Here is a 65,103-nt window from a genome sequence, read left to right as displayed (position 1 = left end):
CCAGTGAACAAAAAATGCCATATTCGAAGTAAAAAAAAAAAAGGCTTTGCATGGTGAGCCAGCCAAAAAGCTAATTTCCTTAATACCCAAAGAACAAGCTCATATGAATTAATAAGGAAAAGACGAAACAACTCAAAAGGAAAAAAAGGGTGATCAAAGATATCAAACAGGAAGTTCAGTTGCAAATAAGCATATGAAACATTATTAAAAATGAAAATACAATGATGCCAGTTTTCACCTGTCGTATGAAAGTTCTGAAGCTTGAGAAGGTGTGGGTAAACAGAAGTCCCAGGTGCTGCAGTGGGGAGAGCACCTCTGGAATACAGATTGCTGGGATCCATCCTAATGCATGTTTTTGTCCTAGGAATTTTACTTCTAAGACTTTACTCTGTGGCTCTTCCTGCCAAGATATATGCATGGGGCAGCTCATGGCAGCATCACGGGTCATAGCAAAAAGTGATGAACCACCCAACTCTCAACTAGTAAGGACAGATTCAGCAAGTTGTAGGCATCTGTGCTATGCAGCCTTTGAAAAGAATGAGGGTAGAGGCACCTGGGTGGCTCAATTGGTTAAGTGTCCAACTCTTGATTTTGGCTCAGGTCATGATCTCAGGGTCATGAGGTTGAGCCCTGCATTGGCTCCGTGCTAGATGTGGAGGAGCCTGCTTGGGATTCTCTCCCTCTCCCTCTGCCCCACCCCTGCCCCTTTCAAAAAAAAAAAAAAAAGAACGAGGGTAAATATGGTCTATCTATACAATGAGATATTAATCATCCATAAAAAGGAATAAAGCACTGATGCATGCTATGATGTGGATGAACCGCAAAAATATTATGCTAAATGAAAGAACCTAGACACAAAATGTCATATATTGTATGATTCCATTTGTATGAAATGTCCCAGATAGGCAAATTCATAGAGAACTAATGCAGATTGGGGCTTGCCCAGGGCTGAGGGAGGAGGCGGTGGGCAGTGATCTCCTGGGAAGATGAAAACATTCTGGAGCTAGAGGGAGGTGGTGGTTGCACATCATTGTGAATGTACTAAATGCCACTGAATTGTTCACTTTAAAATGACTAATTTTGGGGCACCTTGGTGGCTCAGTGGTTGAGTGTCTGCCTTCGGCTCAGGTCATGATCCCAGGGTCCTGGGATCGAATCCTGTACTGGGCTTCCCACAGGAGACTGCTTCTCCCTCTGCCTATGTCTCTGCCTCTGTTTCTCTGTATTTCATGAATAAATGAAATCTTTTAAAATATAAATAAAATGGCTAATTTTACATTACATGGATTTTGCATTATGTGAATTTCATCTCAATGAAAATATTACATTAAAAAATATAAAAAAAAGAATGAGGTAGATTTTCAAACGCTCATACAAAAAGATCTTTGAGATACTTAGCTGAAAAAAACTCAGGACAGAGAGCATAGTTTGCTTGTTTTCCTGGAGATCGAATGAATGTGCACTATGGTGACGTGTATCCTGCACATCTTTGTAAAGCAAAAGAAATAGAATGTGAATCCCATAGGCAATTAAAATATTTCTAGTAGCCACTTTCAAAAAGGCAAGAAGAAAGAGGTAAAATAAATTTTAATAATAAAAGAAAAAAATTAATTTTAATAGTATATGTTATCATTTCAACATAACAATATAAAAATCACTAATGATATTTCTTCTGGGTTTTTTTTGTACCTAATCTTCAAATCTCATGTTTCACCCTTATAGCAGATCTCGATTTGTACCAGCCATTTTTCAGGTACTCAGTGAAAACACATAGCTAGTAGCTACTCTATCGGACAGTGCAGGTCTAAAGTGTCAATACAGTCAGGTTGCCCAGAAAAGACTGGTCAACCCTTCTGTGATGGACTAAATTGTTTGTCCCCACCTCAAATTCACATGTTGAAGGCCTAAACCCCAATACCTCAGAATGTGACTACATTTGCGACGCAGTCTTTAAAGAGATGATGCCATTAAAATGAGGCCATTAAGGGGCCACCTGGCTGGCTCATCAGTGGAGCCAGAATTGATCTCAGGGTTGTGAGTTTGAGCTCCACATTGGATGTAGAGATTAAATAAATAAACTTGAAAAAAAATGAGGCCATTAGGGTGGGCCAGAATCTAATCTGACCCTTATAAGAAGAGGACACAGAGTGCATGCACACAGAGGGACAACCATGTGAGGACATAGCGAGAAGGCCGCCATCTGCAAGTCAAAGAGAGAGACCTCAGAAGAAACTAGGCCTGCTGATACCCTGATCTTGGACTTCAAGCTTCCAGAATTTTAAATCACCTAGTGACATTTTATTATGGCAGCCCGAGCAGACTAACCCATCTTCCATCCATGGACCCTGGAGATCAGAGAACAGTTCAAGGTGCTAGAGAGTTCGTGCTTCTGGGGGCCACCCTTGACCAAGGGCCAACTGGAAGAAGGGGCCATAATGGCTGAGTTGGGGTAACTCAGAGGTGTGCTCTGCCTGCATGGTCTCCAGAGGTGCCCAGGAGGACAGAGCTCCAATCAACTGCCAAGCTGACGTCCTTCCGTCCCTGCCTCCCTTCTCCCCCGCCCCACCCCATGGACATTTCCTGAGGTCATTTCCCAGGTAAAATACTTATATTTGAATTCTTGTCTTGGGACCTGCTGCTGGGGAAAGCAAACTAAAAAGATACAGGATTCTCTCATTTAACCACAACCCCATCAGGGAAGCATGAGAAGGGAAGAGACTCAACCAAGAGCCAGGACTCAGACCCCTGTAGGCTCCTTCCATCCACCATGTGGCTTCTCTGATGAGCTAGGACCCAAGAAGGATGGGCCCAGGGCCCGAGAGCCTGGGAGCAGAGTCCACTTACACGAATGCTTTGCGTGCCTTCCACTCCCCCTGGACTCTGATGAAGGAGTCAGAGATGGTGAGGCTCAGGCCCTGGCTGGGGAGCGGCGTCAGAGCAGAAGCCACGCAGCTCACAGCTGTGGACACTCAGGCTGAGGAGAGAGACACAGTGTGGACAGCATTAACCCCAGCTCCGAGCCCCAGCCACCCCCACTCCCTCCCCGGGGGACTGGGCTGAGCAGACTGGGGACCTGTCTGCTCCAGGCAGGTGTGTGCTCTGTGCTGAATCATGTGGCCATGCTAAGCACGTGGCATCCGTTATGTCACCTAGGCCTCTCAGAGGGGTCAGCACCATTCTTGTTCCCTTTTTACAGACGGGGAAATAGAACCACTTGGAAGAGATGCATTTGGCCAAAAGTCACACAGTCAGGGATCTGAGCCCAGGAATCTCATGATCGTGGGTGGGATCCAGAATAGAGGACATCGACACACTCCTCTGGGTTGGCAGCTCCTTCTTGGAGCCATCCTCTCCCTTGACAGATCCAGGTAGGGGGATCAGATTCAGGGAAGGCTGAGGCCAGCCTCAGGAAAAGACACAAAGTGCTGGGAGAAGCAAACCAAGACAACACATATTGGGAAAACAGTGGTCAAGTTCCATTTTATATGCCCAGCACATCGTAGTAGGTGCTCAATAAATGTTTGCTGATGGACTGAAGAAAAGAAAGAATGAGTGGAGCCATCGATGGGAGTGGGCAGGGAAGGGGTGATGAGCTGTGACTCAATTGCTCTTCTCTGTCACCCATTCTTCACAAGTGTTTTATGCCTTTTTATTCCCCTGGCATCAGCTGCTCATGTCTTGTGATCCTTTGAAGACTCAGCTCAAATGCCACTGTCTCTGGGAAGCCTTCCTTGACTCCCCTGGGTGGACACACCTCAGCTCTAACAGTTGGGCTAATGTATTTAAAGTTTAAGGTCTATGTCCCCTTCCAGACTACATGCAGGGGCCAGATCGAAGGCTGGAGTATCACAGAGTCATCCCTGTGTTACAGATAAGGAAACCGAAGCTCAGGTCACACAGCTAGTAGGTCTTCACTGATATTTGTTGGATGAGTGAGTGAATGGGGGGAACCTAACTCCCCCCCCTCCCGGACTTCCCTCTGAACGCTGTGAGGAACTCTCCCTACTGCTGGCCCAGGGAGGTCCTGGGGCTCTCCCTCCCCTCCCTCCACATCCCCACCCCTCCTCCCAGCCACCTCAGGGCCCCACCTGTGGAAGTCATAGTGCCCACGGCCAATGGGCTTGATCTTGAAGTCCCCGGCGAAGTCGGGCAGCGTGATGCTGAGCAGTTTTTTCTGCAGGGCCACCAACCCCTCCTTGGCCACTGTGGATAGGAAAAAGCTGCAAGTCAGCCTGTCCTGCCTGCCTGCCTGCCTCACCTCTAAACCCTTCGGTGGCTCCCACCTGCTCCAGGGAGAAAGGCCGACTTGCTTACACACATTAATGACAGTTACAGAATATCGAGCCCCTGCTGTGTACCAAGTGACAGGAGAAATAGGAGCATCCCTCCATTTCACGGGGTGCCATTATGTTGATGCCCAGGTTATGGGTGAGGAAACAGTGTCTTTGTCAGCAACCCCACGAGGGCAGGAGTGCTGCGTGCGTGGTGGGTGGTCCTCTGTCCTGCCCTTCCCCGCATCTAGCCCGTGCGGAAGACACTGTGAGGCCTAGAACCCCCGCACCGGCATCTTTCTAGCTGGGTGACCTTGAGCAAGGCTTCAGCTTCACGTTCTCCACGGCAATGGCAACAGAGCTTTGTTTTCTGGGCTGGCATGAAAATGAAAAGATATCATTGCAGGGCAAAAAGGGGGTTCGGAGGATAACGGGCGCGCCTAGCTTGGTGCGCGGCACAGAGCAGGCACTCAGTAGATGCCTGCGACAGCAGGGTTTATACTATGACAAATATGGAAAGGACCAAAATGTCCAACTCTAGCCAATCAGCTAAGTAAACATGGTACAATCGTCAGTCACACAGGGGAAAGGAACCAAAGGCACATTTTGCCTGATGTAGGATTTCAATATAAACAGTGCTTATTAGCACCCTTTGTTCTGATATGCGAGGGATCCGGGATTCTGCAAGGGACGCGTGTAAACGCAGAAGGCCGGGGCCTCCCTTCTTTCCAGCTGGCACTCCTCCCTCCAGTGAAGGCACGTGCCAGTCCTTCTGCCCAAATGCTACCGCTCGTGCCTGGCCAGGTGCCACTCACCTTTGTGCCTCCCCTAACCTCCTCCAAGAAGCCTTCCCTGATTTCATTTCCTTGGCTCCCAACAACCCTGCCTGGGGAAGTGTTACAATTTAACAGATTAAATGTTATCAAATTAAATGTTATCATTTAACAGTCCCCCATTTAACAGATGAGGCAGCTGAGGCGCTGGTTCAGTTACTGTGGGGGGTGGTGTATATACACCTCGGCTCCCTACGGATGGATGAATCCTGATGCTTTGTTTCAGCATCGTTTTCAAAAAGTCGTCCTGCTTTTGCTCGATTTAAAATCGAGATATAACATACACTGAGAGACACTACCAGGTAATATTTAAAGGTTTAAGTACCCAGGTAGCCACCTCTCAGAGTCAGATGTTGCATATTCCTAGCACCGCTGCAGGCTCCCTCCTGCCCCCCACTCTCACCCCCCAGGTCATTGCCTTCCTCTGGAGGTCACGACCATTCCATTATCATGATTTAAGACATGTTTTCAAGCTTGACTAAGAACCTAAGAACTTTCCAGTGGAGTTGGGCCAGTCACTGGGTAGTGGCTGGGTTAATGACATCTCTGGTTGCCCTCCCTCTCTCCTCTCACCTTCCCACTCCACTACACCATGTCCTGGAATCTGCCCCTCAATCAACTGTTTGCTCCAAATTCTTATCCCTGTTGGCTAGTGAGGGACCCCGCCCAGACAAGCACCATGCCCAAGTAGCACAGTGGGTGGGTGACCCGGCCAGACTGGGAGCCAGGGCCGCCAGACTGGGAGCCAGGGCCACCGGACTGAGGGAGAGCGCCCCATTGGTGTCCCCCACAGTATGCAGAGCAGTCTGGCGCCCAGCAGGTCGGCCAAGTCCAGCCAACAGCCACAGCTTCTTACCATACTCGAGGCCCTTGTCAGTGATCCTGACAACCAGGCCGGGGTTGGTACCCAGGGCCCCAGGGATGGATGTGAGCAGGAATCTCAGCAGTAGAGAGGACAGGACCCCAGCCAAAACCTTCATCCTGGATTCCCAGTGGAGTGACCCAGGCTGGGCCCCGCTCCCTTAAGTAGCAAGGGGGCTGGAGCTGGAGTGGCTCCTGAAGGGGGGCGGTTCCTGGGATCTGGTTCATTGCATCGGGAATGGGAGGCACAGAGACTGGAACTTGCTTGCGACACAGCTGGGGTCATGGGTTGTACTTAGAAACCAGTTACTGCTACACCAGGTCAGAGGGTGGGTTGGCCTGGCCCCAGGTGACAACCTCTGTCTATCCTTCCCGCAAAAAGGCCCCATGTTCATTGCTAGGAAGGCTCAGTGTTACAGACTAGGAAACCGAGGCTCAGAGAAGCCGTGTCACTCCCTCTGGCAAGTGGCAGAGCTGGGAGTCAAAGCCAGGTCTGGTGCCAGTCAGATTCTTTTCTCTTTTTTAAACAAACAGAATTGAGTTTCCCCCATGGGAAACCAGGCTTTCTCAAGCCTTGCTGGTGGTAAAATGTTCTGGGAGGCGACTTGGCAAATCTTTAAATGCTTGCATGCCCAGTAACCCTAAAGTTCTCCTTCTGGAATGTAAGTACATAATTACATCAGTGTGCAAATATGTCACCGCACCACGGTGCCCATTGCTGCACGGTATGAAACAGGCAAGGGAGCAGTGGGATCCACCCTAAAGGGTCTACCAAAAGGACATTGGCCAAATTAAGTGTGATACTTTTATTTTTATTTATTTATTTTTAAAGATTTTATTTATTTATTCATGAGAGACACAGAGAGAGAGAGAGAGAGAGAGAGGCAGAGACACAGGCAGAGGGAGAAGCAGGCTCCAGTGCAAGAAGCCCAATGTGGGTGAGACTCGATCCCTGGTCTCCAAGATCACCTGGGTCTCCTTCCGTAATCACCCCCACATTTCCCTGGATTAGAGAGAGGTCCTCCTCTGAGGTCTCAGAACATCTGCACTTTCTCCATCATAGCATTAACCACTCTGCTTTTTTAAAATTGTGGTCCTTTAAAAATATGTCCACAAATTCTTTTATACTCTTTCCATCAGAAGGTGGAGTCTCCAGGGTCCTCCCTCTGACATTGGGTTGGGTCTCTGTGACCCCCTCAACGGGCCAAATGTGGCGGGAGTAACAATTTCTTCCCAATGGTTCATAAGAGGCACTGGGATTGAGGTTGAGATCAGAATTCCCCCCGTTGAACACACAGAAGCCTACAGCCCACACCTCTGCTCCTCTCTACCCTGTTGTTACTATCCTTTGGGCCGAGGTTTGTTGGGGTCCCTTGCACACCACCCCTGCCCCCAGCCTGGATGCTCCTGAGGGCAGGGCTGAGGCTTCAGAGTCCTGTGACCCCTGCAGCATGCAGGAGAGGGGCAGGAAGGGGCAGGAAACCAGTAGCTATGGGCTCCTGCCCTGTGCCAGCCACTGCAGTGGTTGTGCACACTTCTTGGCCCTCTCACGTGGTGTGTCTGTCTCATTTTAGCTGAAGGATCTGAGGCTCGGAGAGGTATAGTGATGTTGGTCACAGTCACCTGGCAGGGATTTGAACCCAGATCTGTGAGCATCATTCCAAAACGACGGTCAGGGGATGCTTCTCTGAGATGATGTGCTGAGCCGAGACCCCAAAGATGAGCAGGAGCCAGCCTCTGGAAGAGCCGTTCCAGGCTGAGCCATGAGCAAGGACAAAGCCTGGCAGCCGGCCAGGGCTCCCCATGTGCCAGGGGCATCTGCTCCCCTGACTCAGCCCCCGGGAGCAAGGAGGGGTCCGGGGCTGCGAGCTGGCAACCAGGGTTCTGACCCGGCTCAGCTCCGGCCCGGTGTGTGACCCCGCAGCAGACCTGTGCCCTCCTTGTGCTTCAGTTTGCCTCTGTAAAATGAGGGAGACAGAGCAGGTGACTCCCATGCAAAGTAGTGGAGGACAGTCTGGAGAGTGGGGACCGCCTGGGGACACCGGAGTCATTCCTCTGGCAGCAGTCTGAGGATGTCCCAGACTGGGGAGCCATTGGCAGTGGCGGGAATTCCCACAGCAATGACCTTTGGACTTACACCTGCCCAGCCAGCCAGCATGCCACATGGCCCCAGGCCAGGCCTCCACCTCCATGGGTGCCCCCTCCTGGTTCAAGGTCCCTGCTGGTGACCCAGGACCCAGCAGAGGCTCCTGGGAGCAGTGTGACTCCAAGGCTGCTCAGAACCCCTGGGCTGGGGGTTCTTCTCTCTTCTATCAGGCTGTCTATCTGCTTGCATGACAGCGACAGCTGCCACTGTGCTCCTGCCACTCTCAAGTCCTACGGCAGTGAAAATGCCCTCCTTTTTAATGAGAATGGTGTTTGTTGTGTTCTGATTACTAAAGTATTGGTTGAAAGAGTTTGGAAAACACAGTATTTGGAAACCTCGGTGCCTGGAATATTGAGCAGCACATAATAGATCATTGTTGAAAGAGGGAATGAACATAAAGCAGGAATTAGTGTGAGGTTAAGGGCATGGACTCTGGGGCCACAAAGGCTGTGCTGAATCCTGACTTGCCCCCTGTGTGATATCGGGCACTCTGTGACTCAGTTTCCTTATTTGTAGTTGGGCTCAGCTAAGGGGCAGTAGGATAGGAAGCCAGAGGTGTGGAAGATAGAAGGACCAGGGCACTTCTCAGCTCCCTCCTTTGGACTTTGGACTTCAGTCCGACAGTGGCCAGGTCGCTCCCCGAAACCCCTCACCCGTGGCTCCAGCTTTCCCTGGAGTTGGACTACCAGACTCCTTTCTTAGCTGCTTTAAGGCCAGAAACTAGGGGTGCTAGTTCTGGGTCCCTCAATCACCTTCTGCCGGTGTCCTTAAGCCTGTCCCCCACCTCTATAAATAGCCGCTTAATTCAAATCCCAAGAACCAACTGAGTTGGACTCTCTTCTCCTGCCTGGACCCTGATGGACACAATTAGCACACCGAGCATTTTTCCTGCACTTACTGATCTTTTGTAGCAGTGCCTTCCTCTTGTGGAAAGCTTTGAATTCTTTTCCAAAGTCTGTACAGGTCTTTTGTGGAGACAGCAGGCTACAAAAGACAGTGCTAAAAATATACAGCAACCCATGCGCTGCCACCCAGGGAGTTTCTGGGGGCCACTGAGGAAGGCTTTGTGCAGAGGCGGCATCCTGCTGCGTCCTGAAGGTCACATCCATGTTTTGCAAGAGTTGAGAGCAAAACACAGAGCCATGAGATGGGAAGAACTAGCAGCAAGGAAGCCTGGGTCCTTTTCCAGGCTTTGCTCCTGACAGGCTGTGTGACTCGGGGCAAACCACGCCCCTCTCTGATCCTCACTTTCCTTGCCCGCCAATGCAGATGAAGGCTTTGGACCAGGACGGTATTTCTCAAATCACCCAGGAATCCTGCTTATTTATTTGTAAATGTATTTTTATTGAGGTAGAATTGGCATATAAATTTAAGGGTATAATGGGTCGATCTGATACATTTACATTTTGCAATATGATTACCACTGTAGAGTTAGGTCACGTAGTTAACATTTTTGTGCGTGATGGGAACAGTTAAGATCCAGCCTCTTTGCAACTTAGAAGTTTGTGATACAATATTGCTGTCTTTAATTCTACGTGGTGCATTGGATCTCCAAGACTTATCTACTGGTACAAGTTTCTGTAGATGTTAAATAACATCTTTTCCCCCCTTCCCCCCAACCCCAGCCTCAGATAAAAACCATTCTACTTCCTGTTTTTATGAGTTTGGCTTTGTTAGATTCCACATGTAAGCGACATCATAATAGTATTTGTCTTTCTCTGTCTGACATCTCACCCAGCATCATGCCTCTAGTTCCATCAATGTTGTTGCAAATGGCAGAACTTTCTTCTCTCTGGTGGCTGAATAATATTCCATTGTGGGATGTGTGTGTGTGTGTGTGTGTGCGCACATGCATGTGGATGTGTAACCTTTGGATATGGAGATAAGGGAACCCTTGTGCACTGTTGGTCAGAATGTACCTTGGTGCAGATGACTTTTTCTAATTATGGAAAACAGTATGGAGATTCCTCAAAGAATTAAAAATAAAACTACCCTATGATCCAGGAATTCCACGTTTGGGTACATATTCAAAGGAGATGAAAATAAAATCTCAAAGAGAAAAAAAAAGATCTCAAAGAGACTCTCATGCCTATCGCAGCATTATTCACAGTAGCTAGAGATGGAAACAAGCTAATTATCCATCCACAGATGACTGATAAAAAAAGTTGTGGTGTATATCTACACCAGGAATCTTGTTAAATGCAATTCTGGGGGATCCCTGGGTGGCTCGGCGGTTTGGCGCCTGCCTTTGGCCCAGGGTGTGATCCTGGAGTCCCGGGATCGAGTCCCACATCGGGCTCCTGGCGTGGAGCCTGCTTCTCCCTCCTCGTGTCTCTGCCTCTCTCTCTCTCTCTCTCTCTCTCTCTCTCTCTATCATAAATAAATAAATAAATCTTAAAAAAAAATAAATGCAATTCTGATTCATCAGGTTCCTTAAGGGCCTGAGACTCTAGGGCATTTCTTTTTGTTTGTTTTTATTTTTTTTAAGTAATCTCTATGCATATGGTGGGGCTCGAACTCACGACCCCCAAATCAAGAGTCGCATGCTCTATGGACCGAGGCACTCCTGAGACTCTGCATCTCTAACAAGCTCCCAGGTGGTACCAATCTTGGGCTGTGTTTTGAGAACAAGGGACTAAAATGAACTCTGATTTCCCTCTAGGCTCAGTGATTCTATAACTGTTCATTCCTATTTTCATGCAGCTTTCTATGACGGGGCCCACACTCCTGATACATCAGCTCTAGCTGAAAGAGACCAATGTTATGAAGACCTGCCACTCTGGATCTCTGTGGGGTACTTCGGGATTGAGAATTTGATATTTATGGCAGCTTCCTCCCCCAGCCCCATCACCTGCAGATCTGTGCGTTCAGATTTACAGAAGAAAATAGTACTGTCAGCGATGATCCAGTGTGGTTTGAAAATTGTGTCACCTCCTGGTGCTGCTGGATTCACAGCCCTTCCCCCCAGGGGAGCTCTGAGGAACCTGAGGACCCTCCCCCATCCCTCGCTCCACCCTCTCTTTGCCTCTGCAATTGGCAGCATCTAAAATCCCAGCCATAGCCTCATTTTGCTGTGTCTTGATAGCTTTGGGGACTCTAAGGAGCTTCTGTTAAAATGAAAATTTCTCAGCAAGGAAAGATTCTTTAATATTTGCCAGAGTTCATGTTATTGGATTCCTTTCCTGGAATTCCAGTGGGCCCTGCTTTTACAGATGGAAACTGAGACCTAGAGAGGGGGAAGGGCTGGCCACATCAGGAGTGCATCACTGGAACCAGATTTCTGTCGAGCCCTTCTTGGGGTTAGGGCTGTCGAGGCAGGCAGGCCCAGATCACACTTTGAAAATCATGACATGGTGGCTTTGAGTCACACAGATGTGGATTCAAATTCCAGATCATTAAAAAGAAGGTATTTATTAGGGGGCCTGGGTAGTTCAGTCGATTGAGTGTCCGATTCTTGATCTCAGCTCAGGTCTTAATCTCAGAGTCATGAGTTTGGGGCCCCATGTTGGGGTCCACCCTCGGCATGGAGCCTACTTAAGAAAAATTAACTCAGGGCAGCCCGGGTGGCTCAGCGGTTTAACGCCGCCTACAGCCCAGGGCGTGATCCTGGAGACCCGGGATCCAGTCCCATGTCAGGCTCCCTGTGTGGAGCCTGCTTCTCCCTCTGCCTGTGTCTCTGCCTCTCTCTCTCCTCCCTGAGTATTCTCATGAATAAATAAATAAAATCTTAAAAAAAAAAAATTAACTCAGTTCAGCATCTGACTCTCAGTTTCTGCTCAGGTCAGGATCTCAGGGGTTGTGAGATCAAGCCCCATGTCTGGCTCTGCTCTCAGTGGGGAGTCTGCTTGAGATTCTCTCCTTCTACACAACCCTCCTCACCCATTAGCATACACACACACTCTGTCTCTCAAATAAATAAATAGATCTTTTTTTAAAATTTTAAAAAGTAAAAAAAAAAAATTTTTAAGTATTTATTAAGCACCAACTGTCCAGCAGGCATTGGGAACCTAACTGTGACAAGCCAGATACAGCCCTTACAGTACAGTAGGAACCACTGGGTGTATTAATAGGTAGAGCTTACTTTGGCTTCTACCTGTCAGGTTCTGTACCCCCGGTTTCACATATGTTTCATTCTCTTAACAACTCAGTGAGGTAGAGACTACTGTGGCCTCACTTTGCAGGTAAGAAAGCTGAAGGCCAGCTAATTGCCCAAGGTCACACAGCTAGTAAACAGCAAAGCTGGGATTCGAAACCACCATGTCTGGGACCATAGCTCATGCTCTTAACCACCATGGTGTGGACTTACTAGTTGTACCACTGATTTCTCCCAAAAACCTCACACCAAAGATGAGGGCAAGGTCTTATCTCTACTTTTCAGGATAGAAAAGGATCAGAGAGGTTAAGTAACATTTGGAAAGCTGTGCAGCCCATGTGGGGCTGGGTTGACCTTTGAAACCAAGCTCTGAGCTCAGTGATCTTGGGTGGGCCGCATAGCCTGTCTAAACCTCAGACTACACCTCGCCCCCCCTACCCCCACCACCACTGTCTACCTTTGGAAGTGGCCATGAGGATTGAATGAGATAATAAATGTGAAGACATTGGCCCAGGGAAGGGCCATATGTGGTCACCAATAGGATGTGGCAAAATGGCGACTGTAGTGGTTGGACTCCCTGAGACCTGCCTCCTACTCCCTACCCCAGTAGGGGACACCTACTGCATATTTAACAAGTTGGCATGTGCAAAAGGAACCCCCAAAGGCAATGCCTAACCAAGAAGGGAAGCTGCTTGAATGGGGAGCTTTTAGGCAGTCTGGAGTGGCGATTTTTTTTTTTTAACAGCTTTATGGACATATTTTCCCCATACCATAACGTTCACCATGCAAGTGGATGGTTCAGCACTTTTTAATGTGTTCAAAGACTTGTGCAACTATCACCACCAGCTAATTTTAGAACATTTTCAACACCCCCCAAAGAAAACCCATATACTTTAACCATCATTTGGAACAGGCGATGCTTAGGCTAGAGGGAGAAGTTGCTCAAATAGTGGTTTTGTTGGCAGCGTGGCTGATTATTTGGAGCATGGTAGGGAATACTCTGCAAATCATACCTCAAACAACTGCCTATTTCTCCCATTAGAGAGCCATCCACGGGGCACAGTGTGTTCCGTTCACTAGTCTTTAGGTCCAAGAAATAATTAATTTTTTTTCTGTAGATAGTTTGGTAGGGGCTGCCTGAATGTGTAGAAAGTAGAGGGTCAGTGTTGGAGGGGCCGACTCACCCTAAAGAGGCCTATGGCAGAGGAAGTAAGGGTAGGGGAAGGCAGGGCTGTGTCCCGTATTTAGCAGTGATGCTTCCCACCCCAGCCAGATGGGTCTTTCAAAATTGCAAATTGGATTGTGTTGTTCTCCTTAAAACTCTCCAATGGCTTCCCTTATTTTTTGGAAGAAGATCCAGAGTCCTTAGTAGTCTGAAGTCCTCCCAGCTTCATCTCACGCTGTGCTTCCACTCGTGCTCTTCCTTCTAGCCTCACACACTGCTTTTCTGTTCATACCCTGCTTCTATGAGCTTTTGGCAAATAGAAAAAGTGCACCCTCTTGGTGCACAAATTAGAGAAAGGATTTTGTTCGTTCAGTCTGATGCCTTTCTACAGTACCTGACCTATGCAACTGAACACTGTAGTTCTGCCTTAAACATGCCGAGCCCCAAACAGACAAGATTTTGATATCTGGGAGGAGTGGAAAGAGCATGGGCTTGGAGGGCATCTCTAAGGGTGGGAATCCCAACTCTGCCACTGGCCTGCTGTGTGACCCAGGGACAGTGATTCAGTCTAAAAGGCATGTGCAAAAGGTTGAATGATTCCCACCTCGGGGGTTGGAAAGAGCTGTGAAGACTAATGAAACCATCCGTGTGCTGGGCTTGATCAAAGCTCCCTGTCTTCCCCTGTGTGGCCCCAGAATCCCTACCTCCATTTAAAAATGAATCAATAATGTTAGTGGAGCATATGCATTTTTCTTAAAAAACAAAAATTTGGGGGACGCCTGGGTGGTTCAGTGGTTGAGCATCTGCCTTTGGCTCAGGTCATGATCCTGGGATCCTCAGATCAAGTCCTGCATCAGGCTCCCTGTGGGGATCTTGCTTCTGCTTCTGCCTATGTCTTTGCCTTTCTCTGTTTCTTATGAATAAATAAATAAAGTATAAAAAAAAACAAAACAAAACCACACACACGCACACACACACACACGCACACACACACACACAAATTCTTCAATGTCTTGTATCTGCTTCTCCCCACTACATTTTCATTAACCAATCTGGATGAAGTCTGAACAACAGACTCCTAATCTGTGCCCAACCCCTTCCAGCCTTGCCCCTCCAATGCTTTCAGGAGTCACAACAAAAGATTTTTAAAACCAAATCCAATCATGTCATCCCACACCCCACTGCCTGCTGCAAACTCCTCCTCCTTCTGGTCTTGGACCAAACGTGAAAGAGTCTTCCGGGACTGCTCAGTCAATGCTGGGAGGACCTGGCTAATGGCCCGAGGTGACCACAGCTGGAGTGTCACGATGGAATATGGCCCAGAGGCCCCAAGGAAACTCACCAGGGGCCCAAGGACAGTCTGGGCTGGTGGTCTGGCTTCCATGTCAGCCTGGAGAGTCATGGGGAAGAGCTAACTGCAACTGTGGGGGTGGCTAGCTAAAACCTCTAATGGCCTCTGTCCCCTGGCCCAGTGTTCTGCTTTGGGCTCCACAGCTGGGCAGGAGAGCTTGGGGAAAAAAGGAAGCACATGGCCAGCTGAGGGCAGGGAAACAGGCTGTGCAGGGTGGCCGTTCAACAGCGACACCGTGCGGTGGCGACAGGAGCAGCAGGCGCCGGAGCTTGAGGACCGCACAGGAAGACACCAGGCTGCGCGGGCCCGCTGCTCAACAGCGACACCGTGTGGCAGTGGCCAAAACAACAGCCCAGGGGATGGATCCACTCTAGATCCTCTCTCCCTGACCTTAGGAAGGGGACCCGCTCCCTTTGGACTAAGTAAACCCCAGGTACTCTTGGGAAGTGTGGCATCAGGGGTGACCTCAAAAAGGGACAGTGAGGGGCGCCTGGGTGGCACAGTCGGTTGAGCTACCGACTCTTAGTTTCAGCTTAGGTCTGATCACACGGCCCAGAGATGGAGCCCAGCGAGGAAGCTTCTTGCTCAGTGGGGAGTCTGCCTAGGTTTTTCTACCCCTCTCCCTCTGCTCCCCCACCTCAAAATAAATAGGTCTAAAAAGAAAGGGACAATGAGATTTTCTGCTAAGAGGTGCATGTGGGGGCTCAAGATATGAATTAGAAGAATGGAAAGAGGTGATTGTATCCAAGCTGTGAAGTGGTGCTGCAGGGATTGCTGGGTACTGCCAACCAATGAAAGAATGAACAAAACCCAAGAAACAATACCATCACTCAGAATTCCCTAGCAAAAAGAAGTGGGTTTTTTTTTGTTTGTTTGTTTTTGTTTTTTTTTGCCGGGGTGGGTGGGTGGCGAAGCACAAAAGAAATATTGTGGTAAAAGTGGAAAGCCACTCTTGGAGGAAATCTCGGAGCAGACTTCGGGCTTGAAGGAAACTCAGAATCCCTAAAGTACACACACCCCACACTTTGTCAAGGAACAAAGTTTCTGTATTTAGATCATTTCCGAATCTGAGTTCGCAGACATTTGCAAGGGTGTCTGGTTCAAGGGTTGGAGAAAGGCAGCCTGTGCCCCACGGGCGGGTCAGGAGCCAGAGCCACCAGCCCCACACCTCCTGGCCGGGCCGACAGCCCCCCGGCACCCACGCTGAATTCGGGACTTCAGCCGCTGTAGTGAACATCTGCACCAAACAGCAGGAAGTCCTAGGGGAAGATGGGGAGATTAGAGTGCTGTCATTGGTGGGAAACGCACCCTGGCCCTCGAGCAGGGGCTGGGGGGGTGGTTCACAGGAAACTTCAGAGCAGCCTGCCTGCTGCCAGGAAGGGGAGCAGAGCACCCCCCTGCGGGGTGAACGGGGGCACCAAGGGGGGGAGGGCCCCATGTCTGTGGCTGCCAGCACCACCCCCGCAGCTGTTCCCCTCCATGAGCTGCAGTGCGGGCCTTCATTTGTCATCCTTGCCTCGTGGCAGCTCAAGGCAGCCTTGTTCCCAGAGAGGCTGCAAAACCACTTTTCTTTGCTCCTTCCTGCCCTTCACTCAGAATTTTCAGAAATGAAGAAATTACACTGTGCCACGGGGTCATTTTTTGTTGTTGTTGAGGATGAACTTGGTACAATGTGGGGGACACAGTGGGGGGGATGTGTGTGTGTGTGCACATGCACACACCCACGCGCACACTTTCTAGGCTCTTCTGCAGTCTCGACCCCCTTTACAACCTGGTCTGAAGAACTGGGGGCTGACTGACTGGATGGATATCCAGGGTGAGGGAGGGCAAGGAATCTGGGCAATGGGGCCGCTTGTCACAAGGGCCACATGGTTAGCAGGACAGACACCGAGCAAGGTAAGGACTGCAATAGTGGGTGCCAGTTTCATTGCCCAGTTACCAGTTTTGTTGGGACACACTAGGCTTAAGGGGCCTCGGGGATGGAGAGAGCATAGAAGGAAATGGAAGCATAGCTGGGTCACTGGGTGGCACAAAGGTGGCTGTTAGCCTGAGCTGATATAAGCCAGCAGGGAAAGCTGACAGTGGGGAAGAATCAAGGCCTGGGCAGAAACCCTGGAGAACTTGCAGGGAGGGGTAGAGGAGAGGGAAAAGGAGGAGGAGAGGAGGGGGAGGGAGTATTGGGGGGTAAGAGCCAGTAAAGAAGACTGCATTGACCCAGTGAGAAGTGGCTGGAAACCAGGAAAGGCAAGCTTCCAAGCTAGGAGAAGAAAGTGTTCCTAAATCGTCTCAGACGCCGTTGTGGGTCTGGCTGGAGGACAGGCAAGAAGAGGCGATCCATTCTGGGACGGAAGTCCCCACTTTGTGGCTCCCGTTCTACCGCCCCCACCCACTACCAGAACATTGGCAACAATGCCTAGAACATTGCTGGCCGCAAAGTGAGCTATACAACACATATTTGTCAAATATGTAAATGCATCCACTTATAAAAGAGGCTCTGCGGCCATCGGGGAGCTCCATTTTTACCGAACATAGTGTGGGGATGCTTCAAAGCAGGACATGGCCGTGAATTTGGACTCAATGCTTAGCTGTGCAGCTTTCCTGAGCTTTACTCTTTCTTCCGGGTTCATTAACAGCCCACCCACCTTGCAGGGTGCTGAAAGGGTAGAGAGTGCTTGGTACACGGCTTGCACACATCTGGTGAAAAGAGACCTTTGGACCTACCTGGTGGGTCTGAAGCACCAGGTTGAAGAGCTGCACGTTTTTAGGCATGGGGAGCGGGAAGCCTTCCTGCAGCCGCTCTGCAATGGAGGGGAGGTCAGTCCTCAGGAGGGAAGGCAGAGGCCCGCCCCCGAGAGCCAGGTGGGCAGCCTCCCTGAACCAGCGTGCCTGGCTCTGGGTAGGGATTGGCAGGTACTTGCAAGCTTGAAAAGTTGGCTGCCCTGGAGACTCTCACTCTTCACCACACTCTGGGGACTTGGGAGCCTTGCCTTCCTGCCCCATCAGCCCCAAGAAGCCACATTCAGAAGCCATGTAGGCCTCTTCCCCAAGACCACCCTCCTGAGGGTGAGGGCAGTGCGGGTGTACACGGCCAGGGGCGGCTGCTGCAGGCGGGTGGACAGCCCGTGGCATGTGGTTGGGAGTATCTACTGGCGTGCACACGGAGCCCCTCAATGTTGAGGATGAAACCAGAGATGGGCAGTAGCCAGGGGCCAGCTCCCCGCATACCACCATATCCAGATGTGGAACTCCAGAGAATCTAAACTCAAACCTATTCTCTCAGGTCATTATGAAGCTACATTTGTCAAGGTAGGAAGAGAAGTCTATTATTATAGAATAATTTGTGGCCTAGATTTATAGTTCTTAATCATTCTGATCTTGGAGTCTGTGGGCCTCTATGTGTACTCTTGCCCTGGCTCTGCAAACATTAGGCTTTTCTGAGTGTGTTGAGTGTAAGCGGTTAGCTGAGGCTAGCCCTTCTTCCCTGGCACTTCTCTCCAAGGTGGTAAAAGACTGAGGGCTCTGGCTTCAGAGCCGGTACCAAATCTCAGCTCCATCTCTCACCTTCTCTGTGACCTACAACAAGCCACCTGACTTCTTGGATCTCCCGTTTCCTCCCATGAAAATCCCCATCTCATGGGGCTGTCTTAAAGATTGGATGAAATAATAGATGGGTACATAATAGGAACTCAACCCGTGGTAGTTCCCTTTTCTCCATCCCTTTTCTGGCCAGATACCATTTGAGGTTCATTTGACCTGACCACCTTCCAGCCAGGTTATTAGGCGACTCTAGGACTTGACTTCACCTGCCTCCCCTAGGACTAAAAGTCACTCGTCTCCCAAAGCTCCTTACCGTTAACCTTGGGAAGCACAGCAGTGGGCACAACATAGTTCATGATAGACTGCAGCACTGCAACCTGGAAATCAGGAGGACAGGACCCACATCAGGGCACCCTTGGTGTCGTCGTTGGACATCTTCTGCCAAGCTCCCTCCCCGACAGAACAACCTCAAAGCTAGGAAAACTGCTGAGTGAGGGATATAGGATGACAGGAAAATTCTACAGCCCTATCAGGTCACCCAAGTGATCTCTTTTGCTCTAAAGGTTCCAGATGTAAAGCATATTCTAGATGTAAGGTATCAGGCAGAGGAAAGGAAGGTCGTCAAAACATTTGTGTAAGACAATGCATGGTCTCAGACACTGCAGGCCACAGGACAAACTGGTTCAACCTCTCTGAGGTTCTATTTGGCCATATTCAGCAAAAGCCTTAAAAATGTGTGTGCCTGGGGGCATCTGGGTGGCTCAGTTGGATAAGCATCTGACTTCAGCTTAGGTCATGATCTCGGGGTCCTAGGATCAAGCCCCAAATCAAGCCCCGTGTCAGGCTCTGTGCTCAGCAGGGATCCTTCTTGTCTCCCTCCCTCTGCCCCTCCCCCTGCCCTCTCTCTCTTTCAAATAAAATATAAATAAATAAATAAACAAATAAATAAATAAATAAATATGGCTGATGGGCCAGCAAATATTCCTGTAAGGCATTCATCCTAAGAAAATGATGAAGGGTGTAGGCAAAAATTAATATGCAAGGATGCTCACCAGAGCCATAAATTCAACCAAAACAGTAAATTAACAACTAACAATTGGGGAATTATCTGGGGGACATGGTGGCACTTTGACTCTAGGAAATAGGATGCAACTCTTAAGAATAATACTGTAGGAATTTCATTATCCACACAGAGATATTCATGATATATTTTTGAGTGAGGAAAAGCAGGCTATGGAAACCACATAGTCCACTGTCCTATTGAATATGCATATCAAATGGTCAGGAAGGATATACTCCAAATGATTAACTAAGTAGTAAAAATAGGAATGGCTTTTATTCCCTTTGGTTTGCATATCTGTAGGCTCTGATTATTCTATAATGTAGATTTTTACTTTTGCAATAGTAAAAAAAAAATATTCAAAAATAATGTAGCACCTTAAAGATGATTGCTTGGTGACATTTACAACTTGTAAATATGTACTTTTTTTTTCTCTGGAACAACTGAGTTTCCTTCCCCAGGCTGTAAATCCCTGGGCTCATAAAATGTGGTGCCCTTCTTCCTACAAATCTGAGAACTTTAAATTTTTATTTTCTGCAGAAGTAGAATTTAGTTACTCACTGAATCAAGCCACTGTAAGAGCCCTGGCACAGTAAATCCATGAAAATACAATGATGTTGTTTGGGTCCTTCTGTTTGTTGTAGTCTTACCAGATGGAAAGGGCTGGATTTCCATCCAATTTGGAGGGAATGTTGGGATAGTCCAACTTCAGGGCTGAGTGGCTTACAAGGCACCCACTTGGTGGGGATCTTTGGGAGGCATTTCAGAGATCTAAGGAAATGTTTTCCAGGGGTTCAACAAGAGGCCCCCTGGGACATTTGGGCTATATGTAGCAAGACACTTCCACAGAATCAGCACACTGTGGCTTCTAATAAGTCACAAGGGCAATGCTTGTTCAAGGTGGCTGGTGAAGAGAATTGAGCTGCTATCGACTTGGGCAATTCTGGGGCCCCAGGGTGACTTAGGAGAGAGGCAGGGGTGAGTCTGCTTAATTACGGTCATTGATTCCAAGTAGTGGAATCATTTGCTGGGCTGGTGAGATACTTGCCCTCCTCCCTCCCACCTGCCCTTCTCCACCTCTACATGACTCTGCCACTCACCTGGCTATTCAAGCCAAAAATTCAAGAGTCATTCTTTATCACCCCCACCACATATATCAAAGCTCTCACCAAGTTCCATCTAATTCAACTTCCAAAGTATGTTTCCAATCCACCATCTTTCTCCTTCTTCATAGACAAACGCACCCACCTCCCCACTGATCCACATGGTCTGACTCTTGTCCCCCAAAGTCCATTCCCCTTACCCCAGCCAGGGGCAACTTTTATAAAGGCATAAATCAGATCAAGTCACCCCCTGTGTGGAACAGTTCCTCACTGCCTTTGACCACAATCTATGCTAGGCCAGAGCGCCCAGAACCTAGCCCCACCTGCCTCTCCAGCCACATCTGTTTTTATACCTCCACTCCCAGCTTGCTCTGCTCCAGCCACAGTGGCTTCCCTCCATTCCCCAAACATGTTGAACTTGTTCTTACCACACTGGCCTTGCTTCTCCTGTTCCCTCTGTCTGCAACAGATCTTCACCTTGTTGGCTCTTTTGTCCCAAATATCACCTCCTCAGAGAGGCTTTCCCTGATTACATGGTCTAAACTTCAACCCTCCCCATCACTTGCTACCCCACTCTCACTTTGTCTTTCATGCAGATGGAAAGATTATGGCTCATTTGAGGAAAGGTTTGAGGTTCAGGGAGGGGAAGTGACTTGCTCAAGGGCCACAGTTAGTAAGCATGGACCAGTGATTCTAGCTTAGGTCTGTGGGCCCATAAAGCTCCTCTGGTCATTACTTCACATGCAAATTACATGCAAATGAACAGGTGGCTCTGGAAATGATGCCAGGAGCCCGAGTGGCCCTCAGGTCAGTTATCTCAAGATCAAGGGAAAGGAGGGAGCCACCAAGGGCCTCAGACTCACCGAGAAGGAGCCGACGTCCGAGTGCTTCAGTTCTAGGAGCAGCCTGTGAGAAGGGGAGGAGGAAGCTGAGACCACCATTTGCCTGACCTGTGTTAGAGTCCAGTTGCTGGGGAGAAGGCACCCTCTGTGGTGGATGCCACCTGGTTTTCCCCCCTAGTATCCATTCCTTTCCCCCTGGTCACAGCCCCCTAATTGCTCCTTTGGGGCATTTAGTGCTGAGCTCTGGGGTATGTCCCTTACCACAGTGATTATTAGGAGGATGGACTTGTGACCCATGCTGGTCCAATGAGACTTGGCCCTAGGACTTCTCCTGAAAATATTGGGAATGAAGTGTTCTTTTCTCCAGGAAAATTAGGGAGGTACTGGTGACCATTTTTGTCACCACTTGGTGACAGCCAAGAAATGGAGAGAATCGGGATCCCTGGGTGGCGCAGCGGTTTGGCGCCTGCCTTTGGCCCAGGGCGCGATCCTGGAGACCCGGGATCGAATCCCACATCAGGCTCCCGGTGCATGGAGCCTGCTTCTCCCTCTGCCTGTGTCTCTGCCTCTCTCTCTCTCACTGTGTGCCTATCATAAATAAAAAAAAAAAAAAGAAAAAAGAAAAAAAAAGAAATGGAGAGAATCAGAATCCTAAAGACATCATTTGAGCATCTGGATCCACCTTTGCCTGAAACCCTTAGACTTTTCAATTACCAGAGCCAATAAACTATCCCCTCTTTACAGTCTTTGTGGCATTTTAACAGTGATCTAAGAGAAAGGAGGAAATAAATGGCTACTTATTGAACCCTATCATTCACTATGTTGTGTGCTTTACCCCATGGAAATCCTATAACACCCTCAGAGGCAAGGGCCATCACTCACATTTCACAGGCAAGGAAACTGACACTCAGAGATATCAGACAACTTGCCCAAGGTCACACAGCTAACAATTAGCAAAGTAGAATTTCAAGAGATCTCTCTGAGGCCTGAGCTCTTGTCTCCAATACCCTACAAGGCTTGAAAACTCACCCTTGTTCACTAAGAGGCTGGGAGCCCCAGGACTCCTGGCCCGTGGACTCTCACACCGCACCCCTGCATATGTGAGCATCTGCTCAGCCCTCACCCAGCTGTATCCTCTCTGGCTCCTCTACTTGAGAGGCTCATGGGTGTTCAAGGAAAATTAAATCCACATGTATCTGAAGCAGTAACACTTGTCAGAATGAGGCCAGGAGAAATAAGCAGCGTGTAAACCTCAGGAGCCAGTCTCAAGGTTAAGAAGGACAGCTCTGTGCTGCGGAGAAGGCGGAAATGGGCAGGAATGTAGGTCAAGACTCAATTTAAACAGCGGGAGCATGATTAAGAGGCAGACGGCAGGTCCAACCGTCGGGGTCATCGTGTCTGCTCTGCGAGGGTCTCCCTATCTCTTCCTCTGTGTGCGTCCTTTCCACTCTCTCCCCCTTCTGGGTCTGTCTCTCCATCTATCTGTCTCTTTTGCTCCCACTCTTTTTCTGTCTCTCTTGCTCTGTGTCTCTCCCTTTGTGTGCATCTCTCTCTGAGAGTCTCTCCCTGTGTCTCTGTCTCTGACTTGCCCTGTCTCTCCCCCATAGCTCTCTTTCTTTTATGTCCCTCCCTCGCTCTTGCTCATGGAGCACTCAGATTCCTTGTGTTCTCAACACTTCAGTGCATGCTGAGTGTTTGCCAAGGTGAGCTGCGCTTCGAACACAGGTAGCCTCCACACCAGAGCCCGCACGCCTGACCACCTGCCGGGGCTCTCCCAGCCCGAGGCGGCTGACAAAGGCCCAGGGCTTTGTAGCCAGGACTATAAAGAAATCGATGTGGGTTTTCTGAGGGCTAAGGCAGGCCAGGGACACGGGTGACTGGGCGCTGCTGGGGTTCGGTGTGGAGTAGAATCACCGGTTGGCACCGCACGGCCATGAGTCTGCCCAGGACTGAGGGGCATCCCGGGATTCAGGACCTTCAGTGTGAACACGGTGGGGCCACAGCTAAACCAAGATGACTGTCACCTATGGTGTAGGACCCTGGGGGAGGAGGGGGCCCACTGCATCTCTGAGCATCAGATTTACTGTCTGCAACACAGGGCTCTGGTGCCCACCGTGCACCATTTGAGGCTTAAATGTGATGGATGAACAGGAAAGTAATGACACAGGGCTGGTGTGTTGTAGGGCTGTTGCTGGTCCATGGGCACCAAAAGTGGATGGGCAGCCACCTCCTGTCATCCTCACGGGATCACTTACTTGTCCAAACTGAGCTGTCCGACAAGCCTGTCAGGCCTGGCGCTGACCTCCATGGAAAGATTCGTGCTCTGCAAAACAGCAATCCAGAGAGTGAAATCACCCGAGCCAGGGGCTGAGGCCTTGGCGAGGTCTCCAAGACGGGGAGGGTCAGCTTCATAAAGGCTTGGCAGAGGGGCCCACACGGAACCCAAGGAGGAGGGGCTCTTCCTTTTGCTTTCTGCTAACTGGTGAGTCTTGGGCTGGCAACCAATTACCATTTTCTCCCACTGCCCTAGGGACCATTTCAGATTCCCAGGCCACTCTCATGAGCCAAGCCAGGTGAGACAGATCTCAGGGCTGGAGTCCAGGCCAGCCCTATTCTCAAGCCATTCATTCATTCATTCATTCATTCATTCAATATTTACTGAGCCAGAAAACTGAGCTCCCCACCTCAGCTTTGCTGCCCACTGTCTGCGTGATCTGGGGCAGACCCCTCAGAACCCATTTAATTGGCAAAGTGGGGAAAATGGGTCTTGACTTGAGAGAGGGCAGACCTGCCTGAGGCCTGTGAGCACCCCCTGGTGGGGAGAGAGTCTGGCCTTCCCCTCCGCACCACAGAGGGTGCCGCCAAATATTCACCAAGTGACAGAGTGAGCAGATAAATGAATGTGCAAATCAACGATGGACCAAAAACTTGAATAAAAGGAGGATTACACACACAAACGAAGGAATACACAAAGATATGCATGAATGAATAAATGACGAATGAGTGAACAAATATCCAAATGAATGATTAATTGAACAAAAGCATAAGTAAATGAATAGATGAATAATGGAATAAATTAATACATGTCTGAACCAGAGCGGGTCTAGCCTATTTCAAGTTAGCAACCTAATGAATAACTGAATCAATGAACAAATTCATAACTGCCTAATTCAATGACCAAAGACAGGAGCGAATGGATCTGAGACAGGACACATATTTCAATCCAGTGATGGAGGGAAGAACTGAGTCTGCGAACCCCTGCAGGAACCAGAAGCAGTGAGTACGGGCTCTGGTCTCAGGCCCCAGAGCATCTGAATCTGGGCAGGATTTGCCCAACTCCGAGAGCAGTGCCCTCATCTGCCCACAGCTGGGAACAGCTTACCAGGCCAAGCACGAAGAGGGGAGCCAAGGAGGAGTTCGGGAGGACGGCAAAGGCCTGGGTGTCCAAGGTCGGGGTGAAGATGAGGCCGGCGGGGCGCATGGTGAGGTGCGGCGGGGAGGAGGCCCAGACGTTGAATTGAACCGTCATGTTGGGGAACATCTCGGCCACCTGCAGCCCCCAGGGGGGACAGCCAATAAAGTGACAGTTTTATTAAAGTGTCTTCAAAAGAAATAGAAAATAAAAAATAATAATAAAGTGTTTCTAAAGCCTGTCTTGTCTTGACCCTGCATGAACATCTCTGATGTATTCCTATTGCTTCTTGAATAAATCATAGAGACAGCACGCACTGGCAGTGGGTGCCTGAGACCTCACTCCCCCAGGCCTCTACCCCTTACTTTCCAGCTCCAGCCCCATGGGACTCCTTTCTGTTCCTCAGACACACAACCCACTCTGTTCCTGTCCTAAACCCTCTGCACTCTGTGTTCTTTTCTCTGAATGCCTCTCCCCTCATTCTTTTCCAGCTTGGCTCTTTCCCTTTCTTTAGGGGTCAGCTCAAATGTCACCTCTTCACAGAGCAGTGGTGGCTTCCCGGGGGAACTGAGGAGGCTTTGGTGATATCCCCAAGCCTCTAGTCCTCTCCCAGGTAAACTCATGGTCTCAGAAAAAACATTGTGATTGTTATGCTGTAAAGCTTCAAGAGGATTTCCGCGACGCCCCTACCAGTCATGCCCCCCCACACACACCACTACCCCCACTATGGAAACTTCTGGAAGTGCCACCACTGGAAAGGCTATTATGGATTGAATGTTTGTATCCCCTCAAACTCATGTATTGAAGCCCTCGCCCCCAGTATGGCAACAGCTGGAGATGAGGCCCTGAGAAGTCACGAAGATCAAGTCATAGATGTGGGGCCCCGATCCAAGAGGATCAGTGTCCTCATAAGGAGAGATGCCAGAGCATGCTTGCTCTCTATGTGCTCAGAGGAACTGCCATGTGAGGACACAGCAAGAAAGTGTCCATTTACTAACCAGAAAGAGGGCCTCACCCAAACCCAAATCTTTGGGTAGCTTTAGCTTAGACTTCTTGGCCTCCAGAACCATGAGAAATACATTTCTGTTGTGGGAGCCACCTGGTCTGTGGCACTCTGTGATGGCAACCCGAGCAGACTGAGACAGATATTCTCCTTTGAAGTGACCTCATCAATCTGTTGGCTTCATTTAGAAATGGTGGTGTGTACTTTTTAATTGTTTCAGGTGCCTGAAGAATAATTTTCTCTCTTCACTGGTTGGGGGCTGGAGTTGGGCAGGGATACAATCTGCTGTGCTAGATGCCAAGAGCAGAGCCCTGGCTGCATGGTGAGCATTCAGTAAATATTTGTAGGGTGGGTAAGCCCCCAGCGTCTACCCTCATGCCTAGTCACCAGGGCGCTTGGAGCCTTTCTCAGCATCCAGGAGGGGCTGACCAAGGCTGTTTCTACTCTCGGGCTGGATTGCCTCTAGGTCTGGTGAAGGGGGCTCTCTTCAGGCCACTCAGTGCAGCTCAACCCTCGCTAGCACCCCTAGATTGCCTCATGAGCAGACAAAAAGGGGAGCAGCCTCTTTCTTACCTGGGGTATGAGGGTCCCCAAAAAATCGGTTGTCAGTCGGAATTTGGATTTCTTTGGTATCTGTAGCAAGGGAAGAAGAGTAAAGGATCTTGGGGGATTATGTTGTAGATTGGGGGGTGCAAATTCTATGAGGGGTGAGAGACTGAATACACAGACAATGGCCAGCCCCTATGTGACAATAATGCCGATCACTAACTGCAGCAATCAGCCCAGAATAGTCAGGATATGACCAGCGACTGCCAACTTCCCTATTTTTTGCCCTGAAAAACTCAAATATGCTCTTCAAACCAATCACATAGGATGCCCAGCCTCTATCAGCTCACTTCCAGCTTCCTTGTGCCCCAAACCTCCACAGGAGTATAGTTGTAAAGGTATAAAGCCATCAAGCTCCCCGTCCTCTGCATGCATCTGTCTCTGCCAAACACAAGTGTGGGTGGCTGACTCTTTCACCCTGAGGAGTTCTCACTCTGGTCTTTGTTTATTTCCAAAGGACATGTGGGGGCTCAGCATCCCTTTGGTGCCCCTACAGAGAGAAGGAACCTGGCACCTCTTCCAGGAGCAGGGTAGGAGGAACCCTACGTGGCTGGCAACCAGGCTTCACCTGGATTCTGGAGACGATGGTCATGTCTTCATTTTATAGATGGGTAAACTGAGGCCCAGAACAGGACTCAGCCTATCGATAGACACATGGAGGATGATGATCATGGTGGTGTGATGCTAAGACTGGGTTAGGGCGAGTACTCGGGCCACATTGGCTGTATAACTTTTATCCCTCATCAAGCACTTCCTACGTGCTAAGCATGTGCTGAATGCTTCTCGTGCATTCACACCTCACTCCACTCTGTCACACCCTTGGGAGAGAGATACTGGTGTGGGTGTTTTACAGGCGAGGAAACAGGTTCTGAGAGGTTGAATGACTGGCCAAAGGTCACCCAGCTAGAAAAGAGGGGGCTGATATTCCAACTCAGGTCTGGCCACCCTAGAAGCTGGAATATGATCCCTCCCACTCCCATGTGAGCACAGGTTCAAGTCCGGACTGTCTGCTGTTCTCTGAGGCCCCTGCTTTTCCCGCATCTACCCCCTGGCCCGGCCTTACCATGTCGTCCGTGATGGTCATGTTTAAGGCCCCTGCCTCTTGGTACACAAGCCCTGCTGTGTTGAAGAAGTAGTCGGAGATGCCCAGGTACACCATGTGGTCGTGATCGGGGGGCAAGGCCATTGCTGGTGGGGTGAAGGGAGGGGATCTGGGGTGAGCCAGACTGAAGAACTCTCCCTGGGGGCAGAGGAGACAGGGTGAGCCTGGGCTTCCCTTCAGGAATTATAATTCAGTGTCTTCATTCCAGGAGAAAACGGGTGGAGGATACCAATCATGCAGTCAAGACAGAGGAGGAAGCCGGGAACAGAAACGTACAATAGTGTCATATGCCTCCTGGGTGCTAGTTTCCTGGGTGCTAGTTTCAAGGGCTTTTCTTGCCAACCCTGCGAGGTAGGTGTGATGATGCTCATTTTGCAGAAGAGGGCACTGAGGCACAGGGAGGTGAAGTGACTTGGCCAGGGCCACTTGGGCAACATGCCCAACTTGCTTGGCACCCTCCTGGTCACTCCGTTGGCTTAGCTTCAACCTTGCCAGTGAGCACAGAAATTCTACCAAAGGAACAATACGGCTCTGCTTGTTTGTTTTCATCTGTCAAGTTAGTAAAATTTTAAAGAGAGAGGTAAACTGTTTTAAGTGTGCGTGTACTTCAAAGCCACGTGATCTAGTGTTGGGTGAGACTGTTCATATGCTGCTGGGGAATATATGTTTATAAGTTTCTGAAGAGCAATTTGGCACCACGCTGCAAAAGTAGATCATTTATTTAGCTTAAAAAACAATGTGGAGTTATAAAAGAGCAAATCGTAGATGGATACATATGGTCGAATACCACTTATGTAAAATTTAAAGGCATATAAAACTACTATGCAAGAATTATCGACGTGCGTAGATATGTAGCAAAAGTATAGAAAGTATAAAAACGCGGTTAAGAAGGATACACACCAGCATCATATTGGTGTGATTCCCTGGAGGGTAGAGGGGACCCGAGGAGACCTCAGATTTATTTTTAGAGTGTTCATTAAAAAAAAAAAAAAAAAAAAAAACAGGGGCAAACTTGGCAAAATGGTAACATTTCTTAAATCTGGATGATGGGTTCTGTGTATCTGTGCATCATTTCATCACTAAAAATTAACTGCCACAGCACCCGTCTTACAGAATACCGACAAAATGCAACTCTTAAAAATAACAAGTGGACCCATGTGCCAACCAGGAACCAACTCTAATGCATGTCATTAGGTGAGAAAAGCAAGTGAAAGACTGATGTGTATCCATTCATGCATATGGATTACCAGCAAAACCAAGTGGGCTTACCCGTGCACGCGTGTGTGCCCCTGAATGCTTAGAGCCAGGGAGCCAAGGGCGCCTGGGGGGCTCAGCCGGTTAAGCATGTGCCTTCTGCTCAGGTCATGATCCCAGGGTCCTGGCTCCCTGCTCATCAGGGAGTCTGCTTCTCTCTCTCCCTCTGCCCCTGCTCTTCCTCTCTCTCTTCCTCACTCTCAAATAAATAAATAAAATATTTTTAAAAAAAGAACTAGGGACCAGGAGGTTAACACTCCCCATGGCTCACAGCTGTTACCTCTGGGCAGGAGCCCAGGGGGAGGAACAGTAAAGAGGACATTCTCATTCACTAAAAAATATTATGTATCATTTTAATCCTTTTTTCCACTGTTTCACTTAGTTTTTATTTTTATTTTTTATTTTATTTATTTTTTATTTTTATTTATATATGATAGTCACACACAGAGAGAGAGAGAGAGAGAGAGAGGCAGAGACACAGGCAGAGGGAGAAGCAGGCTCCATGCACCGGGAGCCCGACGTGGGATTCGATCCCGGGTCTCCAGGATCGCGCCCTGGGCCTAAGGCAGGCGCCAAATCGCTGCGCCACCCAGGGATCCCCTCACTTAGTTTTTAAAAATTATACTATTTGGTCCAGTAATGCCACTTCTGGGAAGTAGTCAAGGATAGACAGGGATCCAGATACAAGGATGCTCGTGGCAGCTCTGGTTACATGTGTGGGAAAAAATGGACACAGAGCCCAAATATCCCGGAAGGTGGCACTTGCCATGAATCTTATCACAAGCTATTCACCGAAAAAACCCAGCAGCCAGTAAAAGGTCTGCGGGAAAGATGTTCACACTACACTGTTGTATTTTGAAAAGTTGTGTAACAGTATGTATAACATGACTCATGTAAATACATGTATGTGTGTATTTATTCCTATTTCTATATATGTGAGTTTTTTTTTTATGTGTATTTGTTTCTGCCTCCTTTATGCGTGTGTGACAGGCCATGATCTTGGGATGCCTGGGTGGCTCAGTGGTTGGGTGTCTGCCTTCGGCTCAGGGGGTGATCCTGGGGTTCTGGGATCAAGTCCCAAATCGGACTCACCACAGGCAGCCTGCTTCTCCCTCTAAGTATGTCTCTGCCCCCTCTCAGTGTCTCTCATGAATAAATAAATAAAATCTTTTTTAAAAATAGTGTATATCTCTGAGTTGTAATATTTGGGTAATCTCTATCACCCTTCCTTCCTTCCTTCCTTCCTTCCTTCCTTCCTTCCTTCCTTCCTTCCTTCCTTCCTTCTTCCATTCTTTCCTTTCTATTTATTTATTTCTCTGTTCCTCTGTAGTTTCTAAATCTTGACCTTGGTTTGTTGAGGACGTGCAAGGCCAGTGTGTCTGGCTGGAGGGTGGTGAGTGTCAGGAAAGTGGCATGAAATGAAGCTCCATCCATCCATCCACCCATCTGTCCGTCCAATCAAAATATTTGCTAAGCAGCTAATAGATACCAAACTTAGCTCCATGTGCTGCCCCTGCACTCAGGAACAAAGCAGCAATAGCCCCTCCTCCTTCATCACCCTGAGGGACACCTTGTGACTATGTGTGCATGTGTGTGAGTGTGTGCAAGTTGGGAGGGGGTATCAGTAATAAGTAACACTAAGAAAAATAAAGCAGGATATGGAGGGAAAGAAGGAAACTATTTCAGTAAGTGTGGTCTGGGAAGGACTCTCTAGGGAGAGGGATATTTGAGCAAAGACTGGAAAAAGGAAGGGAGAGCTTAGGTGAATATCTGGGCAAGAGCTTCTGGGCAGAAGAAGGAGCAAGGCAAAGGCCCTGGGGGAGTGAGCAGGCATAGGGTGGTTCAGGAGCGCGGGGAGGCCAGTGTGAAAGGAGCAGGGAGGGGACACCTGGGTGGCTCAGTGGTTGAGCAGCTGCCCTCTGCTCAGGTCATGATCCCGGGGTCCTGGGATCGAGTTCTGCATTGGGCTCCCCTCAGGGAGCCTGCTTCTCCCTCTGCCTATGTCTCTGCCTCTCTCTGTGTCTCTCATGAATAAATAAATAAAATATTTTTTAAAAATAAAAACAAAGAAAAGAAAGGAGCAAGGAGAAGATGCAGAGGTAAGGATGATGAGGAGCCCTAGGAGAGTCCAAGGCAGAGGCCGGAGGGTATATATGTTCCTCCGTGTAAGTCTCACCTTCAGATGCCCATCCAGGTTATCTGCTGTAGCTGTCGGAGGAGCCACCAGGGAGTAACTGATCCCAGCAATACGATCTATTTTGTATGTCACTAGAGAAGAGAACAGGGACCGTGAGCCGGCTCCCCACAGCGGCATCTCTGGAGTCTGAGATGCAGAGTTGGCATCCGCCAAAGTTGAATCAGGGACAGCGGTGCCGGTTCCATTCCCACCTCCTCCAGGGAGCCCTCCCAGGGAGGGAGGGAAATGAACCCACACTCTGCGTAAACGGACATCATCTCCTTCCCTTCTTCCCACAGCCCCAGATGTTGTCAAGGAGCAGAGGGTTGAATTGAACTCTACATGACCTCGGACAAGACCTTTCATGTCTCGAAGCCACTTTTTGTCATTTGTAGAACAAGATAATACTAGTGACCACACAAGTGCCCTGCACGTGGTAGGGGCTCAAAAGCTGAAGGGACCATTACTGGCAGGGATAATACCCCAGGCTGAGCCCAGGCTGGCTCAGGGCCGAATGCTTTCTGTGTTTCTCAACTGACATGAACGAGAATTAAATAAATACTGGTCCCCTGCTTACAGCTTTCCTTCCCGCGTTAGAGGGAAAGAAATGAGGCTCAGAAATGTAACTTGCCCAAGATGGCACAGCAGGTGAGTGATGGAGCTGGACTCCAACAAAAATCATTTTCCTGCCTGCTGGACACATTTAATTGCACAAAACATGCCCAGGATGCGCCCGTCCCTGGGGATTGGAGTGGGGGTGCGGTGCCTGGGGACAGAACACGTCTTACAGGAGCTCACACCATGTGCTATGGGGCCTACTCGACAGGGCGGGTGCCCGGGTAGCAGCTTGGGGCACAGGCTCTGGAGTAAGAAAAACTGACTTTGGATCCTGCTTCTGTTTCTTTCTGGCTTTGTGACCTTGGGCAAGTCAGGGATCCTTTCTGAGCCTCAGTTTCCCTGCTGGTAAAATCCGGATCATACTACCAACCTCCGTGTGGTGTTGGGAGGCCAGGAGGAGACAGTTCTGCTGGGTGCATGGCACATGGCATGAGCTGGCCAGAGGCCTCCTTTCCGGACCATCTGCAACTTGTCACAGTTTACCACGTACTTAGGGATGGAGAGAATTGTCCCCATTTTAAAACTACGAAAACTGGGCAGCCTGGGTGGCTCAGCAGTTTAGCGCTGCCTTCAGCCCAGGGCATGATCCTGGAGACCCGGGATCTGGTCCCACATCAGGCTCCCTGCATGGAGCCTGCTTCTCCCTCTGCCTGTGTCTCTGCTTCTCTCTCTCTTTCTGTCTCTCATGAATAAATAAATAAAATCTTTAAAAAATAAATAAAACTATGAAAACTGAGGCCCAGAGAGGCAAAATGATCAGCCTCAGATCTCAGGCCAGCTGTGTGTGTCTGGCCTCAGAGCTGGAAGTAATTTGGTTGTTTGGCCCCAGACGGGTAGGGGAATGAATGGGTGTGGGCTGCTCTTGCACCTGCCACAAGGGCCTGGCCCAAGAGGGATCCAATGCCAGGGGCCATTTGAAAATAATCTGTTCTACTCATTCCCACACCCGGCACCAGCCTGTCTGGGAAGCTCGCTGGCTCAGCACACGGTCGTCCCTGTTTCCCTCCCCACCCCACCCCCACCCCCATCCCATACACACTTGTATCCCAGCCTCCTTGATCTCGCCCAGTGCTCACCTGGCAATGTCTTTAAATAAGACTGCAGCCTGGAGGACACGGAACTGCTCACCACCTGGCAGATCTGGAGAGGACGAAGAAAGTGACCAGTGAGTGCTGCCCATAGTGGAAACTGTCCTTTGGGAATAAGGAATCTGATACATTTTCCTTCCCTTGAATGTTTTTTTGAAGGAAGGAGAGAGGGAAGGAAAGAATGAGGGAGGGAGAGAGGGAGGGAGGAAAGAAACGGAGGGAGAAAATTGGTTTCTCGGACTGTGTTTCCATCACACAAGAGGTGTGACTCTGCATGCCCGAGAATATCATCCTCCCAGGAGCCTGTGCCTCTGCCACATGGCCCAAGGGTGGGACGGCCCCATATCTGGTAGCTGGGGCCCCGGCCCAGCACCTGCCCCTACTGCCCTCCAAGGCCACTCACCCATGAGGGCCACCAGATGGCTCCAAACCACAGGAAATCACATCACAGCCCCCGGGAGCAGGCTTTCTGCTGCTGCCCCTCTGTGTTCCATCCTACCTGCCCCCCCACCCCTCCAAACACACGGTGCATCATGGGGAGGGGGTGGGGTGGGGGGGTGGCCTCTTCCCTCCCTCAGATACCTACTCTTCACTCTGCATTCCTGGGGAGCCAACTGCCCAACTCATTCCTCGTCCACCTTTCTACTATCATAGACACTGTGTGACTCCTTTATTCATCCCTCCATCCCTCCTCCCTCCCTCCATCCATCTACTCAAGTCAGTACTGTTTTCTAAAGAATATCTTATTCTGATTAGGAGCTTCCCCTCTGAGGTGGGGGTGGCCTGGGTTTGAACTCCAATACTATCACTTCTCCCTCTGTGCCTCAGTTTACTCATCTGTAAAATGGAGAAAATCATGACACCCACCCAACCACCCCTCATCGTAAGGATTTTGTGCACATTAAATGCTGGGGTCCTTGTAGAGTTCTAGGCGTCATGCCAAGCCCACTCCATGGATGTAGCACCCTCTTGCTCCTTCTCGCTGACAGCAGCACAGTATTACTTTTTAGCTTGGCCACTCTTACGGTGTTACCAAGAGACACTTTTGTTTTAATAGTTCCAGTGTTAAATGTTAACATTCCCCTCTGACTATCGCCTAATTACAAAGACAGTTGAACCATGGGTTAGCCGGGCAGTGGGGTGAGCACACCACCTGCCTCACCTCCGTGATACTTCCAGCAGCTTGGTGTCAGAGGTATTTACGGCCCCATTTTGCAGATGGTGAAACTGAGGTTCTGATATTTGCTCAAAATGACAAAGCTAGTTAGGGCCCTGGAGTCAGAATTAAGACCCAGAGACTCTGACTCTAAAACCCATTCTAGGGCAGCCTGGTGGCTCAGCAGTTTAGTGCCTGCCTTCACCCCAGGGGCCTGATCCTAGAGATCCGGGATCAAGTCCCGCGTCAGGCTCCCTGCATGGAGCCTGCTTCTCCCTCTGCCTATGTCTCTGCCTCTCTCTCCCTGTCTGTGTGTCACGAATAAGTAAATAAAATCTTTAAAAAAAAAAAATAAAATCTTTAAAAAATAAAAAATAAATAAAAAAATAAAACCCATTCTATAATCTATTGTATTCAGACACATGTTAACAACCATGCGCTATTTTTTTTTAATTTTGTTTTGTTTTAAAACTTTGACAGAATGCCTTCAGACCCATGATCTGATTTGACTGATATCTCCCTACCCTCATTGTCAGTGCCTAGGACCGGGAACCCAGCGACTCCCATCTAGAAGACCATAGAGCTTCCTCAGTCTTCCTGACATGCCCTGCTTCTTTTGGCGCCTCTTGTCATTCTTAGGGCAGCCACAGAAGTGTCTCTAAAGCACAGATCTGGCAAGGTCACCCCCTTGCCTAAAATCTTCAAGGGCTCCCCACTGCCCTTGACTCACTTGGCCTGTGAGGCAGGCTCAGGGCATTCCTGGAGCTAACTGTATTCATGGAAAATCGGCCCAATGAATGGCCCCTTTTCGCAGCTGAAGAAGCTGGCCTGGGTGGATTTAGGGTGAGGGCATGGTTGGGAAACACTGGCTGCTACCAGTTCCAGCCCTAGGGAATAGTTTGTTGGCACTCTAGCCTAGCAGCTTCCTCAATCATGTGTGTTATTCAAGGTAGGGAGCACCCAGCAGGCGGCTTGGGGTGCTGTGGGGATGGGGGAGGAGACCAGAGAGCTCTGAGCAGAGGTTTCAGAGGCAGATGAGGCAGGAGAAGGCAGTTTGCCTGCAGGGAGGAATGAGGGAGGAAGAGCAGAGGTGGTCCAGCGGGGTGTGGGGAGAGTACACTGTGGCTGTGTGCCGGGACCCTTTCCTAGGCTCTTGCTGGACTCCTCATGACCAGTTTTTAAGCCGGACCTGTGGTTTCAAAGAACTGTGAGCTGTGAGCTCTCTGGGGTGAGAGCAGAAGGATCCAGCAACACACATACTGAGACATCCCTCCACTCCCCCCCCCCCCCATTCCCAGGACTCTGAGCATGTCCTACCTTGTTGTTCATGGTCTTTCGGATCGAAGACTCAATTTTTTTGTGGAAGAGTTGGATCAGCCACCTGGAGATTGACATGTGGGGACAAGCATGAGGCTTCCCAGGTGTCCCTGGGTTACATTCGGGAGGGTACCTCATGTGAGAAGCCTTCCTCCCTCTTCCAAATAGCCTAGGCACCCTTGTTCCTGGGCTTCAACTGTACATGCTCCCATTAGGTACTTGGCCCTCTGGGTGCAGTGACTCATTTATGAGTTTATTTCCTCAATTGATGCATGGCTGGACCCCCACTCTGTCTCAGCGTCTTTCCTCATTACTGCTCTCCCCCTCTTGCACTCCAGCCACACTGTTCTGCTGTATCCTCTTGTGTTCTTTGCTCCCTCCCACCACAGGGCCTTTGCACATGCCGTTCTTGGTGTTTAAAACACCCCGTCTCCAACACCCACCTAAATAACTTCTACTTATTCTTTTCATTTTAATTCAAATGTCATTTCATCAAGGACGAACCAGTCAGCCCTCAGACTAGGTCAGATCCTCCCATCCCATGTAACGTTGGCAACGTTGTACCTCCTTTTCTTAGTTCTTACATCCTTTTGCAATTCATCATGAGCCATTCACTAGTGCAATGATTTGACTAATATTTATCTTGAAGCAGGAAACTTCAAGAGAATAAGGATTCTGTGGCTAAGAGTCTGTGGCCAGACAGTTCTGGACTGAATCTCTTTTTAACACTCAGTAGGTATAAAGACTCAGGATATTTCCTATTCCCTCTCTGCCTTAGTTTTAACTTCTGCAAATGGACGTAAGAATAGACTAACTTCATTGTGTGGATTGTTGAGACAATTTGCAAGTTTAAGAGAATGCTTGGCACACAGTGATGTGAGCCACTGATGTTACCTATTGCTAAATTGTAATTGGCCACTATTATTTCCCGAGCATGAGCCCAGTGCACAGCAAATTCTAAGTTGGCATTTGCTGAGTGGATAAATAAATGCCTACAGATTGGTGGCGAGGACTGTATAGTTTAGTGCATATAAAGTGGTTAGCCCAGAGCCTGGGGCATCACAAATGCTCAGTCAAGTCTGTTGAACAAATGTTGGATGAACAAGTGACTCCTTGAGGCAGGGATGGTGTCTGCTTTGTCCGTGGACCCTGTCCTTCCCCTACACCTGAGGCCTCTGAACAAGACCCGACAAGGAGGTGGCACTTGGCATGCCTTCTGAATACAGACATGATTAAGACAGTGCTTCTTGAGGTCCCTCCTCCCACCCACAGTCCCAGGAGATCATACCCCAGACGGCCGCCTGAGATGTGAACGCGGACACTGTCAATGTAGTTGTTGCAGCTGGAACAGATGATGGTGAGGTGGCCTGAGGTGGGGTCGAAGCTCATATTCAGACCAGCCGAAATAGAGATGCTCTCCACACTCAGGTCAAAGTTGCCACTGGTTTTGCTGTAGAGGAACACAGACAGAAGAATTGGGGCAAGCACTCTCTTCCCCGCTGCCATTCAAACTTCAAGCCTGGGCTGGCCAGTGGGTTTCACTATTTGAGACGGAGTTCAGAGAGGGGAGGCAGCTTGCCCAAGGTCACAGAGCACTGAGTGAAGTGCGGGTCCATGTCCCACCAGGGAATGCTGCTCTTACCTACTGCCTCTGCCCCTGCTGAGTGACTTTGGGTGTCCTAACTGCTCTGAGTTCCAACGGCCTCACCCAGACTCTTGGCCAACAGTTGAACCCTGGCTTTGCCCCTAAAAAGTTGAGGGCTTGGGGGTCGCTGACTTTAATTAATTAATACTCTCATTCATTAAATGGAGTTAATAACTCCTCCTCCAGAGACAAAACGAGTTTGGGTATGAGAGCAGATGTAACATATTTCGTCAACTCTCCTTCAATACAATGAAGTACTGTCATCTTTTTTGCCATCAGTGAGTGAACTGATAAGAGGCAAAAGAGCCCATGTGAAGAACTGAGGGGGCACCTGGGTGGCTCAGCAGTTGAGCATCTGCCTTTGGCCCAGGGCGTGATCCTGGGGTCCCGGGATAGAGTCCCACATGGGGCTCCCTGCAGGGAGCCTGCTTCTCCCTCTGCCTGTGTCTCTGCCTCTCTCTCTCTCTGTGTGTCTCTCATGAATAAATAAATAAAATCCTTAAAAACAAAACAAACATTAAAAAAATAAATAAGCAATTCTTACCGTGAAGAAAGGACAAATCAGCAGTCCTGTGGGTAGGGGTGGGTGAGTCCAGGAGGGCAGATCCATGACCCTCTCCCCAGAGTGCCTTCTCCATTTTGCCCCCGACTCCTCACCGTCACTGAAGTGATCGGTCATTCTGAGCCACCACCACTAGACGGCAGGCTTATCGTGGTGCGAACCCAGTATTAAGATTCAGAGTTGTAGTTTGGATGATTTGCCTCAATTTTTCACCCCTTTGCCTATCTTAGGGGGAGTTATGTGCATTTCCAAGCTCTTGACTTTGGGCTTGGCTGCATGATTTACTTTGGCCAATGGCATATGAGTAGGAGTGATCATAGGCCATTTCCAAGTCTAGGCCTATGGGTTTCCAGTTGCCCTATTTGCATGTCTGCCATCACTAAGGATATGCTCTCAGTAGCCCACTGGTCTAAGGGGGAGGAAGAAGAGATACATGTGGAGCAGAGCTACCTCAGCTGAGCCCAGCCCAGATCAGCAGAACCCCAGAGGACACATAGATACATGGTGATAATGTATGACTATTGTTTTCAGGGGTTGAGTTTGGGGTGTTTTATTACACAGCAACAGCCAACTGATAAAAGGGTAAATGAAAGGTCCCACTTAGCCTTCCATCCTAAACCACATGTATCAACTCTTGACAATGTCTTGCATTGTGATGTGGACAAATGCTCAGCTATTAATCAAAGGCTATTTTGCATCTTCACATGTGAAAATAACCCCAGGAGTCTTGTGGAGACAAGTGGTGATGGATAAGGCAAAAATTGGGTATTCCGGAGACCTGGCTCTGGCCCCTTCCAAATATCACCAGGAGCTCACCCACATACTCAATAAACTGCAAGCTTGGAAACGTACATGAAATTCTTTCGTGCCTTCCATTTTCCACTGATCTTGATGTTGGCGTTTCTGATGGAGAGATCAAGGCCCTTATTGGGCACTAGTTTTATCTGGGAACTGGGAAGCTGGAATCCACGGATAACCATGCTGTGAAGAAGAAACGCTATTAGCCTCCTGGGGACCTACACAAAGACTCAGTTAATGGTTAGTGCAGACTCACCCACCCCTACCCCCAATCCATCATTGCATCCATTCCAGGAGAACCCAGAAGCCATGAGAGCAGCTTGGGAACTCTATGGGCAGAGGGGCTAGATGTTAAAGTCAGACACATCTGCATTAGAATCCTGTTCTTCAGTGTACTGTTGTGTGGCCCTGGGCATGTCACTTAATCATCCTGAGCCTTGGTTTTCTCATTTGTAACATGGGCACAATAATCTCCATCTTGCAGGAAGTGTGATGATTAATGAGGAAAATAAATGTAATCTCAATTGGCTGCAAGTTCTGTAACGGGTGGAATGTATCTCTCTTCGTTCACTGTTGTAGCAAAACCTGCTGGGTCACACACGTAGTAGGTGCTCAAAAATATCTGTTGAGTGAATAGGTGTATAAAATTCCATAGAGGACATTTATAGGTTTTCTGCCCAGCACCCTCACCCCCTTCTTGTGGTAACAGAACTGCCTTTTTACTTTGGGGGAACCCCTCCTCACATCTGCTCTATGTTGTTCCAAAGAAAGTTGACTTCTCCTCCACCTTCGCAGAGTGAAGCTTCTGACTTGGGCATAAGCTAGTTAGTGTAGGGTAGCCCTGGCCATATGTGGGTCCAGGGAGGTGTACATAACCTAAGATGGGGCAATTGGGGGGAATTTTAGGTTTTTTGCTTGAGTTGCAGGAGAAAATTGCTGTCCTTCCACAGGATTTGCAGCACTGAGGAAATGCTGGTGGGCCATCTTGCATCTTCGAGGGGACACCCTACCTGAGAGTTGGACCTCCCCAAGGGAAGGGATGCTGAGAACAGCAAGGCAAAAACAGGGTCCAATGACATTTGGGCCCACCTCAAGCTGGACCCAAAGCCAGGCTATTCCAGAGACTTCTCAGACGTGTGAGCCAATAAATTCTGGCTTGGGCCACTTTGGATTAGGCTTCCTCTCCTTGAACCCTACTCCTTCTAAATGCTACTTGTTATATGGGCCTGACACAGAGTTTGGAGGTTCACGACACACACACCCCTTGCCTTGGGAGTCATGGTGAGTACCTTCTGTGGCATCCTCCACACTCAGCTTGGGGGATTCTATTCCGTTGGGGTAATGTCAACACTAGTTTGTGGATCTCAACCTCCTCTCTGAGTTTAGGAGTTTGGGGCTCTGTGCTTCTAGGTCTTGGTGGCCCCAGAACACTTCATGCTCCGTACACTCAGGATTGAGCTCGACTAGCCTCACCTGTAGAAACTGTAATGTCCTTTCCCAAGATGCTTGACCTTGAAGCTTCCCGAGAACGTGGGGATCTTGATCTTCTCCAGCTCCTTCTGTAGCACAGCCACACCTTGCTGGCAGGCTGAGGGGCAAGAACAGGGCAGATGGTCAGAAGCTCAGCCCATCCCCATCCATACTGGAGTGGGGGGAGGTCTGTAAAGGCTCAGATGGCAAATATTTTGGTTTTGTGTCTCATTAGTGTTTCTATCAGGACCACTCGGCTCTGCTGTGATTGCAGGAAAGCAACTATACCCAATATGTAAATGAATGGGTGTGGTTATGTTCCCATAAAACTTTATTTATAGACACTGAAATTTGAGTTTCATATAATTTTCACATGTTGTGACATAGTATTCTTTTGATTTTTTTCAACCATTTAAAAATGTAAAATGTGAATGCCACTCTTAGTTCACGGGCCATATGAAAATTTGGCCCAAGGGCTGTCATTTGCCAATCTGTGGTCTCAAATATCACCCTAAACACTCAGTCATGTGTCCTATGTGTATTTATGGAACACCGACTCTGTGCCTCTCTCTGTGCTATGCCCTCACAGGTACGCCATCCTTCTGACTTTTTGGCCTCTGCCTCCATAGGACCTTTGCTTGTGCCTATACCTGCTGCCTAGGAAACCCTCCCCTCCCACCTTCCCCTGGCCAAATTCTAGTCAGCTCGATCATCACTTCCTCCAGGAACCTTCTCTGACCCAGTAGATGAGAACAATCTCCCTTGTCATCATTCTCACGATGTGGGCATCTCCTGAGGAGCCCCCATTGCTATCTGTAAGTGCACCTCTATTCAAGTGACTTTGTGATTACTATCTCCTCCCACTGCTAGACACAAGTCCTTCAAGGCTTGCAGCAGGAATGTCTATTTTATTTATGAATGTGGCCCTTACATTTACCACAGTGATTGGCACTTACTATTAGAAGGCACTTAATATTTGTTGAACAAATAAATGAATGAATGCCCAATGTCAAGAATCTTGCCATCTGTTATTATGCCGCTAACAGCATAATAACCAGTTGAAAGACAAACATGTTACTTAAGAAGGAGGAAGTAAAGAAGACGGATCCCAGGCTTTGTGTTTTCCAACAGCCAGTTAGGAAATGACAACTGTCATCACCACCACCACTACCATTTATCTGTGCCAGGCATTGTCCTGGGCTCTGGTACAGGTATTAAAATATTGAATCTGAATAACTCCAGGAAGTAGGTCCCATTACCACCCCCAATTCACAGATGAGGAAGCTGAAATTTGGGGAAGCAGCCACACAGCTGACAAGGGACGGATCAGGATTTGAATCCAGGACTTCTGGTCCCAGAGCCCATGCACCAGGATGGGTCTCCTGGAGATTCAAAAGTGAACAATGCATACATAGTCACTGACTGGAGGGGAAGGAAAACGTACGATGGCCAGGACCTGTGAGTCAGTAGGGGCCAGGCCTTAAAGGGTCTCAACTGCCATTCCAAAGGGTCAGGATATCTTGACCCCCAGGGCTAAGAGCAGATTTGCTGCATTTCAGGAAACCCACTCTGGTTGCCACATGGGGAGATTGGGGCTGCCGTGACAGAACATGAAGACTTCTGGGTTTAAAGGCTGAGCCCACGCCACTGCTCCTGGGAAGCCCTCAGACTAGCCATACTCTTGTCTCTGAGCTCACATGGAGCCTTCTGGCCGCACCCCTGGGATTCAGAGGTGTCCCACCAGGTCCCCCTGGGTGCTGTCCTGATTCCCTCAGTGGAACACCAGCTGACGGGCCTCTGGCTCCTCCCTGATCTGATTTCTCTGCGGCTGGCTCTCCCCCACCAATCCACGGTTCGTCTCTCCACCCCTGGGAGACAGCATCAAGCAACCCCACGCGGGGACATTGGCCAAGACTGGAGGTCCCATCCAGACCCGCCAGTCCCTTCTCCAAATTTCGGTTTGCTCATCTGTAAATTGTTTCTAGTAACAGTATGTCCCACCCAGGGCTGAAGTAAAGGTGAAAGGAGATCAGGTGTGTAAGGTGCCTGGCAGAGATCCAGGCAGGGCAGCAGGGGCGGTTCCAGGCCACTCTCTCCTCCGTCTGGGCCTGGGTGAGTGGCCCGGAGGGAACCTCTCGGGGGCATCCAGATGGGTAATGTGCACAATATGGCTGTGCCAAGCCCCTGCCTGGGGGAGACCATGAAGAAGGCCCTCCCTTCCTCCCCTTCCCCATCACTCAGCCTCCTTGCAGGGCCTGGGCACTGCCCACGCTGGAGACCGAGCCAGGGATCTCAAGGCAAATGACAGGACTGAGAACCAGCTCTGGAGGGAAGATAAGGGCCTAGAAGCCTGAGTTGGCGGCTGGGGAGAGAGAGGGAGGGGACTGTGAGGACCCATGGGGGCCTGAGCACTGGCCCTGGAGTTCTCCAGACCAGCATCCGATCACAACACTGCCGCTTTGCAGCTCTGTGACCTTGGGCAACTCACCTTGTCTCAGTTTCTTCATCTATGTGACAGGGGATAAGAGAGCCTCCTTTGAGGAGCAGTGAGCTCCTGGATTTAAATGGCTGCACACAGCAGGTGCTCAATAAGTGCTCTTTAGGGGCAGAAGAGGAGGGAAGGAAGGCATCTGATTACCGTAGTCCAGGCCTTTCTGGGTGATCCTGGCCACGACGCCGGGGTTGGTGGTGGTCACAACAGCAGCTGTGCCCAGGATGGCCAGCACCAGCAGGGTTGCCCATCTCAGTGCGTTGTCAGGGTGCCTGGCCATGTCTTCGTCCTCCAAAGCTGCCAAAGCCTTGAGGCCTTGAAGGGGAGCCAGGGATCTATAAAGGAGCTGGCTGGGGAAATGCAAGCCAGTTGGATGTAGAAAGGAGGAAGGAAACTGAGTGGGGGCGGGAGAGGGGGAGGGCTGTTGCCTGCCATGGTTGGGGCCCAAAGTGGAGCCTGGGAGCTGGGGGGTGAGGGGGAGTAGGTGGGCATGGGACATGTGTGTGTGCACGCATGTCTGTGTGTGTGTATGGGGTGGGGGTGCGTGTTTGGCAGGCATGTATGGTGTGTGTGTGTAGCAATGTGTGTGGTGGTGCTGTGTGTGTGATATGTATGGGGATGGTGGTGGTGGTGTGGGGGGGTATGTGTGATATGTGTGGGGTATGTGTGGTGTGCGTGCGTAATAGGATGAGATTTCTGGCTCTGGGCATCATTCCCTAGGCATCCCCAGACCCCTCTCTGAGCCCTCATCCAAATCCCTCCACCTAAGAACTTCATTGAAGCTGGATCATTGGTATATCAGGATTTGTCATATTTTTCTTTCTCTCCCACACTATTGAGATATAATGGACACATACAATTGTACACATTTACAGTATATACCGTGACGACTGCCACAGCCAAGCTAATTAACACATCCATCACCTCACATGCAGCTATCATTTGGGGGGGGGGGGGGCTTTAAATCTACTCAGCAAATCCAGAAAATATGTTATAGTATTCTTAACTATATTTAAACCATGCTGTACATTAGATCCCCAGAACTTACTCACTTTATAAAGTTACATTTTTCTTTGCATTTTTAATATCCTTGATAATTTCCATAGTAAACTATTTTTTTAAAAACAGACCCTTTAGCATTTTCTCGTCGCGAGAGACAGTAGTGGTAATCATTAAATGCTTGGATTGGGATCCCTGGGTGGCGCAGCGGTTTGGTGCCTGCCTTTGCCCAGGGCGCGATCCTGGAGACCCGGGATCGAATCCCATGTCGGGCTCCCGGTGCATGGAGCCTGCTTCTCCCTCTGCCTGTCTCTCTCTGTGTGACTATCATAAATAAATTAAAAAAAAAAAAAAAAAAAAAAAAAGCTTGGATTTTTGGAGCCCAAAATCCAAGGGCTTGGCTGTGGTTTTAAATCTCAGCCCAGCCACTGTCTGGTGGTCTGACCTGGGTCAAGCCCCTTAACCTCTCCGGAACGGAATTTCCTCTTCTGTAAAGTGGGGACAATCCGAGTACCCTCCTTCCTTGGCTTATTGTGAAGACAGAAAGGGCTTTCAACCTCGTAAGGCACTTAGCACAAGGCCCTGCGTAATACGCACAGAAACGGTAGCTATGAACGTCTCTCTGACTTTAAAAGCAGCCCATGTTCACAGGCCAAAATTTGAGAAAGAACCAAGAGAATAAAACCGCGTGGAAACCCCGATTCTAGAGACAAGGTGTTTTGTGTTTCTTAGAGTATCCTTTCCCCCATATTTAGTAAGCATAGATAGTTTGTTTGTTTGTTTTAACAGAGGAAAATGGGATCACACTGCTCAGTGCTGTCAAGTTCCCGTTTTCGGTCACCAGTAGTGAATGTTCTCGCTGCAGCCACATCCCTCCACACGCACCGTGTATTATTGCTTCCTCATCCCACAGCTTTCTTCGCCAAGCTTTTGTTTTTGCTCCTTTCCACCCCTTCCTTGGACAGACACAGGAGCTGAGGCCTGGGGAGGGGAACTGCTCTTCCCACGGTCACGGTCACGGTCACGCAGGCTCCGCGGGCCGAGCGGGGCCCCCGCGCCCACCGCACCCGCGGCCGCGTCCCTCTGCGCTTGGGGGGTTGGGGGGGCCCCCGTGGGCGCTCCCCACCCCCACCCCAGCTTTCCAGGCTGGGCTCGGTCGGCTCGGCCCGCCCCTCCCTTTGGCAGCAGCCTCAGGCCCTGGGTGGGCCGGAACCCCGCGGGGCAGCCGGCTCAGTCTCCATGGTGATGAGAGGAGGGGCGGGGCGGAGGGGGAGGCCCGCGTCTCTCCTGCTGGGTCCCCGACAGCCCCCTGGCGCCCTGTCTCCCCGACTCTAATTTAATGAAAGTCTAATGAAGCCCGCTGAGCGGGGAGGATGTGAGACCGGAGTTGGTTGGATTGGGTTGGGTTGGGTTTGCTTCTCTTTGCCAGGTCCTCAAAGGCTCTCCTTCCTGCCCCCATCCACAACAAGAATCCTTCGGGCTGGCTTAGGAATGAAAACAGTGGCCACGTACAGAGCATCTACTGTGTGCCAGACGCTTTACATATATTCTCTCCAGGCCTAAAAACAACCCTTGAGGGAGGGATGGGAGGGAGGGGTGATTGTTCTCTCCATTTTGGAGTTAAAAAAACGGAGCCATTTTATGTCCCTGTCAAGGTCACACTGCCTTTCCTGGAGAGAAGACTTCCCCCTCTTACTTGGGGCAGTTGCCAGGAGGACTTGTCACCCTGGGCCTTCACCCTAGCTCTACTTTCTTAGAGCCCCAGAGTCAGATGTCTGTGTTAGAAGGAAGATAGCAGTCAAAACACACAGATTGATGATTTGTCAAAAAATTTAGGCTTTTGTAAAAATTATGTTATGTAGTTTTGAACACTTGCAGCTCTAACTGCCCCAAATTCCTGAGTCCCTTGGGGCTGGGAAGAGGTTGCATGGGTGAGGGCGTCAGACAGGAAAGAAACATTACAATGGAACTCATGTGACTATGACTTACATTGCCACAAAAAGGAAATCTTAAAGCCAACTGGCAAGTTTCTGAATAAGCTTCCCTCTGATGGCTCATGCCCAACCAAATCCAGATGAATCCATTGGTGACCCTACAGTCTCCTCTTCAGTGCTGCTACAGGCCACGGAGGTGCCCTACTGCTTCAGATCTGACTCTCTACTCTGCATGAGTGTCATTGTTTTCAACCCAAGTAACAGAAATCCCCAATTCACATTGACTTCAACAATAAGTGTGTTATCTCAGAGAAGTCCAAAGAGAGAGCAGGTATAAAGTTCGAGCTGATTCAGCAGCCAGTGGACATTTGCCATTTCTCCAACTCTCCACTCTGTTAACCTAGTGTCTCAGATTTACTCTCACACTGGCTTCTTCCATGGCTGTAAAGTAGCTGCAGCAGCTCCGGCCATCACATCTAAGTAAGCTTCTTCCAATGCCTCCTCCTCCTCTGCTCCTCTTCTTCCTCCTTTTTTTTGGGGGGGTCTTATTACTATTATTGTAAAATATTTTAAATATATAGATAAGAATAGACTACCAAGGTTTATAAAAATCTTAACATTATGCCATATTTTCTTTTTTTGCCATATTTACTTTCTTTTTTTTCCCCAAAGATTTTCTTTATTTATTCATGAGAGACACACACACAGAGAGAAAAGCAGAGACACAGGCAGAGGGAGAAGCAGGCTCCATGCAGGGAGCACAATGTGGGACTCGATTCCAGGACTCCGGGATCACGCCCTGGGCAGAAGGCAGGCGCTAAACCGCCGAGCCACCCAGGGATCCCCATGTTTACTTTCTATAGTTTCTTCTAGCTCTATAAATTTTCATATATGTGTAGTTCTAGGTAACCAGGACCACATTAAGAATTAGAATATTCCCACGATCCTCTCACACCCTCTCCTGCTATCCCAGCTCAACATGGCTGAAAGCATAAGGGAAGTACCTGATCCCTGCAGGAACTCCAAGGTGCATGGATCAAAAGTTGGTTAATTCAGGGGCTGGTTTTGTTCATCTCTCTGTGGTCCTTAAGACATTGAATTTTCCCAGAGGAAAACGCATTGAGTTTGGAGCTGATGGACCCGGGTCCATTGTTCCAGCCAGGCTACCCACTCTCTGTGCACCTCTGATCAAACTCTTTTACCCTTCTGAAATTTATCCTTATTTAAAAATGGGGAAACACTGCCCCTTATGTGCTATGTTCTGAGGATGACATGAGATAAGGTGTGAATTAGTTTGCACGGAGAAGTTGCTCAGTGCATAGTCTTAATCCGACCTTCATCACTAGCTGGCTGGAGAGTCCTGGAGCCCCCGGGAAAACACACCATGGGGCACCACACTGAGCTCTCCAACCTCTGAGCTTTGGGTTTGGGCTGGATACATGTAGGAGAGAGGAATCCATGGCTCACGTTGCCTCTGGGAGCCTGCACTTGTGGTGCTGTGAGAGGTGATCCCTTCCCACACAGCAAAGCAGTCAAGAGCGTGTGGGCTGGGAACCTTATAGATGAGGCCGAGTCCCAGCTCGCCACCTGCTCCCTGGGGGAGTTTCAGCTGGTAGCCTAACCTGGCTGAATCTCAGCTTTCTCATTTACCCACACTTGATCCTCAAACACAGGTCCTTCCTTCGTGGAGATTGGACCTCAAGGTGAGGTACCGACAAGGCAGTCAGACACTGCCCCGTGTGGGTTACCCCTTGGGAGGGTGCCTCCTACCCTGTCACGCTAAAGATGTGTCTGTCTCCTGAGCCTCGCTCTCATAAAAGGGCCCGCTTGGGGACCCTGGTCTGGGAGGTGCAGGCAGATCTTCCTCACCGTAGAGTATTGCTGCTGCTGCTGTAATTTCTGCTGCAATTTCTGCAGTCCCAGAGCAGATCACAAGATATATTTAATGGTAAACAAATGAAGGGAGGATCAGAATCCAGATCATAAATTCCAGACAGTAAGAGCTTGGAGCCTGAGGACTAGCACAGCCTGAGCTGACAATCCTGCAAGGCTGCCAGTGGGAGGCGACCTCTCCTCTCCTCCCCTCCCCTCCCCTCCCCTCCCCTCCTTCCCCTCCCCTCCCCTCTCCTCTCTTCTCTCAGTATGGTGCTGATAGAAGGTTTGCTTCTGACACTGCAAGCATTGGCTTTGCACAAGGGATAGTTTCTGCAAAGAGCTGAAGGCTGAGAGAATAGAAAACAGAAAGCAAAATTGCTCTCCCAGCAGGGAACCGGGAGAGAGTGTCACTCAGTTCTTTCTTTCTGAAGAGCTTCACCTCTGTTACAACATTTGGCTCTAGCCGCCTGGACCTCCTCCAGCCAGAGGGAGGATCACAGGAAGTCAAGTAACACGCTGTTGCCAAATGGCCAAGGGCCTCCAACAGTCCAAGGCAATTCCCCTCAGTTCCATTAGGAAATAGGTGTGTGCACTCAGCCAGCCAGCCCCAGGGGCCAAGGATGGTTCCTGAGAGAACTGTGGCCTGGTTCCCTATCTGGCCCTGCCCAGGGATGGTCAGAAGATGAGGCAGGGGACACAGACAGGCTGGGACTAGAGGGGGCCAGTAAGGAACAGGGCCTGGCTTTGGCTTCCCTTCTACGTGGTTGTGCCTCTCTGGACTCCAGGATCCTCATTCATAAAAGCAGCTTCCACCTTTGGAAGGCTTAAACCATGCCACAGACAGAGCCAACCCTTGGCTAACATTCTCTTTGAATCCTCACCCATCCTGGAAAGTAGGTCTCATTGGCTCTGTTTCGCAGATGAGAAGATTGAAGCTCAGAGCAGTTAACCAACTCACCCAAGGCCATACAACTGGGAAGTGGCAAAGGGATATTGAGAGCTTCAGAAGGAGGGGAGGGGGGTGTCCTATTGGGTTGTGTGATGGGATGACTAAGGAATGCCAGGACCCCTTGAGAAAAATGTCCCCTGTGTAGGCACCTGTCACAGCACTCACCACAGATAGGCTTGGTGGGGGGGGGCGGTAGACCAGGTGGAGGAAACAGCTCCAGAAAAAGCACTGAGGGTGAAAATCCCTGGGGGCTGCAGTGTAGACTGCAAGGGGGAGAGTGCCGGGGAGGGCCATGGGGTCATGCTGTGGTCTTGTACTTGGAGGCCAGTGACCACCCACGTTTTTCAAGTATGAAAGTCCTCCCAGGACAGTAGTTAGATTTGCAGCTAGTAGGAAAGCTGGAAAACCACTAGAAATGCAGCAACTCTTTTAAATGAATTTGCATTTTTTTCTAGCCTCCAGTTTGCAGGCATTTGAAATAAGGAGCCGGGGTGGGGGGGGGGGGGCATCAAATGATATTTGATGGTTTGGCTAAGGGACCTCTGAATGCCCAAAACTTGCCCTGCCTGTTCCCTGCCCCCTGGCTCTCACTACACCTGGGAGCTGAACCCAGAGACTGTCATGCTCAGAAACAAAGCATCGTTTCACTGTGAGCTGGGCCAGTGGCCAGTGGCTGAGCTGAGCAGGAACACAGGAGGCAGTGGGATGAGCCTCTTCCCACTGTCCCGCCCTTCTCTTCCCAGCCTCGGGCTGGCCTCTGTGCTGCATGGTGGACACATCTCAAGGATGACTGGCTCAGTTGGAGGGAGAGAGAGGGAGAGAGTTTAGTATTACTTACTGGTCACCGAGCATGATTTGAAGAACAGGAAAAGGAAACCTGGATGTGTGGCCCTTTAGCCACAGGGGCGAGGAAACCAGGGCCTGTCCATATCCTAGATCCGGCCAATCGGAGCAGCACTACCAAATTCCTAGAGGTGGGGGAAGGACCAGAGAGTTGAGAGGCAGGTGGGGGTGAATGTTTCTTCTTCCTCACTTGAGGATGTGTGTGTGTGGGGAGGGGGGGGGGGGGTCCCAGACAATGCTTCATGGCTACATGGGTTTGCAGATCCTTGGGAAGAATTCAGAGCCTCTGTCCCCAACCCCACTGAGAGTATCCATACCCCGGGGGCCAGGACTTCCTTAGTGACAGTTGGAACCATTAAGTGTTTTGAGCAGAGATGTGCTCCCGTTATCAGGGAACATTTATGGAGCACTAACTCTATGCAAACAAAACACAATGCAGCTTGTGCCTCTCAAGTAATTTTAATGAAGTTCACTCTGCCTTCACAGTCAAGGCCTGGAGTACTTCCCATGATTCCATAAGTCAAACTTTTATCCTTTCCATAAATTCCTTTTCTGCTCCAGTTAGCCACAGTTGGCTTTCTGTTCCTTGACGTTGGAACCCTGATTCGCAACATACCCGTGTCTGTGCGTCTGTGTGGCATGCCAGAGCATGCCCGAGTGGCTGTGAGGAACTGAGGTGACCACAGCAACAAGTACCTCCAAAGGCGGTGGTGTCCTAGGGTCTGTTCCCAGGTGTCTGATAGTCTGAAGGTGGAGGCCTCTTTTCTGAGAGCAAAGGCAGATGAGCATTTACAAAATGTCTCTGTGTACCATGTATCATTTAATTCGCTCCACCAAGGAAGGGGTTAAAATTCATATTTGCATGGATAAAGACACAGAGGATCGGGAAGGTCAGCAGGCCTCAGAGCTGCAGGCCTCACAGCTACTGACCGGTGGAGCTGAGAAGTCCAAACCCTGGCCTCCTCCCACAGAGCCCACTTCCTGCCCCATGAAGCTCACACGGGTGGTGTGAGCACCAAGTGGCTGGGAGGCAGCCAGGTGGGGGCTGACACAGTTCAGTGACATCTACAGGCCCAGAGAAAACCCTGGGGGGGCTGGTGAGTGCCCCCCGCCCAGTGAGCTTCCCAGCACATCAGCGGACCGTGACACGGCTGTCTGTGGCTTCCAACCTGGAAGGGCGCCTAGAGAGCCCTGCCAGCCATCAAGAGGCTGCTTTGTACCATGCCCTGTGCTGTACGTTCCCCAAGGACTGAACAACATTGGGGTTCTGCCCAGAACTTGCTGCCAACCCCACTGGTGATGAGGTGACTGCCGTAAAGTGAGGCCACCCTTGCTGAGCTCCTACTGTGTGCCAGACCCGGGCTGGCACTCGGCACTCAGCACTCACTGTGGGACACAGGAGTTGACGACTGGAAATGCTCCATCTCTGGCCAAGTCCTGTCTCCTAAAGAGAGTCTGGCTTCCCTGACTTGCCTTCTCCCATCTCCTGCCACCTGAGGACGGGGCTGCAGGGTTTTCTTGGTTTCTGGTTGACAGAATGAGGAAGAAGAGGTGGGGAAAGAGCAAGGTTCTAGGCCCAGCTTGGGGGGACAGATCTGTAATCTATCTGTGAACAATAAGGATTCTTACCTATTTTGTTCCCTGATTTATTCCAAGGATGGCTCCTGGCACAGAGTAGGTGCTCAGTAAGTGCCTGTTGGCTGAATGAGGGAGTTTGGAAAAGGAGAACCCCCAGAGAGATGGTAGTGATGGTGGCAAGGGAAGTGGCTGGCTGAAGAGAAGTATTAGACAGTGTTTCTAGGATCCTTTCTAGCATCCCTTCAGGATGCTCTAAATCATAGTAAAGACCTCGAGTTGGTTTAAAACTATTTGGGGAATAGTGGGTGTGTGACCACTATTGTGACTCACTGGGTATGTGACCCTGTGACTGCCACATGCCCTGCGATGGGACCAGTAGGCTCATACATCTATCAGCTGATTTCTGCAACAATCTTTCTACACTTAAATGGTGTCAGGTATCGTTCTAAGCTCTTTGCACATGCACACATGCACATGTACACACACAGCATCCTGACGAGGTAGGCACCATCTTTATCCCCATGTTACAGAGGAAGACATGGAGGTACAGAGAGGTGGAGTAACTGATCCAGGGACACACAGTCGGCAAGTGATGAAATGGGAGTTGATGTGGCAGGGATCAGAGCCCACTCTCCTGATCTTACACTCCTTTACAAGAGCACAGGGGTGCTCCAGAGGAGGGGCGAGCTGGCTCTCAGGGGCAGGCTACCCTGAACGAGGCTTCTGGGTCTGAATTTCTGTCCCTTTGTCCAGTCTCCTGCCTTGTCTGCCCAGGGAGAAAAAAAATAAACATTGACAGGATGAGACTCAGGGTTCATCTGGGGGCTGCTGTTTTCCCAGCTGTGAAGTGGCTGTCTCCTCCCAGCGTCCCCAAGCCAGCCCTGGACTCCAGCGGTTCCAAGGAGCCAGGATGAACTATGGTTGTCGTGGGAAAATGAGCAAACACAGGAGTAAAGGAAAATACAGAGGAGCTGTAACGCCTCCACTCAGAGAGACTCCTGGATGCCATTTATGATGCCGATCTGGCAGTTTGACTTTCTACCAATATGTGCAGGTATGTACACACACACACACACATACACACACACACACAAACAGAAGCTCATTTTATAGTCATAGAACATGGGCATTCATTTGACAATAGGGTGAATGACAATAGGTGAATTTAATGTCTCATTAAATGTTCTCTTACAACGCATTTTTCTTTAGCACTCACATTGCTGGTTTATTTTAATTTACAAGGATATTATATGCCGCACCTCTTACAGTTTGCTTTTTGTGATTGAGGTGTAATTTGCATACAGTAAAAGTCACCCTTTCTAGCATTTATGTCTGAATTTTGAGAGACTCACCACTGTGTAATCACTGCCATAATCAATGTTGAGAATAGTTCATCTGAAACAAGTTCCTTGTACCTATTTGTAGCTGTCCCCTCCCAATACCCCGGCGCCTGGCAACCACTGATGTTTACTTTTCCTATAAATGTGCCTTTTCCAGAAAGTTATATAAAAGAGATCATCTCAGAGTATGCAGCCTTTGATTTCTCTCATTTTACACAGTGCATTGAGGTTAACCAGGAACTGCATCCATCAGCTGCGTTTCTCTTTATAGTTGAGTAATAATCCATCGTATGGATGTACCACAGTTTGTTTAGCCCTTCACCAGTTGAAGGAATCTGGCTTGTTTCCAGCTCTTGATGATTATGACTACAGCTGCTCTAAACATTCATATACAGGCTTTTGTGTAAACTTACGCTTTTATTTCTCTTGCGGAAATTCCTTGGGGCAAGATTGCTGGGTTCTATGGTACGAGCCTAAACAGATGCAACATTTTTTTGGAATGTGTAAAAAATGAATTGCAATTTATTTTTTTAATTTTTATTTGTTTATAATAGTCACAGAGAGAGAGAGAGAGAAGCAGAGACAGGCAGAGGGAGAAGCAGGCTCCATGCACCGGGAGCCCGACGTGGGATTTGATCCCAGGTCTCCAGGATCACGCCCTGGGCCAAAGGCAGGCGCCAAACCGCTGCGCCACCCAGGGATCCCTGAATTGCAATTTATTTGTGTTTTTTGATATTGTTATAGCAATTTGAATAATAAACAACTAACAGCTTACTGTAAATCCTTTCTTCTTTGTAATGTATGTATGAACATCCTTTCGATAATATGGAGAGGATTATACTACTATGGTTTTATAGTCTGCTTTTTTCAGTATTTCCATGTTGCCACTTTAAAATCCAGCACGGGGATCCCCGGGTGGCGCAGCGGTTTGGCGCCTGCCTTTGACCCAGGGCAAGATCCTGGAGACCCCGGATCGAATCCCACGTCGGGCTCCTGGTGCATGGAGCCTGCTTCTCCCTCTGCCTGTGTCTCTGCTTCTCTCTCTGTGTCTATCATGAATAAATAAATAAAATCTTAAAAAAAATAAATCCTATTAAAATCCAGCACATCTTTTTGGATTACAACACAGTGATCCCTTGTATGGATATATGAAAATGTATTTAAATAATCCTTTCTTGTTGGATATACAAGTAGATTGTTTTTATTTCTTGGATCTTATAAACAACATCCTAGAACTAAGTATTTTTTTTTCACATTTACTGTTATTTCTTTAGGATAAATTCCTAATTGTAGACTTATTTCATTTTACTTTTTCCTCAACATTTTTTTTCTTTTCTTTTTTTTTTTTTTTAAGATTTTATTTATTTATTCATGAGAGACAAAGAGAGAGAGGCAGAGAGACACAGGCAGAGGGAGAAGCAGGCTCCATGCAGGGAGCCCGATGTGGGACTCGATTCCGGGACTCCAGGATCATGCCCTGGGCTGCAGGCGGCGCAAAACCCCTGCGCCAACGGGGCTGCCCCAACATTTTTTTTTCTTATGCATATATGGAAAGCTGATATTTAGCACAAACTGCATTGCCAATCCAGGGGGGAAAATGGTCTATCTAATAAACAGAGCTGGAATAATTGGCCATTCCTATGGAAGAAAATGGAAATGATTCCCTACCTCACACCATACAGTAAAAATCTATACCAGATGGATTAAGGATTTAGATGTAAATGGTAAAACCTGCAACTTTAGAATAAAATATGGGATAGCCTCTTTACACAAAGATCCTTAATGAAAGCTTTTAAACATATTATACAAAAAATTTAAACCATAAAGGAAATATTTAGCAAGTTTGATTACATTAAAATTGAAAACTTCCATTAATCAAAAACCCCATTAAGAATGAGAAGACAAGGGGTACCTGGTGGCTCAGTCGATTAAGCATCCAACTCTTCATTTTGGCTCGGGTCATGATCTCATGGGTCTTGGGATTGATGGACTGCATGTTTTGCAGCAATTCTGCTGGAAAGTTTCTCCTCCTTTACCCCTTTCTCACACTCAAGAGCACGCACATACACACACTCCCTCTTTCTCTCTCATAAAAATACATAAATCTTAAAAAGAAAAAAAAGAATGAAAAAAACAGTTACGATCTGCAGTAAGGTATTTGCAACACATATAACTAACCAGAGTGGCATCAGAATATTAAAAAAAAAAAAAAACTATTAGTCAGAGACTAATAAATAACACAATAGAAAATGAGCAAAAAAACATGAACAGAAATTCTATAAAAGAACATTTATCACTATTCTTCCAAATCCACGTACATGCCTTAGAATCTGTGGTACATCCCACAATTAAAGACGATAGAAAAATCCATAATCATTTTCAATTACCTTAAAAGCAACACATCATTACCAACATAACTTCTCAGTTTTGATAAATGTGCTATGATTGTGTAAGATGCTATCATTAGGGGAACTGAAGTGAAGCCTATATCGAAATTCTTCATACTGTCTTTGCAACCCTCTGCAAACCTAAAATTATTTCAAAATTAAAAAAAAATTTTTTTTTAAGTACTACAGAAGCCAAACCATGCAGAGCCTTGGAGGCTACTCTAAAGGGTTTGGATTCTGTGCTGTGAGCAATGAGGTCACTGGAGGGTTTTCAAAAGGTGGGGCAGGGTCCAATGGATGTGAAAAGGCAAAACACAACTTCTTAAGAATCTCAAATATTGTCAGAGATACGGAGGCAGAACTTCCCTTTGACCAGATGGAGACTGCCTTGACCATGGGCCCTGTGATCCCTGTGACTGGGGACATGTGGAAGGCAGCCAGGGAGAACACAGCATCCATTGATCAGAGTGGACATCGGGTGGGGAGAGAGAGCCCCTCAGCGCGCCATCACAGGGTCCTAAGGGAGATGGGGAGGAAATGGGAAGGCCAGAGGCTGTAGGGGTTGGTGGTGGTTAGGAGGGAGGCCTGGGAACTGGGCCTGCAGGCCCCCACCCTCCGAGCTTCCTGTGTCCCTCAGCCAAGCCCCAGGGCAGCTCGGTCCTCACACCTTCCCACCCCCTCCCACCCCCTGTACCTCCCACTCAGCAGGTAGCCTCCCCACCTTTCCCTCTCTTCTAGTGCTCAGGCATGCACAGTTTCCCCCACTCCCTCCCTCCCTTCTTCTCAGCTCCCAGAAGAGACCCTGCTCTCTTCATTACTTTTTTTTCTTTTTTTTTTGTCTTCTCAGCTCACAAAATTCTCCATCAGAAAGTCAGATAAACCTTCTCTTTGATCCCACGGCCTCCCTCCAGCTACTGCCCTTCCTCCCCTACTCAGCCAAACTTCCTCAAAGCCCCTTTTGTCTCCCGAGATCAGACTCCCACTTCTGCCCTCAGGCCATCCTCCCCACTCACCACGCTCCCTGCACCTCCCACCCCATAGATAAGAGCAACACCTTTCCCTTGGTTTACTCATCCCTGTGCCCTGCTTTCTCTTTTCTCAGAACACTCCTCACCCCTGGAAGTATTACATTCTTACTTCTTGTCTGTCTCCCTCACTAGATTATAAGGCCAGTGTTACCTGTTGAACTGTGTGTTCTCCACCCCCACTCCTGCTGCCAAATTCGTATCTTTGGTCCTAATGTCCAGTACCACACTATGTGTCCTTATTTTGAGCTCTGGTCTTGATAGAGGTAATACATTTAAAATGAGGTCATTACAGTGGGCCCTAATCCAATATGACTGGTGTCTTCTTAAAATGGGAAATTTAAAAGTACATACAAACAAGAGCATGCCAGGAATCCCTGGGTGGCTCAGTGGTTTAGCGCCTGCTTTGGGCTCAGGGAGTGATCCTGGAGTCCTGGGATTGAGTCCCGCATTGGGCTCCCCTCATGGAGCTTACTTCTCCCTCTGCCTGTGTCTCTGCCTCTCTCTCTCTCTGTCTCTCATGAATAAATAAATAAAATCTTAAAAAAAAAAAACAAAAACAAGGGCATGCCACGTGAACATGAAGATGGCAAATCACCAGCCAAGGAGAGCCATCTAGAACAGACCATATCCTCTCCTCCAGCAGGAGGAACCAACTAGGACGATACCTTGATCTCAGACTCTTAACTTCCAGAACTATGAGAAAATAAATATTTGTTGTTTAAGCTGTCCAGTCTCTAGTACTTGGTTATGGCGGCCCTACTTACTGATGACAGCAGGAACTTTGCTCTGCTCACTTCCCTGTTTCCAGTGCCAAGAACAATGCCTGGCACACAGTAGGAGCTCAGTAAAAATATTTGCTTTTTGAAGGAATGAAAGAACTTTTTCCAAACTCAATGGATGCTCCTTTTGGTCACCTGATAATTATATTTTAAAGATATATTTATTAGACTAGGAGAAACGTGTAAGATACAAAGGGATAAACCGTGAGAAGCATATCCTCTCAAAGATGCTCAATGAAATAGGCACCATGGGCTCAGGTAGACGGGTGACCTTTTGAAGACTTCCACAAACCACTGTGTACCAATCATATTGCCAGGCACTTATGTTCCTACTGTCTTCACCGTGTGGAAGCTGGCCTCCAAGGTGACCCCCTGTGACCCCAACCTCCATGTAGAGTCCCCTCCCACACAGAATAGGACTATGGTAGGATAGGGAGGGAATAACAACATGTGACTTCCCAGCTTAGGCCATAACAATGTGCGACTTCCCAGCTTAGGCCATATAACGTTGTGACTTCCACACTCTTGGGTCACTGGCTCTGGGTGAAGCCAGCCGCCATGCGGTGAGGCCCCACAGGTTGGAGAACTGAGGCATCCGCCAACAGCCAGCACCAGCTGGCTGGTGTTCACCAGCTGTGGAAGCGAGCAGCCTTGGAAGTGGATCTGTCGGCCCCAGTCAAGCCTTCAGGTGATGATAGCCCTGGCCAACACCCTGACTGCTACCTCATGAGAGACTCAGCTGGAAGAGTGCAACCACACTGTTTCTGAATTCTTGATCCATGGAAACAGAGCAACAATCAATGTTCCTTGTTGCTATAAGCCGCGAGGTTGTGGAGTCATTCGAGCACAACTTTGAGGACGGCTCCATGTTCCTGTGCTGAGAGGGCTGTCAGTAGCTTTAGCGCCTGGCAAAGTTCTCACGCTCATATTTTAGCCCTTGATTGAACGGGCCTGTGAGCAGACTTAACCCTGCCTCTCTCTCTCCCTTTGAAGTGTCCATGGCTTCCTCCAACTCTGCTCCTCACGCTCCTGGGGGCCTAGGAAACTCCTTCTCTGGCTGCTTGGTGAGCTTCTATTCTACCCCTAAAACCCTGGTCCTTCCTGGGGTTCCACCCTGGGCTCCATTCCCTTCCTACTCAACAATCATAAGTCAACTCAAATGACCAGTGAGTCAAGGCTCTCCCCACTGCTCGTTATGCGGCCAGGTCCCCAATCCTCCCCCCAGCTCAGATCTTTCTAGAGCCCCAATCCAATTTGTCATCCCCTGGACAGGGACATCCCCCAGGAGCCTCAGGCTCAGAGCTCCAAACTATATGTATCCTCTCCTCAGTCTTGTTCCATCTTAGAGGGGGCATCCCACCAGGAACCTGATGCCATCCTGGGCCTCCTTTCCCCTCAATGATTGCAGCCATGCCAGCCCTGTGGATTAGGCCTCCTGGATAATCTATTTAGTGTTTTTTGTCTTCTTTTCACCCCTCTCACCCCCTCCTACAAGCGTCTGGGCCATCACCTCCTGCCCCCTGGACCACTGTAGCAGCCTCCTCACTGTTCTTCCTGCTGCCATCTACTTCTCTTCTCCACAAGTCATTCTGCACAGTCAGAAGAAACTTTAAAATCTAAAATTGGCTATGGTCCTTTCTCTGCTTAAAACTTTTGCTGGCTTTCTATACTTTACAAAAAGAAAGAAAAAGAAAAGTTTCAATGTGTCACATAAGTTCCTCCTTGAATTGGCCCCTGCCAACCTTTCTCCAGTCTCATCTCTCTTCTGCCTCAGGACCTTTGCACTTGCTGTTTCTTCTTCCTAGAATTTGCTTCACTCAGTTATTTATGACTCACTGCCTGGCTTCCTATAAGTCTCTACTAAAAAGTCTTGGCTTTTTTCTCCAAGAGGCCTCCCTTGGCTGCCCTTCACAGAATAGGAACTCCCAGCCCCTTGCCCTGATTTATTCAGGACAGCACTTAGCACTTGTCAATTCACACACATTATACATTTATTTGCTTATCAGTTTGTCTTTTTCTTTCTTTCCACTGAAATGGAAGGTCCACGAGGGCAAAAATTTTGTCTGCTTTTTTCAGTGTGCCCAAACTCAGTGCTGAATAGGGTCTGGCATGCAGTAAGCACTCAACAGATATAATCAGTGAATGAGCTTCTTGCCTTACATTTGGGCTGCAGCAACACTGACCTGCTATTGGCTGCCCACACACACTATGCTGCTTCTTACCTCCAAGCCTTTGCTCATGTTGATCCACCTGCCTGGAGGCCCTTCCTCCCTGGTGGTAATATTTCCTATATAACACCTTTAAAGTTCTGTTTGGGTTTTCACCTCCTCCAGGCAGCCTTCCCTGATCACTCCCCTCTTGCCTGGGGTAAGTACCCTTTCCAGGCAGGCTCCTGAAGTACTCAATTGAAGTACGTATCATCACGTTTTTGAAGGACATATTTGCTTGCTTGCTTGCTTGCTTGCTTGCTTATTGTGAGCATCTTGGGAGCAAACCTTCTTTCTGGTAAATCCTTACCATGTAGCCTGGGATAGTCAGTGCTGAGTGAATGTCTTTATGAAGGAGTGAATGAATAAACAAATGAATGAATGAGTCAGCTTGGGTCTAGCCATAAAACTCACTCTGTGACCCTGAGCAAGTCTGTGTCACCTTTCCAGACAGGGAGTTGCCAGTTTTTTTCTCATCTGTGTAACCAGGTGTCTCACCAACCAGCTGTGTTTATTAAAAATACAATTTCTGGTCTTGGCCCTGGGGGTTCTGATCCTGAGGAAGAGGGAATGTCTGCACGAAATGCACCTCACAGGCCATTCTCATGTAGCAGCTGCAAGGCACCATGGCTTCCAAGACCCCTTCTTGCTCTGCAGACCTGAAATTCTGTTTTGACAAGAACCCAGAAGGGGAAAGTGGCGCTTGATGGCCCCTAGGGGACTGTGCGTGGGGGTAGGAGGGCACAGGCACGGAGAAGGCGGCTGCCCCCTCCCTGACCAGGGCTGCAGACTGAAAGGGGGAGAAAGACAAGCACAGCTGCACAGGACAATTTAGCTCTTTCATGGCGAGCTAGGTTCTGCGGCGTGACCCTGCCCCCTTCCTGTTGCCGCCCCCAGAGCGCCATCTGTTTAGTTTTTTCACACTGCCCAGACCCTATCACCCTAGGTAGAGGCCCAGGGTGTACTTGGGTGGCCCTGGATCCCTGACATGGGGCCACAGAGGGAAGGGAAGGGACCATCACCATGAGAAAGGACAGAGAGGGAATAAGCATTTTGGGGAAGGAGACATCCGTGCTGGGACTCCCAGAGATGGGGGTAATCAGGCTAAGCTGTGACCTTGGGGTGGGGTGGCTTGGCACCCCATTTGCCTATTTTTTGGCAACTCTGTCACTCCAAGGTGATGTGGGGACATTCCGCTAACCCTCTGAGCCCCCCTTGCCTTCTCTGTGGCAGCTCTGATGATGTTGTAAGGAAGACTGTCCGGTCCCTGTCATTCCCAGCACTTAGATTTGGAGGTAGATCCCTGGGTGAGGGGTCAGTATGATGGACTCTAATCCTCCTCTGCCCATGGACATGCTGTGTGGCCTCAGAGAAGACTGTTGCCCTCTCTGGGCATCTTTGCAAGGCAGGTAGGGTCAGAATGGAGGATGTCTAAGACAGTCTGTCAATTACTCTGTCCTTGCAAAGCATATCAATAGGATCTACTATCAACATGACTTACGAGTCTTGATGTTGCCCTTGAGCACCTGGCTGAGGTAGTGTTTATCAGGTTTATAGACTGTAAAATTGTTTTTCCCTCCTTTCCAGACTGTGCTCTTTGGAAAGAAGTCCCTATGTGCAGTTTACTTTAGAAGTGGGGAGTTATGCTCCATCTCAAAAACGAAGTATCTGCACGAATTACTTGGAATTCTTCTGCATGGGAGATTTGTCTGTTCTCTCCCGCTTATTCACTCATATTTATATCCGTGTAATACTTGCACTTTTTTTCTTGTTCAAATTGTTGCAGCTTTGGTCATGAGAAGCTCTTTCAGAGGGTTTCTGTGGCTCTTTGACATACCTCCATCATTGTGGGTTTTGTGTTTGCTGTTTGGCCCTTCCTTACTTCCTCCAGGCTCATCTTGTGTATTTCCTACTTTGGTGCTAGAATCAGCTATTTCTCCCCTCTGACTTCTTCTTTTTTTTTTTTTTTTTTTGGAGAATGGTATTTGAAACCAAGATGTGGGTGTTAGGTGTGCTCATTGCTACTGGGGCATCACTGCTTATAAGCTTCTTCAGCTGATGGAATGAGAAAATATAGGTGTATATAATGACTTCTGTGTACACACATATCTGTAAATGTTTCTATATGTATCTATCAAACTACCTATCTTCATCTATATCTTTATTAAACTAAGTATGAGTTCATACTGTCTCTGGCTCTAACCCATTATCACAGAGATCATTCTACCCCCTGCTTCTCTGTAAGCTCTTACTCCATCAGTAAGAAACCACCTCACTCTTCTTTTGATGATCAAATTGTCTGAACTTTAGTTAGTGGAAGCTCCTTTAAGTTAGATCCTTTCACTTGACCTCACCATTCTCCAGCACTTCCTTGATTTCTGACACAAGATATTTCAGGTTCGCCTTGCACTTTTCCTGCCCAATCCTGGAATTAGTTTCTTCTCTAGAGATGTGGGTTTTACTTAGCAGAGGTTGGTATTTAGGAACCAAGGTGTGGGTGCTGGGTGTGCTAATTGCTCTGAGGGTATTGTAGTTCCCTGGCCCTGTCAGTGGGTAGAGCTAGGGAGTGTGTGTAGTGTGTGTGTACATGTGTGTGTGTGCTGTTGTGTGTGCATGTCTTTTTTTTTTTAATTTTTATTTGTTTATGATAGTCACACAGAGAGAGAGAGAGAGAGAGAGGCAGAGACACAGGCAGAGGGAGAAGCAGGCTTCATGCACCGGGAGCCCGACATGGGATTCGATCCCGGGTCTCCAGGATCGCGCCCTGGTCCAAAGGCAGGCGCTAAACCGCTGCGCCACCCAGGGATCCCTGTGCATGTCTTTTAAAGCGTGAGCTCCTACCACTATCTCTAGTTAAAACTCAGAGCCACAGATCTTTTCTCCATTCCATATTTTTAATTTGCTTTCCTCAGAGTGAAGACCTGGGTTCTCAAATCATCAATATATTTGCTCATTTCTTCAATCATGCAACACATATAGTAGCTTCAGAATTGTAATACCAATACCTCTGCCAACTACTATAAACTAAAGTTCAGGAGTTCTTTTCCATTTTATTTGTCCATAAAGTATATCCTACTATGGGGTCAAGAGTCAGAATCGTGTGGCCAAAGTTACTTGAATTAATTATTTTTTGTGTGTGGTTATACTATTTACTCAACGTACAGTTAAGTTCACTTTTATCTCTTTGTTTTCAAGTTTAGAGTTTAGGTTTTCATATCTTTATTTAATTTTATTTTTGAAAATGTGCAGTGTTTACATAGTCAAAAAGTCAAACTGTATGCAAATATATCCAGAGAAATCTTGTTGCCAATCTCTTTCTTCTTCATTGCATTGTGACCAAATCCTTATGAGTGACCATTTTCAGTAAGTTTTTGATTTATCCTTCCTGGATAAAATTTTGCATAATTAAATAAGTAAGCACACACATAAATAAATCGTTTTCAAAGAGTTTTTCTTACTTGGAAAGTAGCAGACTATATGTAGTTCTTTATATTTTGCTTTTATTTTGTGTTTTTGCTTAACCGCATAAGCTGTAAGTCACTCCAGGTCCATAGAGACCTTCCTGCCTACTTTTATGACTGCATAACATTCCCTTGTTTGGTACCATAGATCATTCACCCAGTTTCCTATAAATGCACATGAGTATTCCAACATTTTGCTATTACAAATTAATGCCTCAGTGAATAAGTTTATTTATGGGATGGAGGGTTTTTTTTTGTTTTGTTTTGTTTTGTTTTTGTATTTGTGGAATTATATCTTTAGGATAAATCCTAGAAGTAAAAATCTTGAGTCGGAGGCTACAGCGTGTGTCATTCTGCTAGATACCATCAAATTCCCTTCTGAGACTTATTACCAATTAGCATTCCTGCCAATGATGTGTCAGAGTGCCTATGTGCTCAAAGCCTCACTAACATGTTGCCAAACTTTTGAACTTTTGCCAGTTTAATAGATGAGAAATGGTATTTCAATGCAGATTGATTTGCATTAAAACTTCTCATACATGTGAGGCTCATTTGCAAATACGTCTCCCTGGGACACATGCTGGGCCATTGCAAACAATCCCAATGGACTGAACCTCAGGGTTGACCTAACCCATGGGTGGTTGGTAGCTGTGGCTCCCCATCACGCCTCGGGGCCAGTGGGGTCCTCACAGAGAACTGAGCTCCTTGGTCCCCCTCTCTTGGTCATGGCTCCTGAAGGCCATGACCCTACTCCGAGGCCCCACCAGCCAAGGGAGCAACTGCTTGCTCCACACAAAGACGACTCTGAGTGAGGAGGATGACTTGGTCTCTGAGAAATGCTCAAGTCTTGACCTCCTCCACAGCCCAGGGGGCCAGTCAGGCCCGAGGAATGACAGAGCCAGGACCATGGGGTACAAAGAACAGAGTGGACTGCTGCTGGAGGAAGTTGTGTTTGGTGACACAAGGCAGCCCATCTCCCCAGGATGATTGACACAGCCTTTTGCTTACCTTTCAGTCTCAAAGCTCATTAACTGTCCTCCCCTGTCTGTCTACCTGAGCGACTCGCTTGAAACTTAGATATGACAGTGGCACTCCTGGATTACAAACTTTTGGCTTTCCAGGGTGACAAAATTCAGTTGGGATCTGACCCCTCCCCTTTGCTTTCCCAGTGGAATCTCTCTCCCTACATAACACATCCTTTAGTCATCCATTCCCTCTCTCCATCCCATCTATCTGTCCATCCATCCATCCATCCATCCATCCATCCATCCATTTGTATTAATTTATCTACTGATGCATAACTCATTGCTTCAATGCTGAGTACTGAGGTAAATGTACATTGATTATAAATAAACATTTATTGATGCACACTGTGGATTAGGTGTCTGAGAGCAGCTTAGTTGGGTAGGTTCAGCTCTGGGTCTCTCATGAGGTTGCTGTCAAACCATCAGCTGGAGCTGTAACTATCCAAAGCCTGGCCTGGGTTTTAGGGTCCACTTCCAAAGTGCCTTGCTCATGTGGCCAGCAAGTTGGTGCTGACTGCTGGCAGGAGGCTTCAGTTCCTTGCCAAGTGGGTGTTTCCTTAGAGTCACTTGAGCGTCCTAACAACTTGGCAACTGGCTTTCACCACAGTGAGAGACCCAAGAGACAGCAAGGAGGAAGCTGCCTGTCTTTTATGACCTAGTCACGATAGTTATATATTGTCAATTCCCCCGTCCCCCCATGGTTGACTCTTTCAAGGTGAGTGCCTCAATCCAGCCCACACTGAAGGGGGCTCCAACTTGGAAAGGCAGGAGTGCTAAGATATTGTGGACATGTTTTAGTATCACACTATCCATCCACCTAGCCAACATTTATTGAGCCCCTGTTGTGCACCTGGCCCTCTTAGCACCTCATATAGTTCAGAGCGTTGGGAAGCTTATCATCTAGATCGGGGATGCGAATGCCCAAAGGGTCCAGAAAGTGACCCAGGAAATGCAAATGAGTAGAGTGAACCAGGTAGAGACTCTAGTGAGTTGGGTACCCACATGCTTGAAGTAGAAGAGAGAGGCTGCTGCCCAGAAATTTATGTGAAGCCTCCCTGTTGTTAGATGTTGACAACGAATTCAGTTTGTTGTTGTTGTTGTTTTTAACCCTGTGTTTGCCTGGTTTGGCCCACTCATCACCAGTTTGGAAACTGATGCAGCTACACAACTGAATTTCTCAGTGTTCTCCCCAAACATCTATTCATTAAAAAATGCATGGGGCCCCTTTCACACGTCACAGAAATGATTTGCAATCACCACACACACACACACACACACACACACACACACACACATACACACACACACTGCTTCCTTGGGCTGGAATGCCTCCTCCTCTTTCTTCCCATATGAACTTCTTCTATTCCTCTTTCACAACCCAGGTGCAAATGTCTCTACCTCTGGGAAACCTCCTCTGATCCCTTGGGGGGTGTTTCTGGTTTCCTCCTGTAGGCTGCTACCATATTTGTGTTCCCGCTGCCACCTTTGCTCTCCCTTGCCTCCCTCACAAGGAGGTGAGCTCCTGAGGGGTGGATGAAAAGACAGATGTTGTTGAGCAGAAGGGAAACAATCTCTTTAGTGCATGGGGCAGGGTTTCCCAGAGGAGGTGGTCCTGGGGGGATGAACAGGACTTGCAGATAGGGGGTCCCCTGGCAGGAGGAAGAAGATGAGAAAAATCACAGAAGAAGGGAAGCGTGGGTGGTGGCTAAGCGGGCAGACTCCCAGCTCCTTTCTCTTTAGACTCCACCTCCCTCCCCAGCTGGAGGGGCTCTTGGCTGCCTTCCCAGGTGGTGAGGGGTGAGCTCCACAGGCCCCAAGAAGCTCCAAGTAGCTGGGGAAGGGGGAGGCGGCTGAAATGAGAAACCCGAGTCCTGGATGAGTCATCGATGGAGTCTGTCCTACAATAACAAGCAAGGGCTGGACTGGGAGGAAAAAAGAAACCTCAGGTGGGAGCTAAGGGATAGGCTGGGGGAGTGGGATGGCCCTCAGTGCCCCCTTCCATGGGGTCTTGGCTCTTGGTTTCCACTGTCCTTGGAGCTTGCCCCTTCTCCAGCCTCTTAAGGCAGCCCCTTTGCTGGCAGGTGTCCCTGCAGCTTCTGCCCCCCTTCTACCAGCTGCTCATCCAGCAGCTAGAGGAATCTTTTGGGAAAAATAAGTTTGTCACTTTTCTTCTTAGTTTCCTCCCATGGTTCTTCAGGGCTCTAAGGCAAAAACCTCCCCCACCCCTTCTTGTGTCCTTGTCCTTCTCACTGTGCCTTTTTTGCGCCTCTAACTGTTCTCCTGCCACAGGGCTTTTGCATATGCCGTTCCTTCTGACTGTAATGCTCTTCCCTGACTTCTTTTACTAGTTCATTCTTTATCTCTCTTTGGATCTCAGCTTAAGCCTTCAGGACAGCCCTCCAGACCCTTAGAATCTACTGGGTTCCTTTGATACGTGTTTTTTCCCTCTTTAACAACCATATCACCATCTGTATGATGCTTCATTATTAAGATCTGATCTCCTACTATACTGTGAGCTATACAAGGGAAGGGCCTGTCTGTCATGCTCATCCGGTTACTACCAGCACTCAGCACACTGTCCCTGGCATACAATGAGTGATCAATAAATGCATCTCCCTCTCTTGCAGGACATGATCAAACTCGTGGCTGTTGCCTCACAGCAGGCAGGGGAAGGAGGCAAAGCAGAGATTATTGCTTCCATCGTACAGCTGAAAAAATTGAGATTTAGAGAATTTAGG

General features: G+C 48.7%; 2 protein-coding genes and 1 long non-coding RNA gene across 7 annotated transcripts in view; 1 reads left to right on the top strand and 2 right to left on the bottom strand.

Moving 5' to 3' along the window:
- LOC112673935 (lipopolysaccharide binding protein) overlaps positions 1-6,119 on the bottom strand; it is a 23,041-nt gene extending 16,922 nt beyond the window's left edge. The window contains 4 exon segments of the mRNA XM_025470046.3: positions 2,845-2,948; positions 2,950-2,974; positions 4,089-4,203; positions 5,961-6,119. Of these exon segments, the coding sequence (XP_025325831.3) occupies positions 2,845-2,948; positions 2,950-2,974; positions 4,089-4,203; positions 5,961-6,084 (368 nt within the window). The 5' untranslated portion in view covers positions 6,085-6,119.
- A 9,625-nt stretch (positions 6,120-15,744) lies between these two features.
- Positions 15,745-44,029, bottom strand: BPI (bactericidal permeability increasing protein). 5 transcript variants are annotated; one of them, XM_035705832.2, is made up of 16 exons: positions 43,845-44,027; positions 42,108-42,275; positions 39,473-39,587; positions 38,054-38,182; positions 36,283-36,444; positions 34,995-35,058; positions 32,510-32,573; positions 30,816-30,907; positions 27,347-27,523; positions 26,251-26,310; positions 24,645-24,812; positions 23,518-23,585; positions 21,284-21,326; positions 18,571-18,634; positions 17,442-17,518; positions 15,745-15,979 (listed from the first exon to the last, which is right to left on the bottom strand). In XM_035705832.2, exons 2-16 carry the CDS (start codon positions 42,238-42,240, stop codon positions 15,938-15,940), a joined length of 1,458 nt encoding a protein of 485 aa, XP_035561725.2. In that variant the 5' UTR covers positions 42,241-42,275; positions 43,845-44,027; the 3' UTR covers positions 15,745-15,937. The 5 variants fall into 5 exon arrangements, with proteins under 5 accessions (XP_035561725.2, XP_025325830.3, XP_035561724.2 ...); XM_025470045.3 differs by having other exon boundaries at positions 42,108-42,310; positions 43,845-44,026; XM_035705831.2 differs by having other exon boundaries at positions 42,108-42,306; positions 43,845-44,026.
- A 6,872-nt stretch (positions 44,030-50,901) lies between these two features.
- On the top strand, positions 50,902-52,259 carry LOC125753515 (uncharacterized). Its single transcript, XR_007405517.1, has 2 exons — positions 50,902-51,192; positions 52,033-52,259. It is a non-coding gene; the product is annotated as an uncharacterized LOC125753515 (long non-coding RNA).
- Positions 52,260-65,103: the final 12,844 nt, after the last annotated feature.

This window comes from Canis lupus, chromosome 24 (genome assembly GCF_003254725.2).
Source record: "Canis lupus dingo isolate Sandy chromosome 24, ASM325472v2, whole genome shotgun sequence".
Classification (NCBI taxonomy): Eukaryota; Metazoa; Chordata; class Mammalia; order Carnivora; family Canidae; genus Canis; species Canis lupus.
The sequence above is the reverse complement of the archived record's forward strand: the minus strand, read 5'-3'. Positions and strand labels throughout refer to the sequence as shown.

Bases quoted from the DNA above. Each gene is read 5' to 3' on its own strand.
- BPI (XM_035705832.2), bottom strand. From the start codon at position 42,240: ATGGCCAGGCACCCTGACAACGCACTGAGATGGGCAACCCTGCTGGTG. The intron at 39,588-42,107 runs GTAATCAGATGC...CTTGCCCCTCAG, and splicing joins CCAGAAAGGCCTGGACTACG to CCTGCCAGCAAGGTGTGGCT. The intron at 38,183-39,472 runs GTGAGGCTAGTC...TCTTCTTCACAG, and splicing joins GGACATTACAGTTTCTACAG to CATGGTTATCCGTGGATTCC.